The 72,089-nt window shown below is 44.8% G+C and overlaps 1 protein-coding gene across 1 annotated transcript; it reads right to left on the reverse strand.

The window, feature by feature from the left end:
* Positions 1 to 2,990: 2,990 nt before the first annotated feature.
* On the reverse strand, positions 2,991 to 29,307 carry LOC137813799 (probable 2-isopropylmalate synthase). The gene is made up of 12 exons (XM_068616231.1): positions 28,694 to 29,307; positions 10,444 to 10,657; positions 10,278 to 10,358; positions 9,964 to 10,056; positions 9,780 to 9,866; positions 9,535 to 9,635; positions 9,298 to 9,331; positions 9,143 to 9,217; positions 4,184 to 4,267; positions 3,950 to 4,084; positions 3,397 to 3,536; positions 2,991 to 3,304 (listed from the first exon to the last, which is right to left on the reverse strand). Exons 1-12 carry the CDS (start codon positions 29,272 to 29,274, stop codon positions 3,217 to 3,219), a joined length of 1,713 nt encoding a protein of 570 aa, XP_068472332.1. The 5' UTR covers positions 29,275 to 29,307; the 3' UTR covers positions 2,991 to 3,216.
* Positions 29,308 to 72,089: the final 42,782 nt, after the last annotated feature.

Raw genomic sequence — 72,089 nt, forward strand, 5'->3', positions numbered from 1 at the left:
CTCAGGCCACTCTCATGCACGATTCTCTAAGATATGTTCATGCGAGGTCCGTGCGTAACGCTCTCGCTGGGAACCTCAGTCCTAGCTTAACTGCGTGTAACATGAGACCCCGATGACCATGCACTCGATGACTGATCGGTGCTCTATTGCTTCTCGCGTTCTGCCCCAGGTGTTCATCTGGGAACTGATCTGTCGGTGACCGCTTGGTTACTGACCACCGATCACCCTCCCCTGACTTCTCTGCCGACTGATCTGTCGGTGGCCACTTGGCTACTGACCACCGATCACCTCTTTGGAGATATTTTGGTTTTCTTCACCACTTACTTTTTTTATAGGAAAAAAATCATTAATAAACAAAAAGTATCTCAAAACGAATTTTTAGAATCATGCCCATAGTAGAATGTACTGGCCAAAAATTAGAAAAGCATTTAGATGGCATGTGTTCAGGCCCATTATTGACATTGGAAGCCTAGCATTGTTTAGATAATCTTTATTTTTTAACATAATATAACCCAACCAATATTTTGTGATCGTTTTGTGATCGTGAGCAAAACATAGTCTTTCTTTACATCTATATTAAGTATAATCGTCTATGGGTATTGTTAATAATGGGCCTGAACAAATGCTATGTTTGTCGCGGTAATTGTTTATAAATTTATCAAATTAGTGTATCCACTTTCTAATAATGTAGTTAGTAATATATCATGTTTAATTAGTTTTGATTGGTACGATCTTTGTACTTGTCATTTTCAGGTTTTGCCTCACATAGTTAAATATGCTACTTTCAAAGTCTACAGGCCTATATATTTTTAAAGAATATTTTTTTATCAACAATAATAAATAAATAAAATTAAAAATAGAACACACGTACTCCAATCCATTTACAATGTATAAATTTCTATCCTCCAAAAAAGTAATATTGTGTACAAATTGCTCCAGCTGAAACAAATTATAAAGAAATTGAGCTACACAGTTTGACAGTAAAAATTAAAGTGTGCCATACCTCCATCAGATATTGAAATAGTATTCCATTAAAAAAAGTAGAACAAAAACAGAAATGGTAGCGTAATAGAACTATCTGAGACTGCAGATTGAAATTTTTTCTCCTAACTGAATTTTTTTCAGTGAAACAAAGGAAAAGCAGAAATTTGAGAGCAAGATGATTTGGTATATTGCTACCTTAAGTCCTTTCTTTGAGCCGACTGCCAGACCTCAAGAGAGATATCCAAAATAGGCAAAGAGAGCTTGATAAAATTTTGAAGTGTAATTGTAGTAGTAGGCCTTGTAGTAGTTACAAATCAAGATCATAGAGATTTAAGACATGTAGGATAAAAAACACCAATCAAAATAAGAAAAAATAATTTGAAATACTTGTTAGTTATTTAGGTCTAAGATTTAATTTGAATCATCATATAGATTTAAAGGCCATCGAATTTGAGATTTTTAAAAAGGAAATCATTTCCATGAGTCCAAATAATCCACATAGTAGCAATTCATACAATTTTTCAAATTTGATTACATTTTGTATTAAGGCCTATGTGCCCAAATCTTCAAAAGTGTGATTTAGATGTAATTCCTAACCAATTATCACACAAATTCCATATTTGGCTATCAACCCGACATGTAAGAAACAAGTGGGTGACATATTCAAATAAATTGTCACACATGACACATGTATGAAGAGGACTACCTCTATATACTAAATTATTCAAAGTAGGTACTTTGTTTCTAAACAATCTCCAACAAAAGAATAAAGCTTAAGGTAGTGCTTTAATCTTCCATAAAGTTGTGTAAATGTCTACATTTTCCTCCACCAGGTTGTTTTGCGTTGCATATGCTTATTTAAGTGTATATATGTCTTTGTTGTCCCCACCACTTCCCTTTGTCCTTTTTATGATTGTATTTTGATATCCTCAATCTTGTGTATGATTTTGATATGAACGATCGTGTGTAGAAGCGTCTAGGTCCTCTCATAAGAGATTTCGAAGAACGATTAGGCTTTGGACAAAGGGAACCTTTAGGTGGCTTCCGATTATACCAAGAACAAGAACAATGATAGAGAATTGAGAAAAGGAAACAAACTGCATATATTATTCATATCTCAAATAATAGTTCAATACTCTATTTATAGAGTACTAAATATCATAAAATCCCAATAAAATCCTAACTAATTAAATAAATGATAAAATCCTAATAAAATCCTAACTAATTAAATAAATGATAAAATCCTAATAAAATCCTAATAAAATAAATAAATGATAAAATCCTAACTAATTAAATCTTAACAACCCAATAATAATATTAATCAAATCCCAAAACTTTAGCATATAACAGATTTCAGCCACTAAAGTCTCCTCCCCCGGTAAACCATTCCCTTCTCCTATTAAAATTCTAAGTCCGTTGATCAACATTTAAATCTATTATGAACAAAATCATTATCCATGTTTATATAATTAGTTTGTAATATAAAATTTTAATTGAAATTATTCCTTGCGAGTTCAACACTCGTACTTCAAATTATTATACTTTAATTGATTGAGTACACTTCTCGAGAGAAATCAATAACAATGTCATGATTTATGTTTTAGGGAACAAATTGTTTGTATTTGGGATCAATTTGTATCTAGAATATGATATTTAGGTTTGGCTAGACCTAGAATCCTTTTAGTATCGGTATTTTTTATGAATTTTTCTCAAGTCTTTATAAAGGTTAGAACACCACAAGTGCTCATATACTCAATATATATTTTTTGTTAGTGATCAAAATAAATAAATCTTAACATAGAGAAGAAGGATTTTCAGGTTGAAATCCTAAAATAAAATTTAAAAGAACTATTTGTGTTTAAGGATATAAGAGCCTTAAAACAAATATAATGCATAAATTGAAAATAAAAAATACAAGGGCTTGATTTTCACCACAACTAGGAAATTAAACACACACAAAATGGATTAAAGCAATGGTTTTACATTTAACCCAATAGAAAGTTACCTTAAAAAGAAAAAAGTAATTAACATTTGTAATTCAAATATTTCAAAGAGACATTTATTTAGTCTGGTTTTGGCATACTTATCCCTTAATATGGAGACTTAACAAAGTACATTATGGAATACTATATTCCATTTTAAACTAAAGAAAGAAATTACAAATAGCTAATTGAATTTTTAACATGATGTCTGAACTTCTAAATTCAGATGCTAGAATACTAATAGATATAATCATTCCTTGAAATCGAGCATTTTGTTTAGTGCAGTAAGATAAGCCTCTACACTGGAAACAACAACATCTACTCCTTTTCCAATCCCACTATAAAAAGAAAAAAATTGAAATATTAGATGTGCATGTGGGGAGTTAGCAAGAAATAATATACTAAACAATCAAATTTTGATTAACAATACCTAAATGTGGGATAAACAATGTTTCCAGTAGAATTATATGAGTGCGCATTCTCTTTATGAATTACAACATGTACAGTTGCAATTGCATCAGTGCCTTCTGTGATTGTATTTAGTGAGTACTCAAGTACTTTCACAGCTTCCTGCATTAAATATTAAATATTGTAAACATTCCATTATAAAAATATATTTACTGATAAAAAAGAACTTAATTAGAATATCAATATATATTCATGTGATTGCAAGAAATGTTCTTTTTATATATAAAAACATCTTTGCATAACTTAGTTAGATACTTAAAAAAATGAAATTAGAAACATTGAACTTCCAAGAACTTCCATGTAGGATGATATAAACATAATTTACACTATCTTATACATAACTTTCTAGCCTATATAATGTTTGGGAATAGAAAAAGTTCATCAAAGTATTTGATTGCATACCAATAGATTTCAAATAGCATACTATAGAAAAGAGTAAATACTTATATGTAGTAAGAGACGTAATAAAAAGGAAAACAAATAAAAAAGTTGGAACTTGTTAAAGTCGATATTACCTTCACAATGAGATCGACAGCCTTAAACGCTGAATCCACTGGTCCTTTTCCAACGGAACAAGCAACGTGTGTGGTACCGTTAATTGTAACAAGTTCAATAGTTGTTGATGAAAAATTCATAGTTCCACAAGTCACCTACGTTGATGATAGATATTCATTATTTTTTCTTCTTTATCTGTTTTCTATTATTGTATCAAACATATATAGTTTAAAATTAATTTCATTCTAATTTACCTCCAACCCACAAAGCTTCCAAATAGGTTCTACATCACAAACTTGATCTGATACCAATGCTTTAAGGTCAACATCGGTAACTCTCTAAGAAAAAAAATATTTAAGTCACACATTAGTTCAAGATGATTCTAAAGAAAAAGAATAGAGTAAATATAATTAATATTGACCAACTTAATTATTTGATATAATATTATTAACTATATATATATATATATATATTATATTCACAAATGATATTACGAAGTGGACATTAAGCCTAACTCAACTCCATAAAACCAGCTCATGGGGTGAGGTTTGCACCCACTTATATATTTCTCATCTCTAGTCAATGTGAGATCTCCAACACACACCCCTCACATCGAGAGTGACAACTCGTGCGTGGGACAAGATATTATGGGTGGTCCGATAACGGCTCGATAGCAGGTGGCACGATAGGCCCAACAAACACTCGCTAGAATAGGATCGAAATTGCTCTAATACTGTATTATGAAGTGGACTTTAAGCCTAACTCAACCCCATAAAATCGGCTCATGGGGTGAGGTTTGCACCTACTTATATATTTTTCATCTCTAGTCGATGAGGACATTTCATTGTATATAAGTGTGTGCAAACCTCACCTCATGAGTCGGTTTTATGGGGTTGAGTTAGGCTTAAAGTCCACTTTGTAAGAGCTCTGGTTGCTACATCTACATTTATCTATGGGTGAAGTTATTGCTCCCTCACAAGATCTTTGTTCATTTTACCATGTTAGTTCATCAGATAATTCATCCTTTAATAGAGTTTACTCTCTCATTACACAACAAGAGAGGCAAGTTTTTGGTGATCAATCCAAGGCAATCATTGCTACTAGCAAAGGAGGTTATAAAAACAATGCTACGACCTATGACATGGGTTGTGGACATGGAAGAGGAAGCTATGGAAAAGAATATACTTCCAAATTTGCAGTTATTGTGGAAAGACAAGGCATTCAAGGCTACAAAAGATTGATTGGAAGGCTTATGTATCTCACTAATACCCGACCTGACATAACATTTTCTGTGCAACAACTTTCTCAGTTTCTTGCTAAGTCTACAATTGCTCACTATAATGCAACGATTAGAATTCTCATATATATCAAAGGGATTACAAGTCTTGGTCTATTTTTCTCTTCCACTACCTTTGTTCATCTCAAAGCCTTTTGTGATAGTGATTGGGGCACCTACAGTGGTTCAAGACAATCAGTGACTGGTTTTAGTGTGTATCTTGGGAATTCTCTCATATCTTGGAAATCAAAGAAGCCAGGAACAATATCAAAGAGTTCTTGTGAAGGTGAATACAGGACAATGGCCACTGTTACATGTGAAATTCAATGGCTAACTTATCTTCTTCAAGATTTCAAAGTTTCTTTTGAGCACCATCTCTTTTATACAGTGACAATGACTCAGCACGATACGTTGCAGCAAATCCAGTGTTTCACGAGCGTACAAAACATATAGAAATAGATTGTCATGTGGTCCAGGAAAAATTAAAGAAGGGTCTCATCCATTTGCTTCCCATTTCCATCACAAAGCAACTGGCTGATATTTATACCAAAGCTTTAAGTCCTCAATCTTTTAAGAATATTTGTTCCAAGCTGGGTCTCATCAATATTTGCTCCCCAGCTTGTGGCGAGGTATTAAAGGATACAGATACCAAAGTTATAGAAGGATCTTAATATTAATTGGGTGTCTTTTATAATTATCAGTTGTTTCTCTTTATAGAGGAGAATAATTGAATGTATTTTCTAATTATCAGTTGTTTCTCTTTATAGAGGTGAATAACATTTATTTTGTCTTTGTGTGTTGATCCGGTCGGTCATCGGTAGTTGATGACGTCAGCAGAAGATGATCACGTGGGCCACTCGTAGGGTGACGCGTGGACCGGGTGACAGAGAGATCAGGGAGCAGATCATCCAAAGAGGTGATCGGTGGTCAGTAGCCAAGTGGCCACCGACAGATCAGTCGGCAGAGAAGTCAGGGGACAGATCACCCAGAACGGTGATCGGTGGTCAGTAACCAAGCGGTCACCGACAGATCAGTTCCCAGATGAACACCTGGGGGCAGAACGCGAGAAGCAGTAGGGCACTGATCAGTCATCGAGTGCATGGTCATCGGGGTCTCATGTTACACGCAGTTAAGCTAGGAATGAGGTTCCCAGCGAAAGTGTTACGCACGGACCTCGCATGAACATATCTCATAGAATTGTGCATGAGGGTGGCATGAGGGAGCTAGCGAGCTGGTCAGTGATTGGCGACTCCCTCAACCCGTTACGTGCATGACATCGTGAAGGGGGAATCGTCAACGCCAGAGAGCAATGCTTGGTGAGTGTGCCTAGACCAGCCACACCTGGCGTTCTCCTGAGAGTATGCGATTTACCCAGATAAAAGGAATGCGCTAAGTTACTCCGCAAGGGAATAACTTAGGCACACAGAGAGAAGTGCTAGAGCCCCTCAAGTAGTGACACGTGTGTGGTTAGTTGCATGCCTCCACGTGTCATCATCTGAGAGGGGCGCGGTCCAGACAAAGGTGCACTCCGTACCCCTAAAGTTACAGACAAGCGCAGAAACACGCAGACACTCCCGTTTTACTGATTCTGGAGGTACGTTGCCACAGAAAAGCACAACAGGGTTTTGACACATGCTAGAGAGGCATAACAGAATTCTGTTAGGCGCAGATACAGGGGGAGGCATAAAAGAGAATCAGAGGGAGATTGAGAGGAGAGTTTTTTACACGCTGTTTTTACACACGTTATTTCTCTAGTGATTCTGTGATCTAACTTGAGCGTCGGAGCGCCACCGGCCGCAGAGGCGCCACTGTGTCTTTTTCAGGTTCTCAGAGAGGTTATCTGTGGAGCGGACTTGGAGGGCACGTGGTGTCAAGCTGGTGAGGAAGATCGTGACGAGGCAACGCTCTTGCGCTAAGTCAACAGGCAGGATCATGTGTTATGATTCTAGTATTTAATTATTGATTTTTTCCCTCTTTAGTTAAACTCTAGAATGAGTGTACTACTTGTATATATTCAGACCATTTGTTTTTATTTTAAGAACAAGAAAAAAGAGATATTCATTCTCATATCTTTTACCTTCCTTTTGCTCTTTTGTTCATCTTTGTTCTCTTTTATTCATTTATGTTCTATTTCATAATATGGTATCAGAGCACTGATTAGAGCTCTGGTTACTACATCTACATTTATCTATGGGTGAAGTTGTTCATCCCTCACAAGATCTTTGTTCATTTTACCATGTTATCAGATAATTCATCATTGAATAGAGTTTACTCTCTCATTACACAACAAATGAGGCAAGTTTTTGGTGATCAATCCAAGGCAATCATTGCTACTAGCAAAGGAGGTTATAAAAACAATGCTACGACCTATGGCATGGGTGGTGGATATGGAAGAGGAAGCTATGGAAAATAATATACTTCCAAAATTTGCAATTATTGTGGAAAGACAAAGCATACCATTGATACATGCTATAAAAAGCGTGGTTTTCCACCTCATTTCAAATTTAAAAATCACAACCATCATCAGAGTCATGCAGCTTTTCACAATACAAATTTTAATAATAATGAGCAGAATCATGAAGGTTCAAAGTTAGAAGTGGAGTCTCAACAAATTGGTTTTACTCCTGAGCAGTATCCAACATTGTTAGCTCTTTTACAACAGGTCAAATCCAGTGACAATGTTTCTAGTCAAGTCTTTGTTATTCCTTCCAACATGACAACACAAATTGTTAATAACTTTATTTCTTCTTTTAGCTCTTGGATTATTGATAGTGGTGCTACTGATCACATTTGTTCATCCATAACTTACTTCACTTCATATCATCAAATTGATCATATTTATGTCAAATTACCAAATGGAAATCAAGTCATTGTCAATTATTCTGGAAGTTTTTTTCTCAATCAAAATCATGTCATAAACAATGTTTTGTATATTCCTTGCTTCACTTTTAATCTTCTTTCAGTAACAAAATTGATTGATAGAATATCTTGTGTTCTTACCTTTGATTCTAATGGTTGTCACATTCAAGACAAAAACTCCTTGAAAATAATTGGTTATGCTAAGATGCAAGATAGACTTTATATACTCAGGATCCCAACTTACCAGAAATTTCAAATTAAACCTCTTGAATCTACACACATCATCAATACTGTTAATGTCAATGCTAGTGATCTAGAAACCCTTTGGCATTTTTGATTAGGTATATTTCAAATAAATGTATTGATGTTATCAAGAATAAATTTCCTTGTGTTAAATATAACAAATCTTTTGTTTGTGATGTTTGTCATTTTGCAAAGCAAAAAGGACTTTGTTTTCCTATTAGTACATCTAAATCAAAAAAATGTTTTGATTTGATTCATGTAGATGTTTGGGGACCATACTCAATACCATCAATTCATGGTCATAAATATTTCTTGACCATAGTTAATGACTATTCGAGGTACACATGGATTTTTCTTTTGAAACAAAAATCTGAAGTTGTTAATGTTTTGGAAAATTTTAGTTATTTTTGTTCAAACACAGTTTGAGACAACAATAAAAATAATAAGAAGTGATAATGGAACTGAATTTTTCATGACTAAATTTGTTGTCAGTAAAGGAATAATACATCAAACATCACGTGTCAATACTCCACAACAAAATAGTATAGTTAAAATCAAAACAAATGGTCTGAATATATACAAGTAATACACTCATTCTAGATTTAACTAAAGAGGGAAAGAATCAATAATTAAATACTAGAATCATAACACACAGACAAAATAAAGGTTATTCACCTCTATAAAGAGAAACAACTGATAATTAGAAAAGACACACAATTATTCCCCTCTATAAAGAAAAACAACTGATAATTATAAAAAACATCCAATTAATATTAGGATCCTTCTATAACTCTGATATATGTATTTAAAAGAAAAAATAAAAATAATTATTAACCTTTTTTTTCTCGGCCATTGCTTTGAAGTTTTGAAATACACTCTCAACTTCATCCTCCTTGAGTTCATAACCAAGCTGAAAAGGAAGAAAATAGGTCATGAAACAGAAAAACGATACTTTCCCTTTGAGTATATACTACACAAATAGCTGCATACCTCTTTAAGTCGGGTTTTCAAAGCATGGCGTCCACTAATAGATGTGGAAGTGTAAACGAAGGAAAAAAATAAGTTATAATTTGATTATATAAAATTTAAGATAAAAGTTAATTGATCAATTATTACTAAACTACAAATAAAAATAATAAACCATAAAAACTGATACCGCATTGAAACAAGTGTTTTATAGACAAAAGGTCAGAATATGGGATAAAAGAGTGTGAGAAAATGGCATACCTTAGCTTCCCTAGTACCATAGTAGCTTCATTGGACCTTTCATAACCAATATCTTCTGGAGAAAGTATTTCATATGTGCCTCTATGCTTTAACAATCCATCCTACAAACCAGAAATCAAAATAGAGAAAAACAACAACAATACAATAGAAAAAGTTTAAGAGTAATCAAATGTATGTTTTAGGTAACAAATAGAATAGGCATTAACAAAATCAAACGCAGCAGGGTGGCATTTAAGTCCACTAACCTGATGAATTCCACTTTCATGGAGAAATGCATTATGACCTACAATAGCTTTGTGTGGCTGTAAATGCATACCCGAGCACTCTTCAACCTGTTGAAAAAATATTTATAAAATTTTTAACTTAACAAAGGTATCTTAAAGGAAGAAAATATTCCAAAAATGAATTAATAGTGTAATAATATAAAACCATCTTGCTGGTCTTCAGGATGTGCTTTGTATTAATTCCAGTATATAAACCACCTAAAACATGATCTCCCCTGCATCTTAGGGCCATCACAACCTTTAATAAAATAAAATAAAACGAGTTAAAGTATATTAAAAAGATGAAATTAAGTTACTGAGATCATTTACCAATAATAAAATTGCAAATGTGAAGGAAGTTGTTCTAGTTTGCCAACAAATCTTGCATGCAAATCTCCAAAACTTTGATAATAATTAGAAAATGGCGTAAAACTATGCTTAAATAGCATGTATTATAAAAAATAGATGAATGATACTAACCTCTTCTAATGCAGCATTACCAGCCCTTTCACCAATCCCATTAACTGTTACTTCTAATTGCCTTGCGCCAGCACGTGTAGCCTGAAAGTAATTAAAACTTAGTAAAATTGATTATGAATATTTGTTATTGATTACATTAAAACAGTGTATGTGTGTACAGAAATACCTCTATTGTGTTTGCAGTAGCATGTCCAAGATCATTATGACAGTGAACCGCGATAATAGCCTTTTCAATTCCAGGGGTATTGGCTTTTATATCAGCAATCAGTTTTCCAAACTCGAATGGCATTGTTATGCCCACAGTGTCTGCTACCACCACAGTTGTTGCCCCAGCTTCGATAACATCTCCAAATATTTGATAGAGGAACTCTCTATCCGATCTACTCCCACAGAAGTAGTTGTCAAAACAGTTATTTTGCAAGAAGTCGACTGTGAAAATATTATTTTCTGTAATTGGAAATATGCCAATACAAAATGGACTAGTAGTGTAAATAGACAAACATCCTGCATATGTATATCCAATATCAACACACATCTATCTTCCTACAAGGATTGCCACTTGCCACCCAACAACAATCTGATATGTCGGGTGAGGGAAGGACAAATCTGTAAACTATGGGAACTAGGGAAGCACTAATTTGGGAAGTGAAACTGAAATAATTAATCAAATCAAAGAAATGGAGGGCAAGTACAGAAAAACATATCTATAGGGACAAGACTTCATTCACCTTTTCTTTTTGAGCCACAAGCAACAAATGAAATTCTTTTACTTGATTGACTCTACTTTATTTTTCTTTCTCCATATCAACATATTTTTCTTCCAATTCTGTAAACCTTCTTTCCATGTTATCAAATTTTGCTTTAACACTCTCCAATTGAGATACCATGACACTCCTTTCATTTAGAAGATTGTGTTTTTCATTATTCAATAAATTGCACAATTCTTTGCCTATTTTTCAATAACATGCTAATCTAAATACATAAGAGTGAGAAAATATGAAATCTAATCCTTATTTTTCCAACTTGAACCAACCAATTTTTTGCCTGTTTTCTAATTAATCATAGTCAACACAACCACTTTCAACACACTTTTTATTGTTCTGTTTTATATTTAGAGAGTATCGTACTTTTTTTTTATCAGCAAAGAATTAATTAAATTAATGGGACACTTCAAGGGTGTCCCAACCCTTATACAAGAACCACCACTCCTTCCCTCATGCTTACAAATCAAACCCAAAATTAATAATTAGCATGGTACAGAGGAGATTGCAAAACAAAGGTTTTGTTTCACTATTCCTAGTAAGGCATGAGCTTGAAAGCTTAGAAAGCCTCACAAGGATAGTAACAAAACTACACCTTCAAGTCAGCCTTAACATCTGTTCTTCTAAACTATGATATAACAGAAACCCATCTGATCCGGTCGGTCATCGGTAGTCGGTGACGTCAGCAAAGGATAGCCACGTGGACCGTTCTTAGTGGAACACGTGGGCCAGTGAAGTAGATGAGTCATTGAGAAAGTCACCCGGAGGGGGGGGGGGTGATCGGTCATCAGGGGACGACGGTCAGAGAGGATGCGCGATCAGCGCCTGGAAGCAGAAGGTGTGGCGCTATGGTGCACCGATCGGTCGTCTGGTGTGAGCGATCGGTCGTCTGCATTTGCTTGATAATTCACTTTTCCTTGTGGGATCGATATCCGTCATTAGGGACAAATTATTACTTCTGACAACGCGGTGCACGTGCCATAGAAAGTCGTCAAGTTTTTGGCGTCGTTGTTGGGGAACAAGTTTGATTTGTTAAGTATAGTTTCCTAAATATTGTGAATATTTGAATTGTTTTGATTTGTTTTTATTGTGTTTATTTTTTTCAGATTTTTTATTTTGTTTTTATTGTTTTATTCTTAATTTTTTTATTTACCTTTTTATTTATTTATTTATTTTCTTATTTAATTTGAATTTTCTTTTAATTGTTTATTTAATTGGAATTTATTTCTCTTTCTTTTTCAATTTAAAAAAAAAATATAAAATATAAATATTCGGTTACTGTCTATGATTTTTTATGCTAACCCTTAAATTGGAGACTACGCCAAACACCAACGGCCTAGACACTTTTCTAGCATTGTAATACCTACTACTAATAAGGCTTTGGAGATGAAGCTTGCGTTCCTCACCCTCATTAGTACTAATCAATTCACGGTGATGGATCATTAGGATCCCTGATCCTGCCTGTTGACCAGAACGCAAGAACCTTGCCTCGTCAAAGGTAGCTTCCTCTGGATCGGCTTTGCACCGTGTTAGCTTCCGTCCTTCACCTTGATTCACCTCAAGAACCTGCAAAAGACAGAACGGCGCCGATCGCGCTCTGACGCTCAAGTCAGCGACTGAACCACCAAAATACTAAGAGGAAAACTATGAACTTCAGGAACCGTGCAATATTCTCTCTCAGCGTACTCTAGTTCTCGCAAGCGTAAAAGAAGTATTCTGAAACGCGCGTACCTCAGAAGTTCGTTAGAATCTCTTATATACCTGTGCACTTTCTCTCTCCTGACGGTTACACATCTGGACATGTGGCTCGCATCCAGCTGTACACGTGTCATCATCTGGAGCATCCTCTGCTTGAGCGTCACTTCTTACTCTTCAGGCTTATTCGACTAAGTTATCCATGCAAGGAGTAACTCAGTGTATAGCTGCCTTGGAGCGCAATCTCTTCTGTGTGGCGAGTACGGGTGTCATTATACACACCTTCCCTGTGGTCTCGTCGGTCGCCATCATGATCTGCTTCACTTGCTTCATCGTGCATGCCCGGGTAAGCTGTTCCCTAACTTCAACCTCTGGCCAGCTAGGGAATGACCATATGACGACTTCATCCTCCGCTTCGAAAGCCTTGAACAAGCTTTCCTGATCTTTCGGCGATGTCCTCCTTTCGGCGATCTCTGATCACTTGGTCGTCTGGGTTCGCATCCGGCGACTACGTCACAAACCTGGTGACCGTCGGTTTAGGTATGCTAGAGATCGGGGCACGCCAACTTAGCGACTGGCGACTACACGAGCCCCCCAACTTCCTTCCCTTCTGCCAGCCAGGTGTCCCGTTCAACACGCCTATATTATAGCTTGCTGCCACGTCATCACTTCCGACTACCTGGGCGGTACACAAGCCCCCCAGTCTTAAGCGAAGACTTGTCCATCGAAAAGACTAAGAGGTCACATCACTGCCGATCTACGTGGCGCTGGCACGAAATTCCAAACGTTCGTACCCTCTGCTTTTCTGACGCTCCACCAAACCCCTTTTTCCAATCGCCCGACACGTGGCTTCATCAATGGTCATCTTCTGTTGTCGTTTGCGCTTCCGAAAACGTTTGAAAAACCCTTAAACCCTTTCATTTCCACTGTTTCATCATCTCTCTGCATTCTCAAACGCTCTAAGTTTTCTCTGCGAACCCACGACGCTCCTCAACTCTCTCAATTTCCAACTCCCTTCAACGCTCATCTGGTCATCGAAAGGTACCTCTTTTACTTCTTTTGTTGATATTTGCTGCATTTTAACCGATTCGCATCATCCATTACCTGCCTGGTGCATACGTTTTGGGTTGTTTTCTCCTTTTCTTCCCTCTCGCAACTTAGGGCTTCGTCTTTCATTACGTTCGTCACAACGAACTCCCGTTCGTTCGTTTTCCTTTCTTCGTCCTCAATCGAGTCGTTCTCTGTAACCTTTGTTCATCCTTTTTCCTTTTTCCTTTGCAGTTCCTGCGATGGCTCGCACGAAAACCACCGCGAACCCTCCTCCTCCATCGCGAAACCCTCCACCCCAAGCGCATAACCGACCACGAGCATCTGGTGCTCCTTCTACCCAGGCTGAGAGGCCTGCAACTTCTCACACCAACCTCGCTCAGGCAACTCCACCAGTCACTGGAGGAGCCTCCATCCCCACACAAGACTACAAGAAGCTCTACCCGTGGGCCACCCCAACTTTGCTGAAAGAGACCTCTTCAGTAAAATCTGCGTTGGCGGTGCTACGGTTGAAGAAAGGGGACGAACCCAACCTCTCGTTCCACAAGGAGCATGACGACAAACTAATGGTGCTGCCTTGCCCTCCCGACGTGCCAATCTGCGCGAATGACAAGGGGAACAACGGCGAGTTGTTCTGCTTCGTTTACACCACCCTATTCAAGAAGGTGAAACTCAGGTTTCCCTTCACCCGTTTTGAACGAGAGCTATTAACCGAGCTTAACATTGCCGCTGCCCAGCTCCATCCCAACAGCTGGGCATTCGTGCGGGCATTTTAAATCATGTGCGCGCACTTGGGACTACCGGCCTCGGTAGACGTCTTCCTTTTCTTGTTCGAGGCCAAGAATCCTGGAGACTGCCCCTGGGTGAGCTTAAACGGGATTGCTGGGAGATCGATCCTCTCAATCTTCCAGCAATCTTACAAAGACTGGAAAGGAAAGTTTGTCCAAGTGCGCCAAAACGATCAAGACCCCTCGCTGCTCGATGGCTTCCCCTTGTACTGGGTAAACAAGGGAAGTAAGGACTCAAAAGAAAACTTCAGAAGGCCAAGAAGTCCTGACAACATGGGCGAGTTGGACAAGGACCTCTGCCTTTTCTGGAAGAGGGTGGCTGATGCCCAGATCAACTTTCCTACTTCTTCAATAATCACCTTCGAATTCCTCGAGGACCAACTCGAGGCCCACATCGGTAAACCCCACCTCACCATCAAATTTACCAACTTAGCATTTTTCTCCGTTCTACTTTGGCATTCCGTTATTAACTTATGTGCTGTTTGTGTTACTCCTGTACAGACATGCTTGTATCTTCTGCTTCTGTTTTAATTGCTCACCTATCTCTTGCCCTGTGCAGATAACATGCTGGGAAAAGGCAAAATGGCTGAATTGAGGGCGATCGCCTGAACTCACAAACTGGTGGCGGGCTCCCAAACCGTACCAAACTCGGTAGTGGAGATCGCCGCTGCCCAGGGTAGATCGCCTCCTCAAGGCCCAGCTCCTCCAGAGACACTGCCCGCCCCTCAACGAAAAAAGCTCATCTTAAGGAAACCAAAGAGGAAAACTCCTCAAGTGGTTCAAGAAGATGAGGATGAGGATGATGAGGCGACTAAGGACGGCCTTGTCTCCAAAAGGAAAAGGGTGGCACCTTCTTCACCACCCGCTCTCCCAACACCAACACCGCCCTCTCCCCCAGCTGCAACACCGCCCTCTCCCCCAGCTCCAACACCGCCGGTCCAAGCAACACCCTTGGTCGTCGCGCTTCCTGCGGTTGAAGGCAACGAGCCCAACTTCATGGAGAACCCTCCTAGTGCCTCCACGCCGTTCGTATCTGCTGGAGAGGGTCCTCCTTCAACCGCCTCAATTGCTGAAGCCGCACCAGGTGGGGATGAAGGCGCTCACAACTCACCGATACTCATAACCGAGTCCCCCACTTCACCACCACGCCAGAAAGCCCCCCTTGCTCAACCAATTCAAGAGGGTGGTGGTGAGAGTCAGCACCAGGCTCCTTCAGCACCCCCACCAACAGCAGCTGCAAGCCTTCCCCCCTTGGTCAAAGAAGTCTGGGGGCCCTTCACAGCTAAACTCAAAATGATGCTAGAGGACCTCCCCTCAATCATAACAAAGGCTGTGAAGAGCTCGAACAAAAAGCTTCAGGACGAGATCTCAACACTCCAGGAGGAGAATCGCCTGATAAGGATTGAGGCAGAAAAACTGTCTTGCAATCTGATGATGGCAGAGATCGATCACTCAAGGGTGGAGGACGCCATGAGTGCTGAGCTGAGGGTTGCACGCAAGGAGGCCTCCGATCTACGCCAGAAACTGCACCTCCTAGCTCAAGAGAAAATCGAGCTGGAGAGTAAGCTCCGTGGCTGAGCTCGCCGAGGCTAGAGAGGAAAACAAGAAAACTATTGCAGAGCTGGCCCAGGCGCGGGACGAAGGAAAAAAGGTTGCTGAAGACCTTGCTCAAGCTCGTGGGGAAACTGAAGAACTGAAGAAACGAGCTGACGAGCTGAAATAACAAACTGAGGAGCTCAAGCAACAAACCGAAGAGCTCGAGCAAAGCTCCGCCCAAGTCCTTGCCGCCGGGTTCGACGCCGCCCTGGAGCAAGTCGCTTGCCAGTACCCCGAGCTCGACCTCTCCATGGTGTCAATATGCAACGAAGTGGTGGATGGGAAGATCGTGCCTTCTGAAGATTAACCGCTTCCCTCCATCACTTATTTCCTGAGATTTGTCTGCCTATTTCTTTTTGCACGATCTTTACTTGTAATTTTCTTTCCTTTGTATTCGAACTGGTACAGCTTTTATTATAACTTCTTCCACTTTTGCACATGGTTTCTCTGTTTACTTTGCTTTTCCTTGTAGAAACCGCTTAAACAAATTAACTTAGCGATTCTGCGGGCTCAACCGTTTACTCACTGCTTCAAACTCGAGCAAACTATCAATCTTACATCAATTCATCAACTGTTAACTCAAAGTAAAAACTTGAGCAACTCATTAACCTTCAAGCGACGACATTTAGCATAACTTGCAAACTTTAAGGCAATTAACTACTTACTAGGCAACAGGTTTTAACTTAAACTGGTATTACAATACAGTTCACCTGATCTGCCTGACAAGGTTAGCCTTTACTCCTGTCTTCGCCTGGAATTCTTCTGATCGCCCTAGGGTTCTGGCGATGTAAGATTTCTTTGCCTTCATAACTTGGCCATTGTTCCCTCATCTGGGGGGTATAGGCGCCCTTCGGATCCTTCTCCACCGCCCTGAGTTTTAGAACAATAAGCCGGATAGCGAGGTGTTCTCTTTGAACCTACCTTAGCTATCCTTGAAACTTCTTCCACCCTTCACACCATACCTGAACTCGTTCAAGACGAGAAGGATTTTATCTGGCCTGAACTCGCTCGACGGCGAGAAGGACTTTATCTTGCCTGAACTCGCTTGACGGCGAGAAGGACTTTCTCTCGCCTGCGCTCACTCAACAGCGAGGAGGACTTTCTTCTTTCTCGCCCGCTCGCTCAACGGCGAGGAGGACTTTTCTTGCCTGCACTTGCTCAAAAGCAAGGAGGACTTTTCTCTTCTTCATAACTTGATCATTGCTCCCTCATCTGGGGGTAGAGGCGCCTTTCGGATCCTTCTCTACCGCCCTGAGTTTCAGAACAATGATCTGGTCTTACTGGGTCAATATTGATGTTTCGCTTAAAGGGGAAAAAGGCATTTTCCTTCCCTTCCTGCCGTTTAAGGTCACAAACACCCCTGACCTTTCAGTTCATCTTGCCTGAACTCGCTCGACGGCGAGAAGGACTTTATCTGGTGCCTCAACTTGCTCAGGGTGTACATCTCCTCCCCCCTGGATGCACTGAGGACTTTATCTCGCCTGCACTCGCACGAGGGCGAGGAGGTCTTTATCCGGTGCCTCTACTTTGCCCAGGGATTACATCTCCTCTTCCCTGGATGCACTGAGGGCTTTTAATCTGTTCTCGCCTCAAACCGCGCGAGGGCGTTGAGGTCATTAATCATTACTGGTGCCTCCGATCGCCGAAAAACGATGAGGACTTTAAAACTTTAACTGTGCCGCCGATCGCCGAAAAGCGATGGGGACTTAAAAACTTTTAGAAAGCATGCTGCATAACTTCAAACTTGCCTTAAATCACGTACGAGTGATAAGGTCTTTTTCTAAATCTTTCGAAACAACAAGCATGCAATCTTAGAAACGTTAAACTTTGAAAACTCTTCTTTATTGGGTGGCCTCATTAAAAACCCTCCTTAGGGAAAAAAGAGTGCCCCCTTCAAACTGTTTTAATTGAAAGCTTGCAAATCTCTTCGTGCTTGTTTTTACTTACAAAGCTTTAACTGTAATATAACTTGAGGTGTGTGGCGTTCCAAGTGCGAGGAATCGCCCCTCCTTCCAACGTTTCTAAGCGGTAGGCGCCGTTCCCGAGCGCCTCGGTTATTCTTAACGGTCCTGTCCACTTAGGCGATAACTTGTTTTCCATCTCGTACTGGTGGGCCTTCCTCATCACCAGGTCGCCTTCTTTAAACTGCCTCGGCATCACCTTCGAGTTATATCTTCGTTCAATCCTCCTTTTCACTGCCTCGGCTTTTACTCTCGCCTCCTCCCTGACCTCATTCAGCAAATCCAGATTCAACCTTCTTTCTTCATTCGAGTCTTCTGCTACAAAGTTCTGGAATCTCGGCGAGCTCTCCTGGATTTCCACTGGAATCATTGCGTCGCATCCATAGACCAGGCTAAACGGGGTCTCATGGGTTCCTGACTGCTCGGTGGTGTGGTACGCCCAAACTATGCGGGGTACCTCCTCAGCCCACGATCCCTTGGCTTTCTCTAGCCTTCTCTTCAAGCCTCTTAGCAACACCCGATTGGCGGACTCTACTTGGCCATTTGTCTGAGGGTGCTCGACGGATGTAAATACTTGTTGAATTCCCACCTCTTCGCACAGCTTCTTCAACAGGTGACTTGCAAACTGAGTCCCGTTGTCTGACACCAGGCGCTTAGGCACACCAAACCGGCACACGATGTTCTTCCACAAAGCTCTCGATCTTGTGTGCGGTGATCTGGGCTACTGGTTCTGCTTCGATCCAGTTGGTGAAATATTCAATTGCCACCACCAAGTACTTCATCTGCCTGATCGCCAATGGGAAAGGTCCCAGAATGTCGATTCCCCACGTATGAAACGGCCAAGGGCTGTAAATCGACTTTAACTCTTCTGGAGGCGCTTTGTGCCAATCGGCGTGCTGCTGACATTGCTTGCAACACTGTGCATACTTCTTGCAGTCCTCCCTCATTGTTGGCCAGTAGTAACCTGCACGGAGGGTTCTTGCAGCTAGAGCTCGACCCCCGACGTGACTTCCACATATCCCTTCATGGAGCTCGGCCATGATTCTTGTACATTTTTCTCCGTGCACACATTCCAGGAGTGGGTGTGTGAACCCAAATCTATACAACTCGCCATCAATCATTGTGAACTTGCTGGAGTTCTTCTTTATCTTCCTAGCCTCCGTCGGATCCAGCGGGAGAAGGCCATCTGCCAGGCATCGCTGGTACTGTGTTATCCACGTGTCTGGCTCATGCGTAGCGCAGACCTGCGTCATGTTCACCCTCTCCCCCCAACATGCTCTTATTCTCGACGATCTTAAGGTTTCCTGAGTCAAAGACCTGTGACTCCTCGCCGCTTTCTCCGTCGACATGCTTATTTGATGAACCAGGTGGTCTGCCACAAATGCTCTAGGCGTCTTCAGAGTTTCTTGGATCACCGTCCTCTGCCTACCCCCCTTGCCCGAACTGGCAAGCTTAGCTAGCAAGTCTGCTCGGGCATTCTGCTCTCTAGGCACATGCACCACTTCAAACGAGACAAAGGAACTCTTCAACTCCTGCACATACTCCAAGTAAGCCGCCATTTGTGGATTCTTGGCCTGGAACTCGCCTGTTACTTGTCCCATGACCAACAGCGAGTCACTCTTAGCCATCAGCACCCTAGCCCCATCTCCTTGGCCAGCAAGATTCCGACGATCAGCGCCTCATATTCTGCTTGATTGTTGCTGGCTTTGAAGGCAAACCTTAGGGACTGTTCAATCAGCACACCGTTGGGCCCTTCCATGATGACTCCAGCACCGCTACCCTGCTGGTTCGACGATTCGTCCATCAAGAGCACCCAACGAAAATCATCCCCCTCAACTCGTGCTGCTTCTGACGAGAGCTCGACCACAAAATCGGCGAAAATCTGCCCCTTGATCGGACCTCGGGGCTCATACTTGATGTCGAACTCCGACAGCTCCACCGCCCATTTCACCATCCTCCCAGCTACATCAGGCTTCTTCAGAACTTTATGGATAGGCAAGTCGGTCATCACCAGTATTGTAAAACTGTGAAAATAGTGGCGCAACGTCCTCGCCGAAAATACCACAACCAGTGCAGCTTTCTCCAAGGCCTGATACCTCACCTTTGGGCCTTGCAACACCTTGCTGACGAAATAAATAGGCTTCTGAGCCTGGTCTTGGTCTTGGGTGAGCACCGCACTCACCGCCCTCTCAGTCACAGCAAAATACAACCTGAGAGGGGTTCCCACCAACGGTTTGCACAAAACCGGCGGGCTTGCCAGGTACTCTTTAAGCTTGACGAAGGCCTCTTCACACTCCTTCGTCCAGGCAAACTTATTGTTTCGCCTTAAACACTGGAAGTACGGATGGCCTTTCTCTCCGCTAGCCGATACGAAACGAGACAGGGCGGCCATCCGACCTGTAAGTTGCTGCACCTCCTTCACGGTAGTCGGGCTCCTCATCGCCAAGATGGCAGCACACTTATCAGGATTTGCCTCTATTCCTCTTTCAGTTAAGAGGAATCCCAAGAACTTCCCTGCCTCCACGCCAAAAATGCACTTCTCGAGGTTCAGCTTTAACCTAAACTTGGCAATAGTGGTGAACAACTCCTCCAGGTCCGCAACGTGCTTGCTCTTTTCTGGCGAGGTCACGACCATATCATCCACGTACGCTTGCACATTCCTTCCCAGCATTGGTGCAAGTACCCTATCCATCAATCTTTGGTACGTGGCCCCCGCGTTCTTCAGCCCGAAGGGCATCACCTTGTAGCAGTAGCACGATCTCTCGGTCATGAAGGCGGTCTTTTCTTCATCCATGGGATGCATCTTTATCTGGTTGTACCCCGAGAAGGCGTCCAGGAAACTCAGCAACTTGCACCCTGCAGCACTGTCGACCAGGGCGTCTATGCTTGGCAAAGGATACGAATCCTTTGGGCAAGCCTTGTTCAGGTCAGTGAAGTCGACGCACATGCGCCACTTCCCATTGCTTTTCTTCTCCAGCACGACATTAGCCAACCACTCAGGGTACTGGACTTCCCTGATATGGCCTGCGGCGAGGAGCTTCTGTGTTTCATCCCTGATCGCCTGCCTTCTCTCCTCGTTAAACTTCCTTCTTCTCTGTCGCACTGGTCTGACCTGGTTGTCCATTGCTAGATGGTGGCACAAGAAGTCGGGGTCGATTCCCGACATGTCTGAAGCACACCATGCAAAAGCATCCAGATGCCGCTCTATCACCTTGGCGATCTGGTCCTGGAGCTCAGCCTCCAAGGATCTTCCCAACTTGAAGACCTTTCCCCCGATCTCGCTTTCGAGCCACTCCTCGACGGGTTTGGGTCTAGCTTCCCTGGCGATCACCGCTCTGGCGATTCCCAGTTCCCTCGCTTCCTCTGGGCGGTTCCTCACCTCTTCTTCCCGATCGGCGTTCTCTCCCTCAGCCTCAGCATCCAGCATGGTGACATCGCCTCCAGCGGCCACCTCCATCGCCGCATCAACAACTCGCCATTCTGTTGGCTTGGGCTTCACACCGGGAGGAGGCGTCGTTGTGATGTAACTTACTGACCTCTTATTCTTGAGGCTATTCTCATAGCATTTCTTCGCTTCCTTCTGGTCAGATTTGATGGTAATCACCACCCCCTCCATCGACAGCAACTTCACCTTCATGTGCCTGGTTGAGGGCACAGCTCCTATTCTGTTGAGTGTTGGTCTTCCCAACAGAATGTTATATGCTGAGGGAGCATTCACGACGAGGTACTTGATTTTCTCCGTCCTCGAGTCCGCCTCATCCGTGAATGTAGTTCTTAACTCGATGTACCCCCTGACCTCCACCTGATCGCTAGCAAACCCATACAAGCACCCTCCATAGGGCCTCAACTGGTCAAGGGGCAATTGCAGCTATGTGAAAGTCGGTCAGAACATCACATCTGCCGAGCTTCCTTGGTCCACCAGTACCCGGTGGACCTTCCTTCCCGCCGTGACAAGCGAGATAACTATGGGATCGTTGTCATGAGGCACAACGTCCCTGAGATCTTCTCTTGTGAACGTAATGTCCACGTCTGGCGAGTGATCCTCGAACATGTCCACCGTCATCACAGACCTTGCATATTTCTTCCTCTGTGACGCGGTGCATCCACCACCCGAAAAACCCCCAGCGATGGTGTGGATCTCTCCATGAGTGGGCATCTCGTGCTACTGAGCCTCACCACCCGCCGGCTGGGAGCTCGACGCGCCCCCCGTCCTCCTGTCCAGCAGGTAATCATTCAGGAAACCGCTCTTGACCAGGTCGTCGAGCTAGTATCCCAATGCCAAACATGAATCGACGGTGTGACCAAAACTCTGGTGGAATTCGCACCAGGCGTCTGGTTTTGGTCCTAACACCTTGTCGCCCACTTTCTCGGGTGCCTTGAACCTGGCTGCTATATTGGGGATGGCGATCAGGTCTGCCAATTCCATGACAAACTTATGTTTTGGCGGGCGATTGTACTCCCTGGGGCGCCCTGGGCCCCTGCCCTTGTTTTTCCTTGGATCATAAGGATGGCGAGTCCTTTGATCCCTCTTGGCCGCCGCTGTCTCCAGCACCCTCTATGGCTGGATCCTGGTCTGGGCACGTGGCCTAGCAGGGGCCACGCTCCCTCTCTTCTCGGCGACTTCACTTTCGTCGGCGATGTGGGCCACCGCAAGTCGCCTAACCTCAGCGAACGTGGCGGGGTGAGCCCTGATCAGCGCCTCACAGAAAGGTCCCGACAGCACGCCCTTTTTGAAGGCGTCTACCAGCTTCTCCTCGTCCTTGGCTGGCGAGCGGACCATCTGCGCTCCAAAGCGATTCAAGTAGTCCCTGAGGGACTCTCCCTGGTATTGCCTTATGTCGAACAGGTCGTGATCTGATCGGTCATCGGTAGTCGATGACGTCAGCATCAGAGAACCACGTGGACCACTCGCAGGGTGACACGTGGACCAGGTGGCAGAGAGGTAAGGGGACGATCGCCAAGAGAGGTGATCGGTGGTCAGTAACCAAGTTACCACCGACAGATCAGGCGGCAGAGAGGTCGGGGGATAGATCACCCAGAATGGTGATCGGTGGTCAGTAACCAAGTTACCACCGACAGATCAGGCGGCAGAGAGGTCGGGGGATAGATCACCCAGAATGGTGATCGGTGGTCAGTAGCCAAGTGACCACCAGCAGACCAGTTCCCAGACTCGCGCCTGGAGGCAGAGCGCGAGTAGCGAATAAACACTGATCAGTGATCGGGGTATTGTCATCGGGGTCTCGTGTTACACGCAGTTAAACTGGGACTAAGGTTCCCAGCGAGAGCGTTACGCATGGACCTCGCATGAGCACACCTCAAGGAATCATGCACGAGAGTGGCCTGAGGGAACTAGTAAGCCAGTCGGTGATTGGTGATTCCCTCAACCCATTACGTGCGTGTCATCCTGAAGGGTAAGTCGCCTACGCAGAGAGTAACGTTTGGTGAGTGCGCCTAGACCAGCCACACCCGACGCTCTCCTAAGAGTATGCAATTTACCCAGATAAGAGAAGCATCCTAAGTTACTCCGCAAGGGCGTAACCTAGGCAGACAAAGAGAGGCGCTAGAGCCCTTCCAGTAAGTGACACGTGTGTGGTTAGATGTGAGTTGCAGGCCTCCACGTGTCACCATCTGAGAGGGGCGCGGTCCAGACAAAAGAGCACTCCGTACCGCTAAAGGTACAGACAGGTGCAGCCAAGCGCAGACATGCGCAGACTCTCACGCTCCCCATTGCTGATTCTGAAGGTACGCTTTCTCTGAAAAGCATGACAGGGTTCTGACACATGCCAGAAAAGCATAACAGAATTCTGTCATGCCCAGAAGCAGGGAAAGGGAGATAAGATAGAGAATCAGAGTGAGAGTGAGGAGGGAGAAAAAAGATAGAGAGAAAAACAGAGTGCAAGTTTTTCTGATACACACGCATTTTTACTAAGTTTCCAGTTTCTGGTGGTTCTGTGGAACTAACTTGATCGTCGGAGTGCAAACGGCCGCTAGAGGCGCCGTCTGTGTATTTTGCAGGTCACATTTCGAAGACATCTGAGAGAGAGAGTTCAGAAGGTGATTCTTCAGGAGACACAGTCGCGAAGACAGGGCAGAAAAGTGTTACGAAGCGATTCACCCACGTTCAAGTTGCCGGCAGGATCAGGTCGTAAGACACCCTAGGTGGCGCTTTGTTCACAATGTACTACTCGACGAAAATCTTCGAAAACTGCTGGAAATTGGTTATGTGACCTGTAGGCAGGCTCACAAACCATTCCAGCGCTGTTCCCTGGAGCGTGCTCACAAACATTTTGCAATACAGAGCATCCGAGCCTCCTGACAGCATCATCTGCGTGTGGAACGTGGTGAGATGTGCCTCAGGATCCTCCACGCCGGTGAAAGTAGCCTTCACGGGTACCACGCTCGCAGGGATAGGCGTGTCTGTGATCGCCTAAGCAAATGGCATAGGGAAAACGCGAGGTGGCGACGACGGTGCGACCTCTTCAGCGACTGGGCGGCCTCTCTGCTCCTGAAGAGCTTGGCGCAACTCCTCAGTAACTTTGCTGAGCTCTTCATTCCTGGCCTGAGAGGCAACTAGGTCCTCATGCATCTTTGCCTGCTCTACGCGCGAGGCCTCCACGTTTGCCTGTAGTGCACGCATGATCTCCATCATCTGCGCCATGGTCATGGCGCCTTTAGCAGCAACTGGCACAACTGGACTTGAACGGTTGCTTCTCATCTTTCTCATGAAAACTCAGCAAACCAAAGTTCGACGAACAAAATCTCCTTTAGCAACGATCGATCCAACGAACAACCGGCTAGAAGTCCCCAAACTCCCTAAGGCCTTCGCAAACACAACTACAACAGCACGCCGATAGATTCGGACGTCGAAACCTTCACAGAAACTTGCAACTTCACCTCAGATCCTCCACTTCTTCAACAAGCCCTCGATTCCCTAACCAGAAACGCAATCAAACAGAAACACACCGAACGCCCGATTGAACACCGCGCGAACGGCAAGAAACTCCAAGAAAAACTATCGAAAGCTTGAACGAACGGTGGAAAACCTCACACTACCGATTAAAACCCAAACGAACGGCAGAAACCTCGATTTCACCGAACAAAACTTGAACGAACGGTGGGAAACTCGAACTCACCGAACAAAAGCGTGAATGAACGGCGGAAAATGGTTGCACCAGCACACATCCACACAGAAACTGTAGAAACTCCAAGAACTCACGCTGTGGATAGGGACAGGTTTTACACGGCCCCACGGTGGGCGCCTGATGATCCTGCCTGTTGACCAGAACGCAAGAACCTTGCCTCGTCAAAGATAGCTTCCTCTGGATCGGCTTTGCACCGTGTTAGCTTCCGTCCTTCACCTTGATTCACCTCAAGAACCTGCAAAAGACAGAACGGTGCCGCTGCGGCCGATCGCGCTCCGACGCTCAAGTCAGCGACTGAACCACCAAAATACTAAGAGGAAAACTAAGAACTTCAGGAACCGTGCAATATTCTCTCTCAGCGTACTCTAGTTCTCGCAAGCATAAAAGAAGTATTCTAAAACACGCGTACCTCAAAAGTTCGTTAGAATCTCTTATATACCTGTGCACTTTCTCTCTCCTGACGGTTACACATCTGGACACGTGGCTCGCATCCAGCTGTACACGTGTCATCATCTGGAGCATCCTCTGCTTGAGCGTCACTTCTTACTCTTCAGGCTTATTCGACTAAGTTATCCATGCAAGGAGTAACTCGGTGTATAGCTGCCTTGGAGCGCGATCTCTTCTGTGTGGCGAGTATGGGTGTCATCATACACACCTTCCCTGTGGTCTCGCCGGTCGCCATCATGATCTGCTTCACTTGCTTCATCGTGCATGCCCGGGTAAGTTGTTCCCTAACTTCAACCTCTGGCCAGTTAGGGAATGACCATCTGACGACTTCATCATCCGCTTTGAAAGCCTTGAACAAGCTTTCCTAATCTTTCGGCGATGTCCTCCTTTCGGCGATCTCTGATCACTTGGTCGTCTGGGTTCGCATCCGGCGACTACGTCACAAACCTAGTGACCGCCGGTTTAGGTATGCTAGAGATCGGGGCACGCCAATTTAGCGACTGGCGACTACACGAGCCCCCCGACTTCCTTCCCTTCTGCCGGCCAGGTGTCCCGTTCAACATGCCTATATTATAGCTTGCTGCCACGTCATCACTTCCGACTACCTGGGCGGTACAATCCCCATACACACATGACTATGTTTTATGAATTGGTGGGAACTATGTGTTTTCAATCAGGTGATCTTGAGAGTGTGTATATGTGTTTGTTTCCATTTTCTTTGACAGGAAAAACAAAGGAGTGGCTTAAATCACATCCTCAAAATAAAATTATGACCCAGCAGATTGAGCAACTAACCGCACAGATGGCCAAACTACCTCAAAAGTTGCATGCGGTTGACTCATAAAAGTCATAATACCTATCATGTGTGATTTTTGTGGAAGTGATCATCCTAATGGTCACTGTTCTTATCAAACAACTCACCTAAAGCCAAGGTAAATTATATGGACAATCAAGGAAGGAAAGGTGGTTTTTCCAACAATTATTCTCAAGGTTGGAAAAATAATTGAAATCAAAATTTTGGGTGGAAACAAGACTATAGTTGATCCAACAAGCAAGGGCCTTTCCAATAGTAGCAACAATCTAATTATCCTTCCATACGTGAGGATGAGTAAAGTTGAAGATGCTTTATCAAAGATTGTAAGCTCGCAGGAAAATAACATAGCCACAATTAGGAGTATGGAGATCTATATGAGACAGATGGTCAAACAAATTGCACAAATTGCAGAAGGACAAATTGACCAATTCTCAGCCAACACCACAACCAACCCTAAGGAGCATTGTAATAAAATCACTACTAAGTGATAAGAGAATAAGAGAGGGACATAGTGAGATGGTGAAGTTTAAGGAAGAAAAAGGAGAAAATAGAAAAGAGGGAGGAAAATATGAATTTGAAGAGAGGAGAATTTCAAAATAATTATTCCATTCTCTTATGTCTGTTAAAAAAGAAAAGAAAAGATTTTTTTTCCTGATAAATTGCTTCCAAAAAATTATTTTGCAGGATGGTCGAGAAAAAAACATTCTTTAAAGGAATTAGAAGGAAGATGTGTTGCTTTGAAGAAACGAATGGAGAGCCGAAACCTAGAAGTAGTTCTTTGAAGCTGAAAAACTTGCCAAAGAAATTCAAGGATCCAGGGAGTTTTAATATTCCTGTGTCAATAAATGATTTATTTGTTGATAATGCCTTATTGGATTTAGGGTCAATTATAAATTTGACGCCATTAACCATGTTAAGACAGATGGGTGACTTGGAGGTTAAACCCACCAAGATATAGTTACAATTGGCTAAAAGAACTGTGAAACATCCTTATGGTGTGGCAGAAGATGTCCTTATGAAGGTAGAAAAATTCATGTTCCCCATGAATTTTGTTATCTTAGACATGAAAGAAGACGAGGAGGTCCCTTTGATTCTCGACAGACCTTTTATGAAGACTGCTAAAGTCATAGTGGATGTGGATAAAGGAGAACTTATAGTAAGGTCTGAGGATGATGAGGTAAGATTTAATCTTTTTGATGATGTAAATAACTGTATTGTAGATAAGGATGGGAGACAAGAGAAAAATTCAAAAGATGCTGAACAAATGGAGGGTTGAAAGCTAAAGGAGAAAGTTCCACCTCAGGAAACGCTAAGGACAAAAGAAGATCAAGACAATCAAAGGAAGCCAATGAAAGAAGAGGAGTATCGACCAAGACAACCTATCATGCTCAACGCGGGTAGGGGGAAAGGAATGAAGACGAAGAAATTGTGGGTCATTAAGAAATTAAAGCTGGATGGAATAATTGAAGTGGAAGAGCCGTATTCAAGGAAAATGAAAGTGATAAAAAAGCACAGGCCAAGCGGAACAATTATCGCCCTTGATAAAAACTATCGTCAAGCTATATGACATTAAATAAAGTGCTTACTAGGAGGCAACCTAATCCACTTTTTTTATGTTGTTTTGTTACCTTTGTTGATTTTATTTTTCAAAATCATGTTTTCTTGCAGGAAGTCTCGCCCAAGCGAGTTAAATCTCACTCAAGCGAGAAAGTTATGAAAAAAGGGGTGCTCTCGGGAGTTATCTCGCTCAAGCGAGTTTTACGACGAAAATGGTGTTCAACATTTGAACGATTTGATCGACTACTACGATTACAACCTCGTCCACGCCAATTTTATTTTTTTTGTTCATTTGTTCTCTCTTTTTATTGTTGTTTCCATGACCACGACCTTCGCGTCAATGCCCTTTTCCTCGGTTATGTTGCACGTATATCACCTTGTCTTCCTTGACGGTCATCTTTGTTTGTAGGGCTTTTCCGAAAACTAATAATTATTTACCATTTAAATTTCTAAATAATATGACGGTTTTTAGTGTAATGTTAAGAAAAATAAGGTTATCTGCGTGTAGAAGAAAACTTGGGTTTTCTATTATAGTTTTGAGATATCTTGGTATTGGGAGAAAGTAGTTTGATTATAAATGTATGTAAGAGGAAAGAGAAGAGAGGAACCTGGCTGCATCCTCAGCACCGAACTCAATGTCACGACAACCCAAACTGCGAGCGAAAGCGACCATTGTGCGAGCTATTTGAAGAACCTCTTCTTTAGTCTTTCGAAGCTTGTACTCCATGTGAATGGGGCTGGTGGCGATGAAGGGCAAAAGCCTCGGCCTCTTCGCCTCCTTCACAGCCTCCCATGCAGTCCTAATGTCCTTCTCATTGCACCTGCACATCGCAACAATCACCGGAACGTACCCATCATCCTCGCACTTCCTCCCAACTTCCTGCGCTATCATCTTCACGCCATTGAAGTCCTCCTGTGATGCACAAGGGAATCCAGCCTCGATCACGTCCACGCCCAGCTTCACCAGCTGCCGCGCGATCCGCAGCTTCTGCTCGGCGGTCATGGCGGCGCCGGGGGCCTGCTCGCCGTCGCGGAGGGTGGTGTCCAAAATGCGGACGTAGGAAGGGTCCGGAATGTGGCCCGGGATATACTCGGGGCGGGAACGAGAGCGAGAGCCGTTCATTGATGCAATTTGATTCAGAGGAAAGGAGCTTTGGAGTGAGGAAGAAGAAAATGTTTGTATTCTCATTTATAATAGTAAGTATTTTTTATGTTTTTTATTAATGTTTTTCTAAAATACTTTTCAGCTCTTATCAATGCAATCAACGTTTTAAGAAAAATAGTAATAAAAATTAACACGTGCAAAATTAAAAGTCAGAATTGTGTGGTGCTGCAAACTGCAATAAGCACCCTCGTGATCCGTGCGCCAATATTATATTTGAGAAGTGATATATTTCAAATTTGCTAGATTTACGATCTTATCCTTTTCCTAAAATTTACACTTTGACAAAAATAACCATATGATAAAATTACAAATTATATATTAGAAGTTAGAACAGGATATTAAAGTATTGTTACTGTACTATATTACAACAAAACATAACCACACACCCTTTATCAACCTTTACTTTACATTTAAATAAATTATTATTTTATTATAATATAATATTTTATTAAAAAATCTATTTTTTAAATTAGTATTTTATTATAATATGATATTTTATTAAACAATTCAAGAATAAATGTAATTTTTAAATAGTGATGCCAAAAGAATATTTCTTAAGAAAATACTCTAATACCTAAAAAAAGCATTCATTTCAGAAATCATTATAATAATATAATAATATACATTACTATATTAAATAAAAAAATATTATTACAATGTTAATTTATTAAGTTGTTCGGTAGAGGTAACTATTTTTAGAGTCGGGAATGTGGGCGGGGATATACTTGGGCCGGAAACGAGAGCGAGTGGTGATGATGGATGCAATTTGATTTAGAGGAAAGGAACTTTGGATTTAGGAGGAAGATGTTTGTCTTCTGATTTATAGAAAATATATTTGTATTTTTTTAATAATATTTTTCTAAAATAATTTAACATTTCTTCATGTCTTATCAATGTAATCAACGTTTTAAGAAAAATGTTCCTCCTGTTGACTAGATTGTGGTTCGTGCGTAGCTGTGACTCGCGTATCAAGGACTCCTTCGTCTTTGTTCCAGATCACCACCCTTCGCCGCCGTGAGTACCTGAAATAGAGAGAACAAAGGGCGTCCTCGCGGCCGTTTGCACTCCGACGCTCAAGTCAGTAAGGCAGTAAACACCGTGCACCTCCGTATCGGAACACTGTGACTCGGGTGTTCTGAAGGTGCGTAACCGTTTTCTAACTAACTTCTCTCTGGTGCTCAAATCACTCGTGCGTACAAGGTGCAAGCTAGCAAATGATTCAAGCGTGTGTAAAAGTGTAAGAACGTACCTCTCTAAGCTTTCATAAAAACTTATATACCTTGGGTTTCAGTGCTACTGCCACGTGTCACTTATGATTTAAGCGCAACTCCACGTGGAAGGCCTTACCACGCTGTAACCCAACGGGAAATCCTAGCGCGTAAGTCTTCCCTCCTCGAAGTGCATCCGGCGCAGGGGATGACTACCTGGGTGCCAACTCATGCGCCCCAGCCTCTAGTCACTCGCCCGGGGAGTATCTCAGCCTTCTTCTCTCACCATGCACGTAGATTACCCCTGGGACGTGGCCCTCTCCCGGGTTGTGTCTGTCCCAGCGATTCTCCAAAGGTGGCGTGGATTGCCATGTCCCTACACCTCATACACGGGTACTTCACGAGTCAGGTCACTCCTTGCTGGTACTGGGAATATGGCCTTGAAGCCACCTTTCTCTTCTCTTTATTACTGTTCTGAGGTACCGAGGCCTGCGGCCTCCACGCCCGTACCGTGGCCTCTTACTGTGTTGCGCCCTCCACGGTCTTCCCTACCCGTGGGTATCGGGGGGGGGGGGGTGGCACCATCTGGGCCAAAGCACGCTCTTAGGACAACGGGTCACGCCTTTAAGGTGGGCGACGCCTAAACCTGCCGACCCCCAAAGCCGGCGACACCCATACCTGGCGACGCCCAAGGCGGTCAACACTAACTTTCCTCCTTGGAGCCCCTTGGTGGGTCCCATCGTATGTTTGACTTTGGTCAACGCCTGAGGACGGGTCGGTACAAAAAATATTAAGATTAATAAAATAATAATCGATGCATGTATCGAAGATTCAGATCAGAATTGTGGTGTTGCAAACCGCACTAAGATATTTGTACCGTCCTGTATCCGGGCGTTGACAAAGTCAAGGTCAAAGTCAACGTCGGGGTCAAAGTCAACATAAGGCGTCGCCTAGGTGAGGAGACGCCAAGTGCAAGCATCGCCGAGGCGGGGCGTCACCGAGAGGAAGCGTCGCCAAGGTAAGGCGTCGCCTAGGTGAAGGCATCGCCAAGTCAAGGCGTCGCCCGGCTAGGGCGTTGCCAATGTCAAATGTCACAAAAGCAAGGCAATCACAGTGTTGCTCCCCGATACCCATGGGTAGGAAAGACCATGGAGGGAGCAACGCCGTGGGGAGGCCTCAAACCCCGATAATCCGGGGTAGCAATAAGAGAAGAGAAAGGTGGCTTCAAGGCCATAGTAATAGCGCCAGTGGAGAGCAACCTGACTCGTGAAACGCCCATGCCGCCCCAGAGACGCCCTTGGGATAGATACGACTCATGAGGAGGGTCACGCCCAGGGGAGCCAGGTGCAGGGTACGAGAGGAAGGTAGATACGCTCTCAAAGTGAGTGACTAGATGTTTGGGGGCATGAGTTGGCACCCAAAAGGTCACCCCTTGCGCAGATGCACTCCCAGGTAGTGAGGACTCACACGAGGAAATACCCTCAGATGGGGTCACGGCGCTGTGAGGCCCTCCACGTGTACAACAGCCAAGTCAGAATAGAAACGTCATTTTGTCAGGTACAAGGTAATTAAAGTTATTTAACACAGTTTACGTTTCGAGCATTTAAGGTACTATAAATGCTCCCAAGCGGTTTGAACGTCTTAAATGCGCTGGACGTTTTATAATTAAATGCGTTTTAAGGTGCTTTGAATGCGGGAGTAACTTAAATAGCGCCTTGAATGTTGGAAACGGGGTTGGAACTTTTGGCAGACTTTCCCAGAGTACACTCTAGTAGCTTGCTCGAATCTTGAGATTACGGACAAGGGACTAGAGAGAGAGAGGTTGTTTGCCAGAGGGAGAAAGATACACAATACACAGTTTCTTTTGACCACCTTCAGAGTGCCATTCATGGTGCTCCGATACGGAGGTGAAGAGTTTGGTGTTTCTTGCTAGCTAACTTGAGCGTCGGAGTGCAAACGGCCGCTAGGGCGCCCTTTTGTCCTTCTTTGCAGGAATCCACAGGTAACCAGTGGGAAGGAGTCCCTAGCTGACGGGTGAGGTTGCGCACAAAGACGTCCCAGGTCAACCGGCCGGAACAATATTGTACCAGGGTACCGATAATTTGACAACCTTATTATGGTTGCGCCAGAATACAACTTGTTGAGTTGGCTGCTTTAATAATAAAGAATTATATGATAGAGTCTACTTACTTAGTTGAGAAATTTAAAAAACTGAGTGTTTGAAATGTTGGTTTTCGTGAAGGAGGTGTTACAAACCCCAGTAAGATATTGTGTCATGATATCGATAATTTGACAACTCCATTATGGTTGCGCCATAATACAACTGGTTGAGTTGGCTGCTTTAATAATAAAGAATTACATGATAGAGTCCACTTGCTTAGTTGAGAAATTTAAAAAACTGAGTGTTGTACCGACCAGGTCATCGGGTGTGATGACGTGGACAAGAGAAAGGTAGGTGGTCAAGAAGTCAACGTAGTCGCCGTATGTAGAAGCGGCGTTTTGCAGTATAAATAATCGGTTATCGCCGAGATGTGTCACCGCCAAGATGGATCATCGCCCATCGCCCAAGAGAAGCATTGCGCAGAAGTAAGACGTCGCCGAGTGTAGACATCGCCCTAAAGTTGGGTGACGGCACTGTGGGACCCTCCGCACAGAATAGATGATCGAGTCAAAGGGGCACCCACGAAGTATGATGGCCCGAGAAATACAGCGCTCAAGTTAGAGCCCAAGTGGCCTTAAGGTTATACATTGCACTCCAGATAAGGGAAGCCCATGGGCCGTGTACCGACCAGGTCATCAGGCGTGATGACGTGTCTTGCACGTGCTCGAGTGGGGCGTGCTCAATGGAACGCGTAGGCAAGAAAAGATGAATGGCTCGGAAGTGGGCATAGTCGCCGATCGGTGGATTTGCGTTATCCGATCTCCAGTGTGCGTAACCGACGGTCACCAGAGTTGCGTCGCAGTCGCCGTATGAGAATGCTAGGAGATCGGGTGGTTTACACACCGCCACAAGGAGCACGTCGCCGGGTCTCCCAGCGAACTTAGTTAAGGCTGTCGATGGCTCAGAAGGGTAATTCCAAGCGTGTAAGTTCAGTAAGACGATGGTGGCACCAGCTTGGGGCATGAAAGTCGAGTGGGTTGGGGAAACACCTTGCACATCAACGACAGGATTCCCAAAGTGGACATTCGTTGGTGGCAAGGTTTCCCCAGCTAGAACATGCATGGCCCCTGCGCAAAGAATGACCTTTAAGTTGCCCCAATCCAGATGATGACACGTGTAGGGTTGGATGTCACCAGTTACTCCAACCTAGATAACGACACGTGTAGGGTTGGGAGCAATGGAGAAATGACGCTCAAGTTGCCTTAGCTCAGATGACGACACGTATAGGGCTGGGCGCTACCTGCTATCCCAGCCCAGATGGCGACACGTGCAGGGCTAGATGCGAGCCACGCGTCCAAAAGCATAACGGCCTGGAGAGAGAAGAAACCTAGCTATAAAGGTAACCTTAACAGAATCTGCAGAGGGACGCTTTCATAATGACACAGAGCACTAAACCCTAGTTGTTCTTGACGGCGCACCCAGCTGTGAGTACAAGGCAATTAGGGCAACACAGTTTAGTCCTTCAGTACAGTTTTCGACCACCCTCAGAGCATTCGTTCAAGTGCTCCGATACGGGGGTGCGTCACCTTTGATGTTTCTCGCTGGCTGACTTGAGCGTCGGAGTGCAAACGGCCGCGAGGGCGCCCCTTTGTTCTTCTTTTTCAGGTACTCATAGACAAGGCAGAACGAAGGTGATCTAGCTCGTGAGGACAAGCCACTCGTAGAGACGACCCAAGTCAACCGGCCGGAACAAGAGTATTGCGATTTTGATGATTTATTTTTCATCGTTGCTTAGATTACGAAGGAGCAGAAGCACATGGACAATTTTGTGGGTGTTTTGAGAAGGAAGTGATGGAAGAAGTGCCTTCATGATTTTGGAGTTTTGTTGGTGAATGGTGGAAGCATCATGGATTGAAGACAAAACAAGGTCCTCCTAAGATTGATGGTGACCTTGAAGGTGCATGAGAGGTAGGGATTGAGAGTGGCGAGGTCAACTCTACTTGGAAAATGGGATTTGTGAAGATCAATAGCCTAACCTAAGAGGTTTTTGGGCAAGAAGTGAAATTGGCACAATTTGGCAGCAATTCACTAAGTATATTAATCTTGCAAAACTAAGAGCCAAGGCACTCCTTAAATAGCTTAGGAGGTCGGTTTACACAAGGTAAAACTGAGAGGGAAATTCAAATGCTATGCAAGTATGAATGGCGCCTAAAATTCAACACATGGGAAGTAAGTTCTAGAATCTAGCATGTGCAAGTAGATCTAGAACTTACGCTCCTCCTTGGGCTAATGTGGGTCGGTCCTAAGTTTAATTATGAGTTTAGGGAACTCTAATTAAACTTAGGTTAGCATTTTAGGTACCAATTTGCATGTTCAAAAAAATTACAAAAGAAATAGTCTATGCTAGTTTTAACAAAAAATTAAAAGCTATTCTACGCTAGGAACTTTGGCATCTTTGAGCATGTAGAGATAGGTCTCTCTACCATCAGTAGCAGTGTTCCAATCCTCTTCAAGCTTTCTAGGCATGACCCTAGTGATTGGTCAAATATGACAAGGTGGTGGGATTTCAGTTGTAGTGGTGCTTGGGCCTCTTCCATCAGGAAGCCTAGGTGTTGCTTACTTTTTGTAGAAAGGGATTTCGAGGGGTTTAGGTTTCCATTGGACGTTTTGCGAAGGGAGAAGGAAGTAGAGATCCATTGCGAAGGGAGAAGGATTTGCGTTTTCGATTGGGAGTGACACTTCGATTACATTGGCAATGCGATTGCAATTTCGCTCAGATCTTGATTGTTTGTTTTTTTTTTTACTTCGTTTGATTGGGGTTTATTTGTTTGATTGTTTTGGTAATTGTTTTTAAGGTTTAGTGTGCTGTTATTTCATGTGTTTGTTTGATGTTGTGGTTTTTGAGTTTAGAACTTTGAATTGTTTTGTGCTTTGCGTTTTTGGGAGAGTGGTTCTGTTGTTTTTGTGTGTGTTGTGATTTACGGGTGATAGATTACGCTTTGTTCCATAGTGCCCCATTGAAGATAAATGTTGATGTTAATTTTTCAATTTGAGTACCTTATTCAAAATTGTTGTTGTGGAGTTGGCAATTACAATTTTTGTTGTTGCAGGTTTTCTTGTTCTGTCTATATATTGGAGTACATATATTAGAGTCATTATCCAAGTCTAATGGAATTATCCAAGTATGGCTCATGCAGTGGATTGACTAGTTTATATATGTAGTTTTTTTATTATTAAATTTTACTTTGTTTGTTTAGTTTCTTCAATGGTTTCCCGTAGCTATTTTAGAGTGGCAATTCAAAGTTCATATAGATCTAAATTCTTATAATTATGAATTTATAGGTTAGATGTGCAACTTGGAACAAAACCTAAACATGGTGTTGGAGATAAAGGAGAGGCAGTAGTTGGTTTTTTGCAAATGCGGTTATTCAAATAGCCGCATTTGTAAATCAAAAAGCTTGATTTACAAATGCGGTTTTTACATTTAGCAGCATTTGTAAAAAAATTTTACCCTAAAAATTTTACGCGCCTCAACAGTTTCGTAGTTTCTTTCTCTTTGCGCTCATCTCTCTTCTTCGTTTTCTCTCATTTTCGAACTCATTGCTGCACTCGAAGGTATTTCGTTTTCCATTGCTGCAAGTGCATTGAACTTCATTGTTTTTAATGGCTTTCGCTTTCCCTATTGCTTTCGTTTTTAATGGGTTTCGGTTTCCATTGCTGCATATCGAACGTACTGTTCCATTGGCTCGCCGCTCCGCCACTGCTTCCGCCGCCGCTGTCGCCACTGCCGTTGTTCCTCTTTGTCCTCTTCCACTCTTCACCAACAACGTTCACCCACAAGGTTGGTTTTTAAATTTTTAATTTTTTTTTTTTGCATTTTTTGGATTTTGTTTTATGTATTATAATTTATTTTGAATTTTAATTTTTATATTATTTAGTATTTATTATATTTCGAATTTGTATGTTTTTTATGTATTATAATTTATTTTTAATTTTAATTTTTATATTATTTAGTATTTATTATATTTCGAATTTGTATGTTTTTTATGTATTATAATTTGTATTTTTCAAAATTTATATTATTATAATTTATAATTTGAATTTGTATGTTTTTTTTTATGTATTATGTAATTTATATTATTTAATAGTTAGTTGTTACTTTATATGTTATATTTAGCAATAATACGTTCTGGTATCGAGTCCGAGGGTGTTCGACCCTCGGCAAACGCGTGAAATAGAACACTGATATAAAAATTCTAATTATTCCAGAATATATAATATGGATAGAAATTGGATGAATTGTGTTCGTATAAGTGAGGAGTACGAAAGAGGAGTAGAAGAATTTATACAATTTGCACAACGTAATGCGATTAATAGTGGTCATGATGGAGCAAAGATCAGTTGTCCGTGCGTTAATTGCTTGAATGGAATGATACTGGATGTTAATATAATGAGGGAGCACCTGCTATGTGATGGGTTTCTTCGATCTTATACAACTTGGACATGGCATGGTGAATTATTAAATTTACCACGTGTTTCCGTAACTGAAGAATACGTGAGGTCCACCATGGATGAAGTAGTACACGATGATGTAGATGATGATCGATTGGAAGACATGATTCGTGATGTAGGAGCCGAGTCTTTTGCAAAAGCGCATGGATATGAAAGTATGTCAAGCGATGCAGAGACTCCATTGTATCCTGGATCAACTAACTTCACACAGTTGTCGGCGGTGTTAAGATTGATAAATTTGAAGGCAATAAATGGATGGACTGATAAAAGCTTCACGGAATTGCTTCAGTTGTTGAAGGATATGCTTCCAGAGGGAAATACTCTACCTAATCGTAATTATGAGGCCAAAAAGATTCTTTGTCCAATGGGTATGGAGTATAAAAAGATACATGCATGTCCTAATGATTGTATATTATACCGGAAAAGTTTTGAATTGTTGAAAAGTTGTCCGAGGTGTGGGTTATCACGTTATAAGTTGAAACAAAAAGATGATGATACTATTGAAGATATAGAAAAGCATGGAGCCCCAATGAAGGTTATGTGGTATCTTCCCATCATTCCAAGGATGAAGCGTTTGTTTGCAAACCCAAACGATGCTAAGAATCTTAGATGGCATGTAGATGAGAGGAAATGTGATGGCATGTACCGACATCCAGCTGATTCTATTCAGTGGAAGAAATTTGATGATGAGTTTCCAGAGTTTGGTAAAGAATAAAGAAATATCCGACTTGGTTTAGCTACAGAAGGAATGAATTCGTTTGGTAATATGAGTACAAATCACAGTTCATGGCCTGTTTTACTAGTTATTTACAACTTACCTCCTGGATTGTATATGAACCGAAAATACATGATGTTGTCTATGATGATATCTGGTCCGAAACAGCCAGGGAATGATATTGATGTATATCTAAGTCCTTTAATTGAAGATTTGAAGTTAATGTGGGACCACGGTGTTGAAGTATTTGACGGATTTGCTAATGAAACTTTCAAACTTCATGCCATGTTATTTTGTACCATCAATGACTTTCCAGCATATGGTAACTTATCAGGTTATAGTGTTAAGGGGCATAAAGCATGTCCAATATGCGAAGAAGACACTGCTTCTCAACAATTGAAACATGGAAGGAAAACAGTATATCTTCGGCATCGGAGGTTTCTTAGAAGTCATCATCCTTACCGGAGGTTGAAAAAAGCCTTTAATGGACACCAAGAGGGTAGTGGTCCACCAACTCCATTAACCGGTGTTGAGGTTTACGAAAAGGTAAATAACATAAACCACACCTTTGGTAAGTAAAAAAAAAGTCATCTGTGACAAATATTTGGAAGAAGAAATCAAACTTCTTTGATCTTCCGTACTGGTCGAGGTTAGAAGTCAGACATTGTATAGATGTAATGCATGTTGAGAAGAATGTGTGTGATAGCTTAATTGGTACACTTCTTAACATTAACGGGAAAACGAAGGATGGTCTAACTTCCTCGGGTGGTGGCCCTTGGAAAAGTCTATCAAGATGCCACCACCTTACATAACGTTCCTCTCTCCCTTGATGTAGCGAAGGTAACAGTTGAAAAAGTACGATTTCCTGATGCTCGTGTTCCACTACCTTCAGATGAGGTAACCACTGTGGCCGATGCATTTCAGACATTCGTTTCCTGGCCGAGAGAGCTCATTCGATTTATGCCCGAACCTCATGTAATATTTTCATTTCATTATCTTATTTTTTATTTATATTTATATATTACATATAATTTAATACAAATGTTCTTTATCTTGTAGAAACCTTTTCGGCCACCAAGTCCGGAGAAGAAACGTGATGCTCCAGTTGACGATCCTATAGCTTCATTAACTCTCATTGCTAGTCAGATTGGCAATGAACCTTTTCCAGTTCCGTGGGATGATACATTTTTTAAAATAAACACTGAACTGTCATTGATGATGTACAACACAGATTTATCAGAATTTATATCTGGGAATCAGGAGCTCAATATAAGTATAATTCAATTTTTTATGATGTAAGTATCTTTACCTATTATTCAATTTACTTTATGTTAAATTATTATTGATTATGCTTTAACTAAAAACTTGTAGGTTTTTGCATAGAGTCTGTATCACTGAGGGGAAGGAAAATATGTATGGATTCTTAGATCCTGCATATACTAATCCCGTTGGACCAAAGTCATATGAGACTCAAGCATACTTCACTAACACCCTAGAAAAAGAGGGAAAACAAATTTATTTATGCCCTTATATTAATGAGTAAGTTTAATTATATGTCATCAATAATTATTATTTCATGTTTTAAATATATACTAACTCTTTTCATGGATGATATAGGCATCATTGGTAGTTACTTGTCTTATCAATGGTTGATAAGACTGTTGTGTGGTTTTGTTCCCTACACAAGAAGATTCCCACAAAATTTAAGGATATCATTGATACGTAAGTACATTATAAACTTAACTTTGTATATGTTACTAATTAACCATCTACTAACGGGGTTTTTTGTATTAACCGGTTCATGGTGTGGATATAACATCCTAAAAGGTCGATCTAGTTCAAATAATTTGAACTGGATAAGAATAAAGGTTTGTAATTTTTTTTCTTTCTCTACTATCATTGTTTATCAATATACTAACATATTACTTTTTATTGAATTATAGTGTAATAAACAACCAGGAAGCTATGAGTGTGGCTATTACATTATGCAATGGATGATTACCATTATAAGACTAGGTGTTAAAACTGGTTGGAAAGAGGTAATAACATGATATGTTAAATTATTTTTATAATTCTTGAACATATATATATATATATATATATATATATATATCTAAAAACTAATTTATGTCAACTATATTTTGCAATGCAGTTATTCACGGACGAAGTACCAATGAATTCGGAAGGCATTTCTTATGTCAGTGATTCTTGGTCCACATACTTCATTAATTTTTATATCTCTACCATAGTTAATCAATAGTGTAGGTTTTATTATGTTTGATTAATATTGTAAATGTACATTTTGATTCTCTCAATTTATCTCTATATTTGTAAATTTGTCTGGCTGGGTTTGATCATTATATGCAGGTTAATTGATATGGTTTAGGGACAATACGAATTGATCTTTAAAAAAAAAACACTATTTACAAATGCGGTTATTTACCAAAGCCGCATTTGTAAATCAAAAAGCAAGATTTACAAATGCGGCTTTGGTAAATAACCGCATTTGTAAATGTGATTTACGAATGCGGCTATTTACCAAAGCCGCATTTGTAAATCTTAAACCCCTAAAACCCCAGCTCATTCAGAAGAATATACAAATGCGGCTATTTCAAATAACCGCATTCTTAAATCGCATTTACAAATGCAGCTCTAGCATATCTAAACCGGCGGTCACCAGGTTTGTGTCGTAGTCGCCGGATGCGAACCCAGGCGACCAAGTGATCAGAGATCACCGAGAGGAGGACATCGCCGAAAGATCAGGAAAGCTTGTTCAAGGCTTTCAAAGGGCACGAGTGCGAAGGATGAAGTTATCAGATGATCACTCCCTAGCTAGCCAGAGGTTGAGGCCAGGGAACAGCTTACCAGGACATGCACGGTGAAGCAAGTGAAGCAGATCATGATGGCGGCCGACGAGATCACAGGGAAGGTGTGCATGGTGACACCCCGTACTCGCCACACAGAAGAGATCGCGCTCCAAGGCAGCTATACACCGAGTTACTCCTTGCATGGGTAACTTAGTCGAACAGCCTAAAGAGTAAGAAGTGACGCTCAAGCAGAGGACGCTCCAGATGGTGACACGTGTACAGCTGTATGCGAGCCACGTGTACAGATGTGTAACCGCCAGGAGAGAGAAAGTGCACAGGTATATAAGAGATTCTAACGAACTTCTGAGGTACGCGCGTTTAGAACATTTCTTTACGCTTGGAGAATACTTGAGTACACGGAGAGAGTTTTAGCATGGTTCTTTGAGTTCTTAGTTTTCTCTCTTAGAGTTTTGGTGGTTCAGTCACTGACTTGGGCGTCAGAGCGCGATCGGCTGTAGCGGCGCCACTCTGTCTTTTGCAGGTTCTTGAGGTGAATCAAGGTGTGAAGGACGGAAGTTAGCGTGGTGCAAAGCCGATCCAGAGGAAGAATACCTTTGACGAGGCGAGGCTCTTGCGTTCTGGTCAACTAGCAGGATCATCAAGCGCCCACCGTGGGGCCGTGTAAAACCTGTCCCCATCCACAACGTGAGTTCTTGAAGTTTCTGTAGCTTCTGTGTGGTTGTGTGCTGGTGCAACCATTTTTCACCGTTCGTTCGAGCTTTTGTTCGGTGATTTCGAGTTTTTCACCGTTCGTTCCAGCTTTTGTTCGGTGATTTCGAGTTTTCTACCGTTCGTTCAAGCTTTTGTTCGGTGATTTCGAGTTTTCTGTCGTTCGTTCGAGTTTTTGTTCGGTGAATTCGAGTTTTCTGCCGTTCGTTTGGGTTTTAATCGGTAGTTTGAAGTTTCCACCGTTTGTTCGAGCTTTTGATCGTTTCTCTTGAAGTTTCCTGCTGTTTGTGCGGTTTCCGATCGGTTGGTTCGAAGTTTTACCGTTTGTTCGCGTTCCTGGTTTGTGAATCGGGAGTTTTGCTGGAGGAGCGGTAGTTCTGTGGTGAAGTTGGAAGTTTCTGTGAAGGTTTCGACGTCCGAATCTATCAGCGTGCTGTTGTGGTTGTGTTTTTGGAAGTTCTTGGGAGTTTGGGAGTTTCTGACCGACTGATTGCTGGATCGATCGTTTACTGGAGAAGGTTTCGTTCGTTGAAGTTTGGTCTGCTGAGTTATCATGAGAAAGATGAGAAGCAACCGTTCAAGTCCCGTTGTGCCAGTTGCTACAGAAGGCGCCATGACCATGGCGCAGATGATGGAGATCATGCGTGCGCTGCAGGCGAATGTGGAGGCCTCGCGCATAGAGCAAGCGAAGATGCATGAAGACCTGGTCGCCTCTCAGGCCAAGAATGAAGAGCTCAGCAAAGTGACTGAGGAGTTGCGTCAAGCTCTTTAGGAGTAGAGAGGACGCCCAGTTGCTGAAGAGGTCGCGTCGTCGTCGCCATCTCGCGTTTTCCCTATGCCGTTTGCTCAGGCGATCACAGACACGCCTATCTCAGCGAGCGTGGTACCTGTGAAGGCTTCTTTCACTGGCGTGGAGGACCCCGAGGCACATCTCACCACGTTCCACACGCAAATGATGCTGTCAGGGGGCTCGGATGCTGTATATTGCAAGATGTTTGTGAGCACGCTCCAGGGAACAGCGCTGGAATGGTTCGTAAGCTTGCCTACAGGTCACATAACCAATTTCCAGCAGTTTTCGAAGCTTTTCGTCGAGCAGTACATTGTGAACAAGGCGCCGCCTAGGGTGTCTTATGACCTGTTCGACATAAGGCAGTACCAGGGAGAGTCCCTCAGGGACTACTTGAATCGCTTTGGAGCACAGATGGTCCGCTCGCCTGCCAAAGACAAGGAGATGCTGGTATACGCCTTCAAAAAGGGCGTGCTGCGGGGACCTTTTTGTGAGGCGCTGATTAGGGCTCACTACGCCCCGTTTGCTGAAGTTAGGCGCCTTGCGGTGGCCCACATCGCCACGAGAGTGAGGTCGCCGAGAAGAGAGGAAGCGTGGCCCCTGCTAGGCCGCGTGCCCAGACTAGAATCCAGCCGCAGAGGGTGCAGGAGACGATGGCGGCCAAGAAGGATCAAAGGACTCGCCATCCTTATGATCCGAGGAAGAACAAGGGAAGGGGCCCAGGATGCCCCAGGGAGTACAATCGGCCACCAAAGCACAAGTTTGTCATGGGGTTGGCAGATCTGATCGCCATTCCCAACATAGCAGCCAGGCTTAAGGCGCCTGAGAAAGTGGGCGACAAGGTGTTAGGACCAAAACCAGACGCTTGGTGTGAGTTCCACCAGAGTTTTGGTCACACCGTTGATTCGTGTTTGGCCCTGGGATACCAGCTCGACGACCTGGTCAAGAGCGGTTTCTTGAATGATTACCTGCTGGACAGGAGGACGGGGGGCGCGTCGAGCTCCCAGCCGGCGAGTGGTGAGGGTCAGCAGCATGAGATGCCAACCCATGGCGAGATCCACACCATCGCTGGAGGTTTCTCGGGTGGTGGATGCACTGCATCACAGAGGAAGAAATACGCAAGGTCTGTGATGACGGTAGACATGTTCGAGGACCACTCGCCAGATGTGGACATCACGTTCACAAAAGAAGATCTCAGGGACTTTGTGCCTCACGACAACGATCCCATAGTTATCTCGCTCGTCACAGCGGGAAGGAAAGTCCACCGGGTGCTAGTGGACCAAGGAAGCTCGGCAGATGTAATGTTCTGGCCGACTTTCACACAGTTGCAACTACCCCTTGACCAGCTAAGGCCCTATGGAGGGTGTTTGTATGGTTTCGCTGGCGATCAGGTGGAGGTCAGGGGGTACATCGAGCTAAGAACAACGTTCACGAATGAGGTGGCCTCGAGGACGGAGAAAATCAAGTACCTCGTCGTGAATGCCCCCTCAGCCTATAACATTCTGTTGGGGAGACCAACCCTCAACAGAATAGGAGTTGTGCCCTCAACTAGGCACATGAAGGTTAAGTTACCGTCAATGGAGGGGGTGGTGATCACCATCAGATCTGACCAGAAGGAGGCGAAGAAATGCTATGAGAATAGCCTCAAGACTAGGAGGTCAGTAAGTTACATCACCACGACGCCGCCTCCTGGTGTGAAGCCCAAACCAACAGAATGGCGAGTTGTTGATGCAGCGATGGAGGTAGCCGCCGGAGGCGATGTCACCATGCTGGATGCTGAGGTTGAGGGAGAGAGTGGGAGACGGGAGGAAGAGGCGAGGAACCGCCCAGAGGAAGCGAGAGAATTGGGAATCGCCAGGGCGGTGATCACCAGGGAAGCCAGACCCAAACCCGTCGAGGAGTGGCTCGAAAGGGAGATCGGGGGAAAGGTCTTCAAGCTGGGAAGATCTTTGGAGGCTGAGCTCCAAGACCAGATCGCCAAGGTGATAGAACGGCATCTGGATGCTTTTGCATGGTCTGCTTCAGACATGCCGGGAATTGACCCCGATTTCTTGTGTCACCATTTGGCAATGAACACAAAAGTCAGACCAGTGCGGCAGAGAAGAAGGAAATTTAACGAGGAGAGGAGGCAGGCGATCAGGGATGAAACACAGAAGCTCCTCGCCGTAGGTCATATCAGGGAAGTCCAGTACCCTGAGTGGTTGGCCAATGTCGTACTGGTGAAGAAAAGCAATGGGAAGTGGCGCATGTGCATCGACTTCACTGACCTGAACAAGGCTTGCCCAAAGGATTCGTACCCTTTGCCAAGCACAGATGCCTTGGTCGACAGTGCAGCAGGGTGCCATTTTCTGAGCTTTCTGGACGCCTTCTCGGGGTATAATCAGATAAAGATGCATCCTATGGATGAAGAGAAAACTGCCTTCATGACTGAGAGGTCGTGCTACTGTTACAAGGTGATGCCCTTTGGGCTGAAGAATGCGGGGGCCACGTACCAAAGATTGATGGATAAGGTACTTGCACCAATGCTGGGAAGGAATGTGCAAGCGTACGTAGATGATATGGTCGTGACCTCGCCAGAAAAGAGCAAGCACGTTGCGGATCTGGAGGAGTTGTTCACCACAATCGCCAAGTTCAGATTAAAGCTGAACCCCGAGAAGTGCATTTTTGGCATGGAGGCAGGGAAGTTCTTGGGATTCCTCTTAACTGAAAGAGGAATAGAGGCAAATCCTGATAAGTGTGCTGCCATATTGGCTATTAGGAGCCCGGCTACCGTGAAGGAGGTGCAGCAACTTACAGGTCGGATGGCCGCCCTGTCTCGTTTCGTATCGGCTAGCAGAGAAAAAGGCCATCCGTACTTCCAGTGTTTAAGGCGAAACAATAAGTTTGTCTGGTCGAAGGAGTGTGAAGAAGCCTTCGTGAAGCTTAAAGAGTACTTGGCGAGCCCGCCGGTTTTGTGTAAACCCTTGGTAGGAACCCCTCTCAGGTTGTATTTTGCCGTAACTGAGAGGGCGGTGAGTGCGGTGCTCGCCCAAGATCAAGACCAGGCTCAGAAGCCTATTTATTTCGTCAGCAAGGTGTTGCAAGGCCCGGAGGTGAGGTATCAGGCCTTGGAGAAAGCTGCACTGGCTGTAGTATTTTCGGCGAGGAGGTTGTGCCACTATTTTCACAGTTTTACAGTGCTGGTGATGACCGACTTGCCCATCCAGAAAGTCCTGAAGAAGCCTGATGTAGCTGGGAGAATGGTGAAGTGGGCGGTGGAGCTGTCGGAGTTCGACATCAAGTATGAGCCCCGAGGTCCGATCAAGGGGGCAGATTTTCGCCGATTTTGTGGTCGAGCTCTCGTCAGAAGCAGCACGAGTTGAAGGGAATGATTTTCGTTGGGTGCTCTCGGTGGACGGATCGTCGAACCAGCAGGGTAGCGGTGCTGGAGTCATTCTAGAAGGGCCCAACGGAGTGCTGATAGAACAGTCCCTGAGGTTTGCCTTCAAAGCCAGCAACAATCAAGCAGAGTATGAGGCGTTCATCGCCGGAATCTTGCTGGCCAAGGAGATGGGAGCTAGGGTGCTGATGGCTAAGAGTGACTCGTTATTAGTCACGGGACAAGTAACAGGCGAGTTCCAGGCCAAGGATCCACAAATGGCGGCTTACTTGGAGTATGTGCAGGAGTTGAAGAGTTCCTTTGTCTCGTTTGAAGTGGTGCATGTGCCTAGAGAGCAGAATGCCCGAGCAGACTTGCTAGCTAAGCTCGCCAGTTCGGGCAAGGGGGGGTAGGCAGAGGACAGTGATCCAAGAAACTCTAAAGACGCTTAGAGCATTTGTGGCAGACCACCTGGTTCTTCAGATAAGTAAGTCGACGGAGAAAGCGGCGAGGAGTCACAGGTCCTTGACTCAGGAGACCTTGAGGTCGCCGAGAATAAGAGCATATCGGGGGGAGAGGGTGAACATGACGCAAGTATGTGCCACGCATGAGCCAGACACATGGATAACCCAGTACCAGCGCTGCTTGGCAGATGGCCTTCTCCCGCTGGATCCGACGGAGGCTAGAAAGATAAAAAAGAACTCCAGCAAGTTCACCATGATTGATGGTGAGCTGTATAGGTTTGGGTTTACACACCCACTCCTAGAGTGTGTGCACGGAGAAAAATGCACTAGAATCATGGCCGAGCTCCATGAAGGGATATGTGGAAGTCACGTTGGGGGTCGAGCTCTAGCTGCAAGAACTCTCCGTGCAGGTTATTATTGGCCAACGATGAGGGAGGACTGCAAGAAGTATGCCCAGTGTTGCAAGCAATGTCAGCAGCACGCCGATTGGCACAGAGCGCCTCCAGAAGAGTTAAAGTCAATTTACAGCCCTTGGCCGTTTCATACGTGGGGAATTGACATCCTGGGACCTTTCCCATTGGCGATCAGGCAGATGAAGTACTTGGTGGTAGCGATTGAATACTTCACCAAGTGGATCGAAGCAGAACCAGTAGCCCGGATCACCGCACACAAGATTGAGAGCTTTGTATGGAAGAACATCGTGTGCCGGTTTGGTGTGCCTAAGCGCCTGGTGCCAGACAATGGGACTCAGTTTGCAAGTCACCTACTGAAAAAGCTGTGCGAGGAGGTGGGAATCCAGCAGGTGTTTGCATCCGTCGAGCACCCTCAGACAAATGGCCAAGTAGAGTCCGCCAATCAGGTGTTGCTAAGAGGCTTGAAGAGAAGGCTAGAGAAAGCCAAGGGATCGTGGGCTGAGGAGGTACCCCGCATAGTTTGGGAGTACCATACCACCGAACAGTCAGGAACTCATGAGACCCCGTTCAGCTTGGTCTATGGATGTGATGCAATGATTCCAGTAGAAATCCAGGAGAGCTCGCCGAGATTCCAGAACTTTGTGGCGGAAGACTCGAACGAAGAAAGAAGGTTGAATCTGGATTTACTGGATGAGGTCAGGGAGGAGGCCAAGGTAAAGGCTGAGGCAGTGAAAAGGAGGATTGAACGAAGGTACAACTCGAAGGTGATGCCAAGGCAGTTTAGAGAGGGCAACCTGGTGGTGAGGAAGGCCCACCAGTACGAGATGGAAAACAAGTTATCACCTCAGTTGACAGGACCGTTCAGAATAACCGAGGCGCTCGGGAACGGCGCCTACCGCTTAGAGACATTGGAAGGAGGGGCGATTCCTCGCACTTGGAACGCCACACACCTCAAGTTATATGACAGTTAAAGCTTTGTAACTAAAAACGAACATGAAGAGATTTACAAGCTTTCTGTTAAAACAGTTTGAAGGGGGCACTCTTTTTTCCCTAAGGAGGGTTTTTAATGAGGCCACCCAATAAAGAAGAGTTTTCAAAGAGTTTAAAGTTTCTAAGATTGCATGCTTATTATTTCGAAAGTTTTAGAAAAAGACCTTATCACTCGTACGTGATTAAAGGCAAGTTTAAAGTTATGCTGCATGCTTTCTAAGAAAAAGTTTTAAAGTCCCCATCGCTTTTCGGCGATTGGCGGCATCAGTTAAAGTTTTAAAGTCCTCATCGTCTTTCGACGATCGGAGGTACCAGCGATGACTAAAGACCTCAGCGCTCTCGTGCGTTTAGAGGTAAGAAAAGAAAAGACATCCTCGCCCTCGAGCGAGTGCAGGCGAGAAAGAGTAAAAGACCTCCTCGCCCTTGAGCGAGTGCAAGCGAGAAAGAGAAAAAGTCCTCAGTGCATCCAGGGGGGAGGAGATGTACACCCTGGGCAAGTTGAGGCACCAGAAAAAGTCCTTCTCGCCGTCGAGCGAGTTCAGACAAGATAAAGTCCTTCTTGCCGTCGAGCGAGTTCAGGCAAGATAAAGTCCTTCTCGCCGTCGAGCGAGTTCAGGCAAGATAAAGTCCTTCTCGCCGTCGAGCGAGTTCAGGCGAGAAAAAGTCCTTCTTGCCGTCGAGCGAGTTCAGGCAAGATAAAGTCCTTCTCGCCGTCGAGCGAGGTCAGGCAAGATAAAGTCCTTCTCGTCGTCGAGCGAGTTCAGGCGAGATAAAGTCCTTCTTGCCGTCGAGTGAGTTCAGGCGAGAAAAAGTCATTCTCGCCGTCGAGCGAGTTCAGGCAAGATAAAGTCCTTCTCGCCGTCGAGCGAGTTCAAGCGAGAAAAAGCCCTTCTCACCTCAGAGTGAGTTCAGGCAAGATGAACTGAAAAGTCAGGGGTGTTCGTGACCTTAAACGGCGGGAAAGGAAGGAAAACGCCTTTCCCCCTTTAAGTGAAACATCAATGTTGACTTAGTAAGACCAGAGAAAACTTCCACGCTTGTAGGCGGTGTGAAGACAGATAAAATCCTTCTCGTCTTGAACGAGTTCAGGAATGGCATGAAGGGTGAAAGAAGTTTAAAAGATAGCTAAGGTAGGTTCAAAGAGAACGCCTCGCTATCCGGCTTATTGTTCTGAAACTCAGGGAGGTAGAGAAGGATCCGAAAGGCACCTCTACCCCCAGATGAGGGAACAATAGCCAAGTTATGAAGGCAAAGGAAGCTTACATCGCCAGAACCCTATGGCGATCGGAAGAGTTCCAGGCGAGGGCGGGAATAAAGGCTAACCTTGCCGGGTAGATCAGGTAAACTGTATTGTGATACCGGTTTAAGTTAAAACCTGCTGCCTAGTAAGTAACTAATTTCCTTAAGTTTGCAAGTTACGTTAAATGTCATCGCTTGAAGGTTAATAAGTTGCTCAAGTTTTACTTCGAGTTAACAGTTCGATAAATTGTTATGAGATTAATGGTTTGCTCAAGTTCAAAGTGCGAGTAAGAAAGCAGATGAAGGTTAAAGAATGCGAAGTAAACAGAAAGACGAGATGCAAAAGCAGAAGAAGTTATATGCAAGCAATGTCAGTTGAAATACACAAGAAGAAAAATTACATGTAAAGTTTTACAAAACAGAAATAAGCGCCAAGTTTTCAAAGAGCAAAGTGATGGAGGGAGACAGTTAATCTTCAGAGGGCACGATCTTCCCATCCACCACTTCGTTGCAGATGGACACCATGGTCAGATCAAGCTCGGGGTATTGGCAAGCGACTTGCTCCAGGGCGGCGTCGAACCCGACGGCAAGGACTTGGGCGGAGCTTTGCTCGAGGTCTTCGGTTTGTTGCTTCAGCTTGTCGGTTCGTTTCTTCAGCTCTTCAGTTTCCCCGCGAGCTTGAGCAAGGTCTTCAGCAACCTTTTTGCCTTCGTCCCTCGCCTGGGCCAGCTCTGCAGCAATCTTCTTGTTTTCCTCTTGAACCTTGGCGAGCTCAGCCATGGCGTCGTCCCTCTCCTTCTCGACCTTCCCGAGGAGGACCTCCCGATCTACTGACCTCTTCTCAAGGTTCTCCACCTTGGGCGCATCTGCTTTCATCGATGCCTCCAAGTTGGCCACCTTGAGCCTGTAGGGTACCAACTTACTCTCCAGCTCAATTTTCTCTTGAGCTAGGAGGTGCAGTTTTTGGCGCAGATCGGAGGCCTCCTTGCGTGCGCCCCTTAGCTCAACGCTCATGGCGTCCTCCAGCCTTGAATGATCGATTTCTGCCATCATCAAGTTGCAAGACAATTTTTCCGCCTCAATCCTTATTAGGCGGTTCTCCTCCTGGAGCGCTGAGTTATCGTCCTGAAGCCTCTTGTTCGAGTTCTTCACAGCCTTCGTTATTATTGAGGGGAGATCCTCTGCCATCATCTTCAGTTTAGCTGTGAAGGGCCCCCAGACCTCTTCGATGGAGGGGGGAAGGCTTGCAGTTGTTGCTGGTGGAGGTGCTGGAGGAGCCTGGTGCTGACTTTCACCACCACCCTCTTGAGTTTGTAGAGCAAGGGGGACTTTTTGGCGTGGTGGTGAAGTCGGGGACTCTGTTATGAGGATGGGCGAGTTGTGGGCACCTTCATCTCCACCTGGTGCGGCCCCAGCAATAGAGGTGGTTGAAGGAGGACCCTCTCCAGCAGATACAAATGGCGTGGAGGCGCTTGGAGGGTTCTCTATGAAATTAGGCTCGCTGCCTTCAACCACAGGGAGCGCAACAGCCAAGGGTGTTGCTTGGACTGACGGTGTTAGAGCTGGAGAAGAGGGTGGTGTTGGTGTTGGGAGAGCGGGTGGTGAAGAGGGTGCCACCCTTGTTCTTTTGGTGACAAGGCCGTCCTCAGTCGCCTCGTCATCCTCTTCTTCCTGAACCACTTGAGGAGTTTTCCTCTTCTTCCTCAAGACAAGTTTTTTTCTTTGGGGGGCGGGCAGTGTCTCCGGAGGAGTTGGACCTTGGGGAGGAGATCTGCCTTAAGCAGCGGCGATCTCCACCACCGAGTTGGGCACGGTTTGGGAACCCGTCGCCAACTTGTGGGATCGGGCGATCGCCCTCAGTTCAGCTAGTTTGCCTTTGCCCAACATGAAGTCTGCACAGGGTAAAAAATAGATGAGTAAGCACGAAAGCAAAGGCAAAATATACGAGTATATGCACGAATAACGCAAACAAGTGGCACATGAATTAAAAACCAAGACCAGTACGCCACAAACAGGACGCCCAATGATAGATGGTAGAAATGCGAAGTCAGTCCCAACACAAAACGGAAGCCTTGGTGTCGAGGTAAGGGCTAACCTATATGAGCTTCAAGTTGGCCCTCGAGGAACTCGAAGGAGATTATTGAGGCGGTGGGGAAGGTGATGTTGGCGGCTGCTACACTCTTCCAGAAAAGGCAGAGATCTTTGTCTAGCTCGCCCATGGTGTCGGGACTTCTGGGCCTCCTAAAGCTTTCTTTGGCGTCTTTGTTCCCCTTGTGTACCCAGTACAAGGGGAAGCCGTCGAGCAGGGAGGGATCTTGGCCGTTGGCGCACACCTTCACGAATTTTCCCTTCCAATCTTTGTAAGATTGCAGGAAGATTGAGAGGATTGACCTTCCAGCAATCCCATTCAGGCTAATCCAGAGGCAGTCTCCTGGATTCTTAGCTTCGAACAGGAAGAGGAAAACGTCAACTGAAGCTGGTAGTCCATAATTTGGAACGCCCTTACGAATGCCCAGCTGTTGGGATGAAGCTGGGCGGGGGCGATATCGAGCTCGGTTAACAGCTCTCTCTCGAAGCGAGTGAAGGGAAATCTGAGCTTCACCTTCTTGAAGAACGTCGCGTAGATGAAGCAGAACAACTCGCCATTGTTCGCTTTATCGTCCGCGCAGATCGGCTCACCCGGGAAGCAGGGCAGCACGACCATTTTGCTGTCGTGCTCCTTATGGAATGTGAGCTCGGATTGGTCCCCTTTCCTTAGTCGGTGCACGCCCAACTCCGTGTTTATTGAAGAAGTCTCTTTTAACAAAGTTGAGGTGGCCCAAGGGTAGAGTGCCTTGTAGTCCTTTGGAGGTAGGGGGTGCCTCCGACGACTGGCGGAGTTGCCTGAGCGGGATTGGCGTGAGAAGTTGCAGGCCTCTCAGCCTGGGAAGAAGGAGCGCCAGATGCTCGTGGTGGGTTACGCGCCGGTGGAGGATTTTCCCCAGGAGCAACCCTACGCGCTTGGGGTGGAGGGTTTCGCGACGAAGAAGGAGGGTTCGTGGTGGATTTTGTATGAGCCATCGCAGGAACTGCAAAGGAAAATGAAAGGGATGAACAAAGGTTACAGAGAACGACTCGATTGAGTACGAAGAAAGGAGAACGAACGAACAGGAGTTCGTTGGGACGAACGTGATGGAAGACGAAGCCCTAAGTTACTAGAGGGGAGAAAAGGAGAAAACAGACCACAACGTATGCACCAGACAGATAATGGATGATGCGAATCGGTTAAAATGCAACAAACATCAACAGAAGAAGTAAAAGGGGTACCTTTTGATGATCGGATGAGCGTTGAAGAGAGTTGGAGATTGAGAGAGTTGAGGAGCGTCGTGGGATGCAGAGAAAATACTTAGAACTTTTGAGAATGCAGAAAGATGATGGAACAGTAGGAAGTGCAAAGGGTTTTAGGGGTTTTTGGAACGTTTTCGGAAGCGCAAACGACAGCTGAAGATGACCGTTGATGAAGCCACGTGTCGAGCGATTGGAAAAAGGGGTTTGGTGGAGCATCAGAAAAGCAGAGGGTACGAACGTTTGGAATTCCGTGCCAGCACCACGTAGATCGACAGTGATGTGACCTCTTAGTCTTTTCGCTGGACAAGTCTTCGCTTAAGACTGGGGGGCTTGTGTACCGCCCAGGTAGTCGGAAGTGATGACGTGGCAGCAAGCGATAATATAGGCGTGTTGAACGGAACACCTGGATGACAGAAGGGAAGGAAGTCGGGGAGCTCGCGTAGTCGCCAATCGTTAAGTTGGTGTGCTCCGATCTCTAGCATATCTAAACCGGCGGTCACCATGTTTGTGTCGTAGTCGCCGGATGCGAACCCAGGCGACCAAGTGATCAGAGATCGCCGAGAAGAGGACATCGCCGAAAGATCAGGAAAGCTTGTTCAAGGCTTTCAAAAGGCACGAGTGCGAAGGATGAAATTATCAGATGATCACTCCCTAGCTAGCCAGAGGTTGAGGCCAGAGAACAGCTTACCAGGACATGCACGGTGAAGCAAGTGAAGCAGATCATGATGGCGGCCGGCGAGATCACAGGGAAGGTGCGCATGGTGACACCCCGTACTCGCCACACAGAAGAGATCGCGCTCCAAGGCAGCTATACACCGAGTTACTCCTTGCATGGGTAACTTAGTCGAACAGCCTAAAGAGTAAGAAGTGACGCTCAAGCAGAGGACGCTCCAGATGGTGACACGTGTACAACTGTATGCGAGCCACGTGTACAGATGTGTAACCGCCAGGAGAGAGAAAGTGCACAGGTATATAAGAGATTCTAACGAACTTCTGAGGTACGCACGTTTAGAACACTTCTTTACGCTTGGAGAATACTTGAGTACACGGAGAGAGTTTTTGCATGGTTCTTTGAGTTCTTAGTTTTCTCTCTTAGAGTTTTGGTGGTTCAGTCACTGACTTGAGCGTCAGAGCGCGATCGGCCGCAGCGGCGCCACTCTGTCTTTTGTAGGTTCTTGAGGTGAATCGAGGTGTGAAGGATGGAAGCTAGCGTGGTGCAAAGCCGATCGAGAGGAAGAATACCTTTGACGAGGCAAGGCTCTTGCGTTCTGGTCAACCGGCAGGATCAATAATTTATAATTATTAAATACAAACTATTTTAGTACTAGAAAATCTCGAATTTTGTTATTGTTAAATACAAAAAGGGATTGATTAAAGAACGAGGATATTATGTTTCAAATTAAATTGAGTTGTTTCTTAATTGTTGCATACTAGAATTTAGAATTTGTGATTGAAGTTGGAACAAGTGACAAAGGATTTTTGATGGTTTTGTTTTGTCTCTTGGTCTTGGAGCAGTGGGCACATGGTGCCAAAAATGGAAATCAAGTCCCACTAATTGCAAGTGTATATATTATTTCACAATTTTAAAATAAGTTTTAATAACCATTTTTTATTTTGATAATTGTTATAATAATTACCTTTTAATTATATTTTTTATTATCATAAAAATATAGATGTTTTTGTTTCAACTAGTTATATACAAAGAAGATATTATGTTCGCAATTCTCTATTTGTTACTTCTCTTATTTTGTGTCTTAAAGTTTCTGTGTTTGTTTTCTTTTCTAAATCGTATCATATGAATTTTTGATACTCTCCATGGCTTTGACTAGTTTATGAACTTAGTTTTTGACGATGCAGAAGTGAATGACAATGAGAAAACTAACGTAGGGATGGTGGTGAGTTCTTTTGCATTTCCTTTTAAACATCAGTGGTCATGGTATTGTAGTTAGTAGATATGATCTTTGATTTTAAATTCATAATTTTACTTAATTTCTGGAGGTAATTAGAGGAAATAGTGTGGTCAGTGTTGAGGTGTTAGAACCTATCTAGAGAATCTGATATATGTTTCTTGTGAACACTTATAAGTACATTTTTTTTTGTTTTAACAATTGTGTATTTGAACAATGTAGTTGTTGAGAGTAGCTTGTAATTGGAGATATTAAGAGAGCCATTTTGGTCACTAATTCAGAGCTTATTTCTGGATAAATTGTGGGGGTGAGTGAACTTTATTGAATAAGTTATATAACAGCAATATCAACTTTTTTTATGCTTCTATTACTTAATTTTTTTTAGGTAAAAATAGTTATATATATTGTAAAACGTGCTCCCATCCACAGCGTGAGTTCGTGGAAGTTTTCGAGGTTTTCTGCGCAGTTGTGTGCTGGTGCAACTGTCGTTTGCAGTTTCTTTGAGTTTCGTTCGGTGAGTTTGTGTTTTGTACCGTTTGTTTGGCTTTCAATCGGTGGAGTGAGGTCTTTTGTTGCTTGTGCGCAATCTGTCTGGTGGAAGTTCGAGTTCTTTTGTGGTTTTCTGCGAAGGTTTGCGGTGTTCTTGGTTTCTTGCGCAGTTTCTTGAGTTTTCTCCGATTGATCGCTGTTTCGATCGTGGTTGAAGTGTTGTTTGCTGTATTCCTGTGGTTCGCTGAAGTTAATGAGAAAGATGAGAAGCAATCGTTCCAGTCCCGTGGCTCCCGTGGCTGCTGAAGGCGACGCCGCCATGACCATGGCGCAGATGGCAGAAATGATGCGCTCGTTGCAGGCGACTGTGGAAGCCTCGCGCGTAGAGCAGGCAAGGATACATGAGGACCTGGTCGCCTCTCGCGCCAGGAACGAGGAGCTCAGCAAGGTAGCTGAGGAGCTGTCTCGAGCTCTTCAGGAGCAGCAGGGACGTTCTTCTGCTGAAGAGGTGGCACCGTCGACGCCACCTCGTGTGTTCCCAATGCCTTTTGTTCAGGCGATTACCGACACGCCAATTCCCACGAGCGTGGTTCCGGTTAAAGCTGTTTTTACCGGCGTGGAGGATCCAGAGGCTCATCTGACCACGTTCCACACGCAGATGATGCTGTCGGGAGGGTCAGACGCCGTCTACTGCAAGATGTTCGTGAGTACGCTCCAAGGAACGACGATGGAGTGGTTTGTGAGCCTGCCTAATGGCCACATAACCAATTTTCAACAATTCTCGAAAATCTTTGTCGAGCAGTACATTGTGAATAAGGCACCACCCAGGGTGTCCTATGATCTGTTTGATATAAGGCAGTACCATGGGGAGTCCCTCAGAGACTACCTCAATCGCTTCGGAGCGCAGATGGTCAGATCGCCGGCCAAGGATGAAGAAATGCTGGTCTATGCCTTCAAGAAGGGCGTGCAGCCAGGGCCATTCTGCGAGGCCTTGATCAGGGCTCATCCAGCGACGTTTGCTGAAGTCAGGCGACTTGCGGTGGCCCACATCGCCGACGAGAGTGAAGTCGCCGAGAAGAGAGGCAGCGTGGCTCCCGCTAGGCCACGCGCCCAGACCAGGATCCAGCCACAGAGGGTGCTGGAAACGGCCGCAGCGGCCAGAAAGGACCAAAGGACTCGCTATCCTTACGATAGGAGAAATAAGGGAAGAAGCCAAGCGCGCCAACCACCAGCACGCCAACAACCAGCACGCCGAGAGTACAATCGCCCGCCTAAGCACAAATTCGTCATGGGACTAGCGGACCTGATCGCTATCCCTAACATATCTGCTAGGTTGAAGGCGCCCGAGAAGGTGGGCGACAAGGTGCTGGGGTGAAAGCCGGATGTTTGGTGCGAGTTCCACCAGTGCTTTGGCCACAACCTGGACTCGTGTTTGTCTTTAGGATACCAGCTCGACGATCTGGTTAAGAGCGGGTTCCTAAACGACTATCTGCTGGACAGAAGGATCGGAGGAGCGTCGAGTTCCCAGCCAGCAGGTGGAGAAGCCCAGCAACACGAGATGCCTATCCATGGGGAGATCCACACCATTGCAGGGGGTTTCTCAGGTGGTGGATGCACCGCATCGCAGAGGAAAAAGTACGCGCGATCGGTAATGGCAGTGGACATGTTTGAAGATCACTCGCCGGAAGTGGACATTACGTTCACCAAGCAGGATCTTCGGGACGTTGTGCCGCATGACAACGATCCCATTGTTATTTCGTTGATCACGGCGGGAAGGAAGGTCCACAGAGTTCTGGTGGACCAAGGAAGCTCGGCAGACGTGATGTTCTGGCCGACTTTCACGCAGCTGGAATTGCCCCTTGACCAGCTAAGGCCCTATGGAGGATGCTTGTATGGGTTCGCTGGCGACCAGGTGGAGGTCAGGGGATACATTGAGCTGAGAACCACGTTTACAGATGAGGCTGGGTCGAGGACGGAGAAAATCAAGTACCTCATCGTAAACGCCCCCTCAGCGTACAACATCCTGTTGGGAAGGCCCACTCTTAACAGGATAGGTGCTATTCCGTCGACACGGCACATGAAGGTGAAGTTGCCATCGATGGAAGGGGTGGTGATCACGATAAAGTCTAATTAGAAAGAAGCAAAAAGGTGCTATGAGAATAGCCTGAAAAATAAAAGATCAGTGAGCTATGTAACGACCACCCCGCCTCCCGGTGTGAAGCCCAGACCGCCGGTAACAGAGGAGGCCGCCGGAAGGGATGTAGAGATGGTAGATGCTGAGCTGGGGGAGAGGAATGCTGGCTTGGAGGAGGAAGAGGCGCGGAATCGCCCCGAGGAAGCGAGAGAACTGGGAATCGCCAAGGCGGTGATCGCCAGAGAATCCAGGCCCAAACCTGTCGAGCAGTGGCTCGAGAAGGAGATCGGAGGGAAAATCTTTAAGCTGGGAAGATCTCTGGAAGTCGATCTCCAAGACCAGATCGCCAAGGTGATTGAGCGGCATCTGGACGCGTTTGCATGGTCCGCCTCGGACATGCCCGGGATCGATCCCGACTTCTTGTGCCATCACCTGGCGATGGACAACATGGTGAGACCAGTGCGACAAAGGAGAAGGAAATTCAACGAGGAGAGGAGGCAGGCAATCAGGGACGAAACCCAGAAACTCCTCGCTGCAGGCCACATCAGGGAAGTCCAGTACCCTGAATGGTTGGCGAATGTCGTACTGGTGAAGAAGAGCAACGGGAAATGGCGCATGTGCGTCGATTTCACCGATCTGAATAAAGCTTGCCCAAAGGATTCATATCCTTTACCAAGCATTGATGCCCTGGTTGACAGTGCTGCAGGGTGCAAGCTGCTGAGTTTCCTGGACGCCTTCTCGGGCTATAATCAGATCAAGATGCATCCCATGGATGAAGAAAAAACAGCCTTCATGACAGAGAGGTCGTGCTACTGCTATAAGGTGATGCCCTTTGGGCTGAAGAACGCGGGGGCCACGTACCAGAGGCTGATGGATCGAGTACTTGCACCAATGCTGGGAAGGAACGTGCAAGCTTACGTCGATGACATGGTCGTGACCTCGCAGGAAAAAAACAAGCACGTTGCAGACTTGGAAGAGTTGTTCACGACGATCGCCAAGTTCAAGTTGAAGCTCAACCCGGAGAAATGCATTTTCGGCGTGGAGGCTGGAAAATTTTTGGGTTTCCTCTTGACTGAAAGAGGAATAGAAGCTAACCCAGACAAGTGCGCCGCCATCTTGGCGATGAGAAGCCCGGCTACGGTGAAAGAAGTCCAGCAGCTAACAGGTCGGATGGCAGCCCTATCTCGCTTCGTGTCAGCTAGCGGAGAAAAGGGGCATCCCTATTTCCAATGTCTGCGGCGCAATAACAAGTTCGCTTGGACGAAAGAGTGCGAGGAAGCTTTCGTCAAGCTGAAGGAGTATCTGGCGAGCCCGCCGGTTCTGTGCAAACCACTGGCGGGAATCCCTCTCAGGTTGTACTTCGCTGTGACTGAGAGGGCGGTGAGTGCGGTGCTCGCCCAGGATCAAGATCAGGCTCAGAAGCCTATTTATTTCGTGAGCAAGGTATTGCAGGGCCCAGAAACGAGATATCAGGCCCTGGAGAAGGCTGCGCTAGCTGTGGTGCTTTCGGCGAGAAGGTTGCGCCACTATTTCCACAGCTTCACAATACTGGTGATGACTGATCTGCCCATCCAGAAGGTCTTGAAGAAACCCGACGTTGCGGGAAGAATGGTAAAGTGGGCAGTGGAGTTGTCAGAATTTGACATTAAATATGAGCCCCGAGGCCCGATCAAGGGGCAAATCTTTGCAGACTTTGTAGTCGAGCTCTCATCAGAGGCGACGCGGGTTGAAGGAGATGGCTTCCGTTGGGTACTCTCGGTGGATGGATCGTCGAACCAGCAGGGTAGCGGTGCTGGGGTCATATTGGAAGGACCCAACGGCGTGCTGATCGAACAATCGTTGAGATTTGCCTTCAAAGCCAGCAACAATCAAGCAGAGTATGAGGCGCTGATCGCCGGGATTCTGCTGGCCAAGGAGATGGGAGCTAGGGTGCTGATGGCTAAGAGTGACTCGCTGCTAGTCACAGGGCAAGTAACAGGCGAGTTCCAGGCTAAAGATCCACAAATGGCGGCTTACTTGGCGTATGTGCAGGAATTGAAGAGTTCCTTTGCCTCTTTTGAAGTAGTACATGTGCCCCGAGAACAGAATGCCCGAGCTGACTTACTTGCTAAGCTCGCCAGTTCAGGCAAGGGGGGTAGGCAGAGGACGGTGATTCAAGAAACTCTGAAGACGCCGAGGGCATTTGTAGCAGATCACCTGGTCCTTCAGATAAGCAAGTCGACGGAGAGAGCAGCGAGAAGCCATAAGTCTTTGACGCAAGAAACTCTGAGATCGCCGAGAATCAGAGCATACCGAGGAGAGAAGGTGGATGTGATGCAGGTCTGCGCCACCCATGAGCCAGACACTTGGATAACGCAATACAAGCGGTGCTTGGCGGATGGTCTCCTCCCGCTGGATCCAACAGAAGCCAGGAAGGTAAAGAAAAATTCTAGCAAATACACGTTGATTGATGGCGATCTGTACAGGTTTGGGTTCACTCACCCACTCCTGGAATGCATACACGGCGAGAAGTGCACGAGAATTATGGCAGAGCTCCACGAAGGAATATGTGGAAGCCACGTCGGGGGTCGAGCTCTGGCCGCGAGGACTCTCCGTGCAGGCTACTATTGGCCATCCATGAGAGAAGATTGCAAGAAGTATGCCCAGTGCTGCAGACAATGCCAACAGCACGCCGATTGGCACAAGGCACCTCCCGAGGAGTTGAAGTCGATCTATAGCCCTTGGCCGTTTCATACTTGGGGAATCGACATCCTGGGGCCTTTCCCGCTGGCGATCAGGCAAATGAAGTACTTGGTGGTGGCGATTGAGTATTTCACTAAGTGGATTGAAGCAGAACCAGTGGCCCAGATCACCGCGCACAAGATCGAGGGGTTTGTGTGGAAGAACATTGTGTGCCGGTTTGGAGTGCCTAAGCGCCTGGTGTCAGATAATGGGACGCAGTTTGCAAGCCACCTGTTGAAGAAGCTTTGTGAAGGGGTGGGAATTCAACAAGTGTTTGCATCCGTCGAGCACCCTCAGACGAATGGCCAGGTGGAATCAGCTAATCGGGTGTTGTTGAGAGGTTTGAAGAGAAGGCTTGAGAAAGCCAAGGGAAGTTGGGCTGAGGAAGTGCCCCGGGTAGTCTGGGCGTACCACACCACCGAGCAGTCAGGAACCCATGAGACCCCGTTTAGCTTGGTCTATGGGTGTGATGCCATGATTCCAGTCGAGATCCAGGAGAGCTCGCCGAGATTCCAGAACTTTGTAGAGGAAGACTCGAATGCAGAGAGAAGGCTGAACCTGGATCTGCTGGATGAAGTCAGGGAAGAGGCGAGGCTGAAGGCTGAGGCGGTGAAGAGGAGGATTGAGCGAAGATACAACTCAAAGGTGATGCCAAGGCAGTTTAGAGAAGGCGATCTGGTGATGAGGAAGGCCCACCAGTACGAGATGGAGAATAAACTATCACCCAAGTGGACTGGACCGTTTAGAATAACCGAGGCACTCGGGAACGGAGCCTACCGCTTAGAGACGCTGGAAGGAGGGGCGATCCCTCGTACCTGGAACGCCACACACCTGAAGTTGTACTATAGTTAAGAGCTTTGTAAGTAAAGACAAACACAAATGTTATATTACAATGTCTCTGTTAAAACAGTTTCAAGGGGGCACTCTTTTTTCCCTAAGGAGGGTTTTTAATGAGGCCACCCAATAAAAGAAGAGTTTTCGAAGTATAAGGTGTTTCCAGATTGCATGTGTGCTATTTTCAAAAGTTTTGAAGAAAGACCTTGTCATTTGTACATGATTTAAGGCAAGAAAAGATATATCGCATGCTTTCTAAAAAGTTTGAAGTCCTCATCGTTTTTCGGCGATTGGAGGCACCAGTTAAGTTTTAAAGTCCTCATCGTCTTTCGGCGATTGGAGGCACCAGTTAAGTTTTAAAGTCCTCATCGTCTTTCGGCGATCGGAGGCACCAGATGAAAGACCTCAACGCCCTCGCGCGTTTTGAGGCAAGATGAAGTCCTCCTCGCCATTGAGCGAGTGCAGGCGAGAAAGAGGAAAAGTCCTCCGTGTTTCTGGGAGCGAGAAGATGTAACTCCTGGGGCAATGTCGAGGCAAGTTAAAAGACCTCCTCGCCGTTGAGCGAGCGCAGGCGAGAAAGAGAAAGGTCTTCAGTGCATCCGGGGGGGAGGAGATGTACGCCCTGGGCAAGTTGAGGCACCATATAAAGTCCTTATCGCCGTTGTGCGAACTAAGGCCCATTAAAGACCTCCTCGCCGTCGAGCGAGTGCAGGCGAGAGAAAGAAAAGGTCCTCAGTGCATCCAGGGGGGAGGAGATGTACGCCCTGGGCAAGTTGAGGCACCAGACAAAGTCCTTCTCGCCGTCGAGCGAGTTAAGGCCATTTAAAGTCCTTCTCGCCGATGAGCGAGTTCAGGCGAGTGAAAGTCCTTCTCGCCGATGAGCGAGTTCAGGCGAGTTAAAAGACCTTCTCGCTTATGTACGAGCAGAGGCAAGATAAAAACCTTCTCGTCGCGAACGAGTTTAGGTATGGCGGAGAGGGTGGAAGAAGCTTGAAAGGTGGCTAAGGTAGGTTCGAAGAGAACGCCTAGCCAGCCGGTCTTTTGCTTTGAAGTTCAGGAGGGCAAAGGAAGATTCCAAAGGGCGTTTCTACCCCAGATAAAGAAACGATTGCCAAAGCATGAGGCTAGGAAAAGCTGCTGTTACCAAGGGGTCTTGGCGATCGGGAAAGGTTCAAACGACGGCGAGAAGGTTGAAAGACTTGTTTGATAAAGCAGGTCGAGTGGGACGTTGTTCGAGCCAATGATTAAGTTACAGTTCGTCGCTTGAAGGATATTCCTGTAATGAGGTTAGTTGCCTTAAGAGTACAAGTTGTTTAAGGTGATTTTTGCTTAAGTTTGAGTTGGCTCGAGGCGGTTACGTCAAAGGTCGCGTTTGCAAAATCACTAAGTTAAATCCGACAAAGTTAAGCATACAAGGAAGGCTAAAGCGCTTAAAAGAAGTCAAGGGAGAGAATATCCAAGTTCAGCAATTGAAATAAGTATCTGTTCAAAACACATATGCAAAAGTTTTTACAAGGTAAATACAAGTGAATTTATAAAGAAGCAGATGGGGTGGAGTTGGTTGAGTCTTCGGCGGGAACGACCTTTCCATCTACTACTTCGTTGTTTAACGACACCATGCTGAGGTCGAGATCAGGGAATAGGCATGTGAATTGCTCCCGAGCGGCTTCGAATCCAGCAGTCAGAATCTGAGCAGAATTTAGCTTAAGTTCTTCAAACTGCCCTTGAAGTCCTTCAACCTGTTCCTTGAGCTCTTTGTTCTGCTGCTCCTGCTCTTCAACCTGTTTTCGGAGTTTTTCGTTGGTTTCTTGAGCATGGAGAAGGTCGTCAGTAACCTTCTTGGACTCTGTTTGAGCTTGGGCCAACTCGGCAACCATCTTCCCTTTCTCCTTGTTTGCCTCGGCGAGATCAGCCATGGCGTCGTCCCTCGCTTTTTCTACCTGCCCAAGTAGCTTCTCGCGGTCAATCGACCTCTGCTCCAGTTTTTGCACCCTGGCGGCGTCAGCTTGAATGTGAGCCTCCAGGTCGCTCGCCTTGGTGCGCAAAGGCACGATCTTGCTTTCTAGTTCAACTTTCTCTTGGGCAAGTTCATGGACTTTGCGGCGAAGGTCAGCAGCTTCCTTGCGCACCAGCCTAAGCTCGGTACTTAGGGCATCCTCTACTCGGGAGTGTTCCATTTCCGCGAGCGTTAGGCTGAATGACACCTTCTCCACCTCAACCTTCATAGTGCTATTTTCAGTCTTGAGGTGGTAGAGATCGTCTTGAAGCCTCCTGGTGGAGCTCTCCACAGCCCTCGTTATGATCGATGGGATATCCTCTGCTATGGTTTTGAGTTTGGCAGTCAGAGGTTCCCACATCCTTGTGACTTCAAGGGAAAGGTTTGATGCTTGGAGAGGCGCCAGGGGGGCTTGTTGAGGGTTCTCGCCACCACCTTCCTTAGCAGGATTTTCAATGTTTGCTTCCTGGCGTGGCGACGCAACCGGGGATTCGGTAATTAGAATTGGAGAGGTGTGAGCAACCTCATCCCCGGTTGGAACGTTCTCTGCAGCTGAAGCGTTTGAAGGGGGGCCCCCTCCAGCTGAGATGTGAGGCGTAGAGGCACTTGGGGGGTCCTCCAGAAAGTTTGGCTCTTGAGCCTCAGCTGCTGGTGGCGCAGTGGCCAGTGGAGTTGCTTGGACTGGTGGTGTTGGCGATGAGGGAGGAGGAGCAGGTGTTGTTGGTGGTGTTGAAGCTGGAAGAGGGGGTGGGGCAGGTGGTGAAGGTGGTGCCACCCTTTTCCTCTTTGTAACGAGGCCATCCTCAGTGACCTCGTCGTCCTCTTCCTCCTCCTCTTGGACGACTTGGGGGGCTTTTCGCTTTGGCCTCTTAAGGACCAGTTTCTTTCGCTGGGTGGGTTCCTTGGGCGGTGATCGCCCGTGAACGATAGCCTTCTCGACCGCCGAGTTAGGAACCGTCTGAGAACCGGTCGCCAACCCGTGGTTTCGGGCGAGCGCCTTCAAGTCGGCGAGCATGTTTTTACCCAGCATATTATCTGCATGAAACGAAAATGCATGAATTAGCTCAGAGAAGAAAGAGATGGGTGTATGAGGCAATGAAACAGCAAAACAGGTATATGCAGAAAAGGCAAAACCAAAGTCTTGTGCGTATCGCACAAGACGCCCAGAAACAGTATCAGAAGCAATATCAAAACAAGAGTGTAGCGCCCTAACCTATTTGGAATTCTAGCTGGTCCTCAAAGAACTCGAAGGAGATCAGGGTGGGGGTCAGGAATGTTATGTTGGCATCCGACACCCTCTTCCAGAATAGGCAGAGGTCTCGGTCCAAAGCTTCCATGCTATCAGGACTTCTGGGCCTCCTGAAGCAGCTCTTGGAATCCTTTTTCCCCTTGTCCACCCAGTACAAGGGGAAACCGTCGAGAAGGGAAGTGTCTTTATCGTTTGCGCGAACCTGGATGAACTTCCCCTTCCAGTCCTTGTATGATTGCTGGAAGATGGTAAAAATGGATCTCCCAGCAATGGCATTCAGGCTGACCCACAGGCGGTCTCCTGGGTGCTTGGCCTAAAAAAGAAACAAAAACACGTCCACCGACGCAGGCAGCCCCAGGTGGTCGCACGTTATTTGAAAGGCTCGAACAAACGCCCAGCTGTTGGGGTGAAGCTGGGCGGCAACAATGTTGAGCTCGGTCAAGAGTTCCCTCTCGAATCGGGTGAGGGGAAATCTGAGTTTGACTTTGTTGAAGAAAGTTGTGTAAACAAAGCAAAAGGGCCCGTCGGCGCTCACTTTGTCATCAGCGCATACTGGCAGAGCGGCGGGGCAAGGCAGCACCATCATCCTCTCATCGTGCTCCTTGTGAAACGATTGATAGGCCTCGTCCCCCTTTGTCAACCGCAGAACTGCTCCCGCAGTGTTCACCGACGAGGTCTCCTTTAGGAGGGTTGGGGTGGCCCAAGGATATAGTGATTTGAAGTCTGGTAGAGGCACGGGGGCTCCTCCAGCGTTTGGTGGAGTCGCCTGGGCCAGAGCAGTTTGGGAAGATGCAGGCCTCTCAGCCTGCGAAGAGGAAGCGCCACGAACTTGGGTTGGGTCGTGCGCTTGTGAAGAAGGGTTTCGTGCTGATGGAGGGGGGTTCGGGGTGATCTTTGTGCGAGTCATGATAGCAACTGCAAAGGAAGAAGAAAGGAAAAACAATCAGGGGGTTACAGAGGCTGACTCGGTCATGGAAGGAAGGTGAAACGACGAACGAATGTGAGTTCGTTGCGACGGTCGACAAAGCCCTAAGTTATGCAGAAGAGAAATGGAGAAACGACCCACAGCGTATGCACCAGGCAGTTACAGGATGATGCAAATCGGTGAAAATGCAAGGAAACCCAGTAGATGAAGGAAAGTAATTACCTTTCAATGATCAGGAAGACGAGGGAGGAAGATGGTGATCTGGAACTTTGAAGAGCGTCGAGAGTTTTCGCAGAGGGAAGTTAGAGCGTTTTGCAAACACGAAGAAAAGTGATGGAACAGTGGAACGTAATGGGTTTAAGGGTTTTCGAAATGGTTTGGGGAAGCGCTAACGGCAGATGAAGATAGCCGTTGATGAGAGCCACGTGTCGAACGATGCGCGAAGGGTTTGGTGGAGCGTCAGAGCAGCAGAAAGTACTATCGCTTGGAATTCTGCGTCAGTGCCACGTAGACCGGTGCTAACGAAGGCTCTTTCAGTCTTTTCGCTAGACAAGTCTTCGCTTAAGACTGGGGGGCTTGTGTACCGCCCTGGTGGTCGGGTATGATGACGTGGCACCCTGCTACAGTATAGGCGTGTTGACAAGGCGCCAGGTTGGCAGTTAGGAAGGAAGTCGGGAGGCACGTGTAGTCGCCGATTGTTAAGTTGGCGTGTTCCGATCTCCAGCTTGCCAGAATAGGCGATCGCCAGGTTGAGGATGAAGTCGCCAGATGCAGACTCAGGCGACCAAGCAGTCGGAGATCGCCAGAACAAGCACGTCGCCGAAGATAAAGGAGAAGCAAATTATGAAGGCGGCCGGCGAGACCACAGGGAAGGTGTATGAAGGCCCTAACTCGCCAGTTTCAGTAAAGATCGCACTCCTAAGTTTGCTATGCACTGGGCAGTACCATGCATACGTAACTTAGCCAAAATGAGAGTAGAAGCAGCGCCAAGTCAGAGAGCCTCCAGATGATGGCACGTGTACAGTTGGATACGAGCCACGTGTCCAAGTCTGTAACTGCCAGGAGAGAGAAAATCACCAGGTATATAAGAGCTCTTAACGAACTTTCTGAGGTACGCACGTTCAGTTCATACACTTTACGCTTGCGAGTGACAGAGCTGTTTGTGAGAGAGAGAGTTTGCACGGTTCTAGTTCTTAGTATTTGGTGATACCGTCACTGACTTGAGCGTCGGAGTGCGATCGGCCGCAGCGGCGCCGTGTCGTTTCTTTGCAGGTTCTTGAAGTAGATCCAGGGAGGAACGAAGGCGATAAGCGGTGCGCACGTCGATCCTTTGACGAGGCATTCTCCAGCGCTCCGGTCAACAGGCAGGATCATATATATATATATATTAAAAAAGGTTGATGTCAAATTAGTTATATACATATCATGTATCAAATTTATATTTTTTTGGAAAAGGAAATTGAAAATTGAAAAAAAAAAATAGTGATCACTAAATGTGACTATAACTAACTACGTTAATAGTCATATTAGAGAAGTTGACCTTTGTGTCTTCCACTGCGGTCACTTTACATATATCTCATGCACTACACTCATACAAGAACAAAATAGCCTAAGATTTCTAAATTTACTTAATTGTGCAAAAAGTTGGTAGCAGATCACTACTTATTCTTATAAAGATCACCACTTAATGTGATTGCAACTAACTGACTACATTAATAGTGACATCATAAAAATTGACTTTCGTTTCCTTTTCTAGGATGACTTTACACACACCTCATGCACTGCACCACCCCACCCAAGAATAACACAAAGCTCAAAAATTCTAAAATTACTTAATTGTGAAGAAAATTGATAATAGGTCACCACTTATTCTTACACCGGTCACCATTTAGTCTAACTTACTACATTGACATTAAGCTTAGATAATTATACCTTGGTGTCCTTTAGTAAAGTCACTTTGCTCACAGCTCGTGCAACACCCCACAAAAGAACAATACAATGCTAAAATTTTCTAAAATTACTTAATTGTGCATAAACTTGGTAGCAGGTCACCAATTATTCCTACAGAATTGATCACTTAATGTGATTGCGACTAACTAACAACATTAACAGTGAGATTATTGAATTTAACCTTTGTTTCCTCCACTGGGGTAACTTTACGCACACCTCATGCATTGCACCACCCCACAAAAGGACAACACAACTCAAAAATTCTAAAATTACTTAATTATGTAGAAAGTTGGTAGTAAGTCACCACTTATTCCTACATAGATCACCACTTAGTTGGACTAACTACATTGACACTGAAATTAGATAATTGTACCTTGTTGTCTTCCACTTATGTCATTTTACACACACCTCACACTACCAAAAAAATCACTTTTAGCGACCACCAACTTCGGTCGCTAAATGCACTATAATCGATTGATAAACATACTTGCGAACGAAACACTCACCAAATAAAGATGGAAGCGAAAACCCTAGTCACAAAATATTTAGCGACCGAATTATAAATTCAATACAAATTTGCAACCGAAATTTCGGTGGCTAAATCTGTCTCAGAAAAGTTGGTCACCAGAATTCAAGAACCAAATTAACAACCAATTTTTTATAAAAAAATCAGTGGCTAAATCGATCGTAAAAAATTTGGTCACCAGAATTAAGGAACCAAATTAGCAACGACATGTTTATAAAAAGTCAGTGGCTAAATCAGTGGCTAAAATAAAAGGTGATAGTGACTGTCGCTAATGGATTAAAATAATTAATTAAGAAAAGCTAGTGGTAGCTAATTCGGTGGCTAAATGGAAACCCCTATAGTGAAAGAATTAATTTTGGTGGCTAAATATTTTTTTAATTACAATGATCGATTCTGTTTCGGTCGCTAAACAACAACTCTGTAGATATAGCCACCACATCAGTTTCGGTGACTATTTTTATATGTATTATTAATACCTATTTAAAAAGGTATTTTGACCTGTTTATTAGAAAAATTCAAATCTACTTATAAATACTCAAAATTCAATCAACCTAAATAAGGAATGAACTTCAAATACATAGTTTAAGAAAAAGTTGTACATAAATTAAAAGTAAATCATATTACACAAGGAAAACTATTGAAAACAAGTTAAAAGAGTCAAATCTATTATATCATTCAACATACAATTAATCTTCTTATGAACTATCATCTCTAATGTGGTCTCCTTTATAATGTCCATTGGTAGTAGGATCTGAAGAGTCTGATGTGGGATTATTCATTTGAATGTGTTGTATGATGAGTTACATTTGCTCATTTTGTTTGCAGATCAACTCAGCTTGTTTGTGCATGCGTTCACTTTACTCTTCATGACTTTTCGTCAATACTTCCATCTTTTCCTCAAGTGTCCACTCCTTAGCATCTTTTGCCATAAGTTCATTATTTAACTTTTGAATAATCTCATGCATTTCTTCTTTTTGATCTCGGTGTTTCTATATTTCTCCTCAAAATGAAGTCAAATTGATTATTGCAAAGAAAACATATAGTAAAAATTAAAATATAACTTAAAGTTTAAACATAACATAAACTACCAACATCCACCTGGGGAATTGTGACAATTCCTCACCATAATTTGTCCACCAGTAATAATTAGGGATAAATTCCTCTTGATATAGATCTCACTCAACTTTACAACTATATTGAACACAAGGACATATGTTTCAATCACACTATTGGTTATTGACATGAATGGCACATGACTGTTACTGCAATAACTTTTCGTCAAATATTCACCATGACTATAAGAATTCTACATCTTGGATTTAAATTTCGTATTTTGCTATAGTAAATTAATTTATATTATTAACAAATTAAAAAATTACTTTTAATATATTTTAAATAATCATATCATGAAATACAAAAAACCAATAAAACCTTAACCGATTGATTGAGATGCACATTTGGAGATGTTCGTGAAATCTATGTTGCTCTAAAGTATTGATGACAGTGACTATTACTACAATAGAGAGAGTTATTTACTAGATATTGAATATTTTCCCTCTAAACTTTCCTCCAAACATCTTTTAGAATGTTTAGTTCTATATTAATCAAACACTTTTTTTAACCTGTACTTTAAAAAAAAACTTCAAATGGTCATAACTTTTGATAGAGAAGTCGGGAAAAAATGAAAGTTGCTTGGAATAAGGCGTGGCATATTTGCATGTTATGTGCTGATTTGTCAGTAGTTTAGGGTTTATGGAAACTTCATTTAGTGAATATTAGGATAAAAAAGCTTTAAATGGCCATAAAAAAAACTACAAATGGTCATAACTTTTGACAGAAAAGTTGGATAAAAAATGAAAGTTGCTCTGAATGAAGCGTGGTGTATTTGCATGTTACGTTCTGATTTGTCAGTAGTTTAGGGTTTGTGGCAACTTCATTTAGTGAATAATAGGATAAACAAACTTCAAATGGCCATAAAAAAACATCAAATGGACGTAACTTTTGATAAAAAAGTCAGATAAAAAATGAAAGTTGCTCAGAACGAGGCGTGACATATTTGCATGTTATGTGTTCATTTGTCAGTAGTTAAGAGTTTGTAGCAACTTCATTTAGTGAATAATAGGATAAACAAACTTCAAATGGCAATAAAAAACTCCAGATTGGTGATAACTTTTAACAGAGAAGCTGAATTAAAAATGAAAGTTGCTTAGAACGAGGCATGAAACTTTATTTAGTGAATATTAAGATAAACAAACTTCAAATGGCCATAAAAAACTTTAAATGGTAATAACTTTTGACAGGGAAGTCGCATAAAAATTGAAAGTTGCTCAGAACGAGGCGTGACGTATTTGCATGTTATGTGCTGATTTGTCAATAATTTAGGGTCCCACCATTAACACTGATGGTACCATCAGTATTATTCCCACAGATAACACTGATGGTACCATCAATATTATTCCCACAAATAACACTGATGGTACCATCAGTATTATTGCCACCAATAACATTGATGGTACCATCAGTATTATTGCCACCAATAACACTAATGGTACCATCTGTATTATTCCCACCATTAACACTGATGGTACCATCAATACTATTCCCACCATTAACACTGATGGTACCATCACTATTATTCCCACCAATAACACTGATGGTACCATCAATATTATTGCCACCAATAACACTGATGGTACCATCAGTATTATTCCCACCAATAACACTATAACACTGGTGGTACCATCAGTATTATTCCCACCAATAACACTATAACAGTGGTGGTACCATCACTCTTATTGCCACCAATAACACTGATGGTACCATCTGTATTATTCCCACCATTAACACTGATGGTACCATCAATACTATTCCCACCATTAACACTGATGGTACTATCACTATTATTCCCACTAATAACACTGATGGTACCATCAATATTATTGCCACCAATAACACTGATGGTACCATCAGTATTATTCCCACCAATAACACTATAACACTGGTGGTACCATCAGTATTATTCCCACCAATAACACTATAACAGTGGTGGTACCATCAGTATTATTCCCACCAAGAATACTGGTGGTACCATCAGTATTATTGCCGCCAAGAACACTGATGGTACCATCAGTATTATTGCCACCAATAACACTGATGGTACTATCAGTATTTTGCCACCAATAACACTGATGGTACCATCAGTATTATTGCCACTAATAACACTGATGGTATCATCACTATTATTTCCACCAATAACACTGATGGTACCATCAGTATTATTCCCACCAATAACACTGATGGTATTGTTCCCCCCGGTTGACCTGGGTCGTCTTTACGCGTGGCTTGTCCTCACGAGCTATGGCTCCTCCGTTTTGCTCCGTCTGCGAGTTCCTGAAAAGAAGTGAACAAAGGGGCGCCCTCGCGGCCGTTTGCACTCTGACGATCAAGTCAGCTAGCGAGAAACATCAAAGGTGACACACCTCCGTATTGGAACTTCACGAGTCAGGTTACTCCCTACTGGTACTAGAACTATGGCCTTGAAGCCACCTTTCTCTTCTCTTTGTTACTGCTCTGGGCCATGCCTTAACCTGACGACACCTCAACCTGGCGATGCCTTATTTTGGCGACGCCTAACTTGGCGACACCTAACCTGGCGACGCCTTATCTTGGAGACGCCCACACCTGGCGACGCCTACCTTGGCAACGCCTTATGCGGTCAATTCGTTGACTTTCTTTCTTGGGTCCCTTGAGGGGCCCCACCATACGTTGACTTTGACTTTGACTTTGACTTTGGTCAACGGCCGGGGACGGGACGGTACACAAGCCCCCCAGTCTTGAGCTGATACTTGTTTTCAGCAAAAAGACTAAGGCCTCGCCCTATTGTCCACGTGGTACTCTGATGATGTGGCATTTCCTGAGTGGCTGACGTGACATTCCCTTGAACAATGGATGTGACACTTCTTGAGCGTCTGACGACGTAACATTTTTTGAGCGGGAAAAGTGACGCTTTGGGTCATGCTCTAATCTCTTGACACGTGGCTCGATCATATGGCCAGCGCTTGGTGCCTTTTGCCCTTCAAGTTAGCGCTTAATCTCTCGACACGCGGCTCAATCGCACGGTCCCAATCCAGCGCCTCTTGCGCTTCAGTCGTAATGTTTAAGTCTTCGAAATCCCGCGCTTCAACTACTGTTCTATTCTCTCTTGCGTTCTTCTCCACTGTTCATTCTTCTTTTCTCTGAAGCTCTCGCGATCCCTCCCCTCTTCGTTCACAAAGCTCGTCCCTTTCCATTTCCAAATCACCAAAGGTATGGTTTTTCTACTCCGATCCCCCTTGCAGTTTACTGTATTGAATTCATAACTTCCTGGGCTTGTTTATTTCTTCTGCATCTCTGTGTTCTTCCCCTTTCCTCTGCTTTCTCGTTCTTCCCTCTTTTCTGGATTTCTCGCGTGGGTAGGGTTTTTCTAGGGTTTCTCTTCCCCTTTCTGTCTTAACCTCATTCACTGAACCCTTCCTCTTCTTCATTCTTCAGCTCTTCTCATCAAACTATGGCGCGTACAAAAACAACACCCAATCCTCCCCCAAAGTTCGACTATAAGGCTCAGTACCCCTGGGCCTCAATTGAGCTCTTGGATGTGTGCACTAGCCTAACCACCGTAGAAGACGTGGTCAAGCACTAGGGTGACCCACATTTATACAACTTTAACGCCTTCTGTAGCACCCACGACTCCCACATCTCTGTTCGCCATGGCACCCCTGGGGAACCAGTCTGTGTGGACAACGAGTTTAATGGCAGGAAACCCTTCATCTTCATGTACCAAGCGGTTTTCAAGCGCGTTGGTGTGCGCCTTCCCTTCACATTCTTTGAGAGGGAGTTACTCACCGAGATTAACACAGCCCCTGCCCAGCTACACCCCAACGGCTGGGCCTTCTTCAGGGCCTTTCAAATCCTATGTGGGCACCTGGGCGTCCCACCTTCAGTGGACGTTTTCCTTCATTTCTTTGAAGTGAAGAAGCAGGGGAAGAGCCTCTAGGTAAGCTTCTCTGGAATTGCTGGAAGAATCCTCCTAACCCTCTTCCAGAACTCCTTCAAGGGTTGGAAAGGCCTCTTTTTCAGGGTGTGTGCGAACAAGCGCAACCCCACAGCTCTTGATGGGTTCCCCCTGTATTGGGCGGAAAAGCCCAAACTGGTCAAACCCAAATCTTTGGACGAGCTATCTTCTTCCGACAGGGGGGTGTGCGAGACCTTAGTTGGCCTTAAGATCGTTTTCAACACGTTGAAGCTCATAGCTTGTGAGTTCAATGCGTGCACCTTGTCTTCATACTTTGGTAGGGAAACTTCCCCCTTTCTTTGTCCTCCCTATCCTTGCCTCTTAATCGTGCTTTCTATGACTCATGCATGCGATGCTTGACTGTTTTAATTTCTATACTTGCTGTTGATCCGCAAATTTGCCTTAATA

The sequence above is a fragment of the Phaseolus vulgaris genome, chromosome 1 (genome assembly GCF_000499845.2).
Source record: "Phaseolus vulgaris cultivar G19833 chromosome 1, P. vulgaris v2.0, whole genome shotgun sequence".
NCBI classification, from domain to species: domain Eukaryota; kingdom Viridiplantae; phylum Streptophyta; class Magnoliopsida; order Fabales; family Fabaceae; genus Phaseolus; species Phaseolus vulgaris.

What these genes read in the sequence shown, in the direction of transcription:
- LOC137813799 (XM_068616231.1), bottom strand. Translation starts at nt 29,274, where the DNA reads ATGAGAATACAAACATTTTCTTCTTCCTCACTCCAAAGCTCCTTTCCT. An exon ending in CTACTGCAAACACAATAGAG is followed by an intron (nt 10,359 to 10,443) that starts GTATTTCTGTAC and finishes AATTACTTTCAG; the next exon opens with GCTACACGTGCTGGCGCAAG. An exon ending in CTGTCGATCTCATTGTGAAG is followed by an intron (nt 3,537 to 3,949) that starts GTAATATCGACT and finishes TATTTAATGCAG; the next exon opens with GAAGCTGTGAAAGTACTTGA.